This window comes from Protopterus annectens, chromosome 11.part0 (genome assembly GCF_019279795.1).
Source record: "Protopterus annectens isolate FY-2018-M chromosome 11.part0, PAN1.0, whole genome shotgun sequence".
Taxonomy (NCBI): Eukaryota; Metazoa; Chordata; order Ceratodontiformes; family Protopteridae; genus Protopterus; species Protopterus annectens.
The window spans coordinates 1,068,345,515-1,068,417,603 of NC_056745.1; positions in this window are offsets into that span (position 1 = coordinate 1,068,345,515).

Below are 72,089 nucleotides of genomic sequence, written 5' to 3' on the forward strand. Positions count from 1 at the left end.
ATGATAAGACCAGCAAACCACTCTGTTCCTTAAAAGAAGGGGAAATAGTAAGGATGCAGACAACAAAAGGTTTTGATCTCATCAGATTTAGGAAAAGCTTGTGTCAAGATCTGAGATCATACTTTGTGGGATCACAAGGAATGGAATTTAGGTAGAATTGGAAGCATTTTTTTACTGGTGCCCAAGACAGTGTTACAGCATCTTGTCTGTAATAAAGACTCAGTTCTTAGAGTGAGTTGTCCAATGCTCCTGTTCCACAGGACATTCTGTCAGCAATCCCTGTTCTTGAGAATATCACCGAGAGTCCTGAAGCAGAACCTTCTCCAGTGGCTGTCCCTCTTGCTAAATCCAGTCCTAACTATTACATTATGAGATCAGGTCGTATCTCCAGACCTAGTTACAGATATATGGCAACCTGGACATGACTGTTATTTTGTTTATTATTGTCTGTATAATTGCATGCATATTCAAATGACTTTGCCTATATGAGACAGCTTAGTAAAGAGGGAGGATGTAGATCAGAGTGTGTGATATACCTTTAAGAAGCATTCCAGTCAGTGGCACATGCATATAATTACTGAGCATCTGCAAGCAAGAGTGCCATTTTGAGTGAGCAGCCAGCCTGACACATGCACGTGAGTAGTAGTCAGTCAGTTAGTTAGATCGTTTAAGTTTAGTGTTCCTTCCATCCATCGTGATGTGTTTGTATGCAATAAACTACTTAAACGAATGCCCAAGCCTCTTCATCTTATTCAGATGTACAAGACGAATGACAATCACTACATCTGAACCCAGTACTGCAGGAGCTCTGCCAAAAGGACCAACTCCCAAGCATTTTCACTGAGAATTTTGTCTTTGCATAATAGACTGTGGTTACTACATGTGACTCCAATACTGCAGGAGCTCTACCATAAGGGCCACCTTCCAAGCACTTTCACTGAGAGTTTTGTCTTTGTATAACATAAGCAAATTTAATTTGAAGAACCTTGCTGTGTATTAACTTCATCTAGTCCAATGCCTATCTGTGCTGGAAATTGGCTTTAACATCCCCCTTCCAAAAGAGCAGTCAGTGCACTCTAAGGACCACTTACTAATATGGCCAATGTCCCTTTTCTTGTTGAGTAGTTTAAACTGTGTATCCACTTAGTCTTCCTGGCTGACAGTTTTCTGCATCCAGGAAATGAAAGAAAACCTGTTCAACTTTGTATCTCTCTACTAACTGTTTTGTATTGGCTATAACCTGATTACTCTCTGTTATAATCTGACCTGAGAATGGAAGCTTATTATGCTTTGCTTCAATCCCTTACCTTACCTCAATTTTCAAAGGAAGAAAACAATAGTGCAGCTCTGGTACTGGAAGAAAACAGTAGCTAATTACAGCAAAGCAAAACAACCAGCAAATTAGCCATCAAACTCAAAACGTGTTGAATATGTTTAATACCAATGGTAGGTTAAAAACATTCACAGTTTAGAGCTTTCATCTGTAACACTAAGACATCATTAGAACTACAGATGACACCACACTCTAACAACATGGCACACCTACAAAAAAGTACTCAGGAAGCTTTAAGAGCAACTGAAACAAGCTTTGTAACTCACAACTCATGTTCAACCCTAAAAAACAAACTACTAGTGTTTTTTTTCACAAATCCCTTTCCTGTGGTGGAAAAAAATTAAAGTACTTTCTCCTGATAATACAACCATTGAAGTCACTTCTCATAGCAAATTATTAAGGATGTTAGTGGGTGATAATGTTAAATTCAACCTGCGTATACAAAATTGCACAAGAAAAACTCATCAAAAACTAGGAATGCTTTATAGGGCCAAAAACTTTCTCACCAATGCAACTAAAGCTACACATGCAACTACTTAGCTCCTTCCCACACTTTTTTATGGTACTCCCATCCTTACTAACCTTTAGACATCACAAAAATCAAAACTTGGATAATGCTATAACAAAGGTGGTAAATTTGCAGCAAACACCCTTTTCAGAACCCACTCCTGTTATAAACCTAAAATTGATTAAAACTACCCCATCAGCTAGCATATACACAGCTTCTTACCACCCATAAAATTATCCATAATCCATCTGCTTGTCCAGCACTAAATAACATTCTACATGACTATGTTCCCAGTCATCATTACAATTCAATGACCAAAAACTCCTGTGTCCACACATTATCAAATCGGCTGGGCATTTTCGGTACTCATACCATGTTGCTAAGGCCTAGAACTCCTTACCTGTATCCATCAGGTCAATACTCTTCTTCTTTAAAAACATTTGGAAAGACTTCCTAGCCAAAAGCTGGCCCTGTTTTTGCTCAACACCAAGATAAACTATATCCCTAAATGTGAACAAACACCTATTTATACCTTACCTCTCCTTACTCACCCTTCTTTACTCTCATCCTTACTTCTATGAGTTTCTCTCCTCTGGCTTTCTCTCTAAATATACCACAAGCTTGCTTTTCTCTCACATCACACTGCAATTCCTGTTTGTATTATACCAACTTACCTTTAGTTTCAATATAAACTGGCTAAAATATATTTAACTATTAAATCATTATAATTTTAGTTGTATCCATTCTTAAGCAATATTTTCATATTGTGTCTTACTATAATTATTTAAACTGTAGTTTTTTTAAAGACTATAAAATTCTTGTTCTTAAAATGCTTTATAATACTTTGGAGATTTCTATCTGAGCCTCCACTGAAAATGGGCTCCAACCCAATCAAACTTTCCCGGTAATTAAATATCAGTAAATAAATAAGTAAATAAAATAATCCATCACAGTTGTTTGATTTCTCAAAACCATTTGGCTGGCCTGTCTAGAAACAGAGATTCACATGATTTCAAGTAGCAATGATATTATATAAAGAATCAGAATAAATCCAGTTAAACATATTCCTATATACCATGGGTTGAGGCCACATTCAGCTCTTCTGCATTCTCAGAAGACAACAGTGTTACATATAAGTCAGAAATTAACAAATTCAGCAAACATTTTTTTGCCAAAAAGAAATATAATATATGAGAAGGCATGTTTTTACAGATGCATAAAAGCAAACAGTGAGAATATGGAAGCATTTCATGGGTTCATAGGTGTATATTAGACTAACGTCGACTGCAGCCTGAATAAGCTTAGCCATGCAATCCAAATGTATCCCGCAAGTTATTGTGCCTTAGAGGTTATTTTAATTGGTTTCTGTTAGTTAGGGCATGATTTAATGGCTGTCCATCAGAGACATAGGTGTCAGACCAGGGGTGAATTTCTGATTTCACAGCCACTGTTCCAGTTTACACTTGTATAGGGTTAGGGAGGGGCAATGCCACATGTGAATGGGAAGCCTATTACAGAAAATGGAGATACTCTGAGATACATAACCATCCATTTAATGTGTTATATTAAAGTCAAAAGCAAAGTTTAAATCCTTATATCTAGTAGTTCTGATGCTGTTCATTTTTGCAGATATGCAAAAAGACTCCTTGTATGCCAGGCATAAATCCCCTCTCAGCAGTCAGTAGGAAACAGAGTATAGTGATAGGCCTTTGAGGTGATCTGCATAGGAGATTGTGCTTATGCCATGTATTCTTTTCCTGAGAAACCTCTGTAGACATTCCGCTTGTTGCATGTGACTCATCAGATACACACAGAAGGGGGCATTATACAATGATTGGTCAGATGATGGCTGAGTACAGTGGCGTGAGGTCTTCCCTCGACCAAGATGCCATGCCTTACTTATAACTTGACTAACACAGAATGATTTTCTTACAGCCACAGACACATATTGGTGAAAAGCCAGGTTTTTATCTACATGAGTCCCCAAATCCCTGACTACAGTGTCTACTTTTACAGGTGATTTATCAATGAGGTAGTTTCCCAAGAGGAACAATTACACAATTCTGGCATTGAGTTTTAAGCCATGGATATGGCACGACTCCCTGTTATTTGACCTTCCTGTAAGATGGTAGTATCATGGGGGGGGGGGTGTCCATGATTCCTCCTAGCTTGTAATAATCTACAAACTTGATAAGCCAGATGCTGGTGACAATGGCATTGACTTTCAAAAAGTAGATGCCAAAAATAAACAGACCCTGCACAGAACCATGGGGGACTCCACTGGTGATTGGCCTCTTTTTGAAAGAGGCCTCTCCAGTCCTAAATTCCTGGGTCTTATTAATCAAGTTACATAGTGGTTTATGTTTAATTCCATGAGCTTGTTTATAAGGTCCGTGTGGGGTATTGTATCAAATGCCTTAGCTAGATTAAGGTAGGCGATATGCACCTTTATGCCCGCATCCAATGCCTTAGTGACTTTCTCAAAGAAGTCAATAACGTTCAGTAGGCATGACCTGCTTTTGACGAAACCAAACTGGGTTGGGTTCAGTGTCTGAATGTTTCTTATGTCGTTGTTAATGACTTCCATGATAATTGTTTCCATGGCTTTGTATATGAGTCTAGTCAGTCTAATGAGTCTGTAATTTTTGGGATCCATTGATGGCCCACCCTTGTGCAGAAGAATGACTGTTATAATCTTCCAGTCACATGGTACAAAGCCTGTGAGAAGGCTATGCTTGAATAGTGGCACCAGTGGCCCTGATAAGTCATATTTCAGGCTATTTCAGAGGCATCCTGGGATATTATCTGGGCCCATCAAAGCTACATTCTTGGCATTAGAGAGCACATCTATGACCTGCTCCCTACTGATAGTTGGAGGGGTTATGTTAGATGGTATTTTATGAGCTGTGGCTTGGGGTGGATGAGAGGAGGGTAAAGCTGAGATGTATCTGTCAGCCAGAATATTTTCTATATGTCCCAGTTATGTGAACTTGGCTCCATTTACCAACAGTTAGGCACACTGTTGCATGCTACCTTTGAGGATTTGGACATACCTAAAGAAGGCATTATGGTTGGTCTTGGCCTGGGACAAATTCTTTACCTCAAAATTGGCTTTGTTGGACTTAGTTAGTCCTCTCTGTTGTCTATTCAGTCTGATGAGAGAGTTTTTACCTTTTTTCCTGTTACAATTCCTAATTTTTGCTATGATTATTTTTTGTTTTGTTTTATTGGACAAACTGTTTAATTTTGGATTCTTACAGGGTAATTTCTTTTTTTTAAAGGTTGATAGGTTCATAGGAGATTACTAGGCTAATGGCTCGGGAGCCTTTACAAGCCTAGCCAATATAACCATATTTTACCCAGTATATGGCCCCTAGTGGCAGGAGGAAGGCATGGGTTAGTGTCTGTGCCTTGTGTATTTTTACAGATTTTAAAGATTATCCCTATCCATAAGGGAAACAGTCACCATCCTGAGTTTGAATTTATGATTCCCCATCCATAAATCTAGACTGACCTTGAAGATGGACAGGGAAGAACTCTGCTTTACATGAATAGGAAGTCTATTCCAAAGAAGTGACAATCTCTGGGACATGTATCTGTCTCTCCAACATGTACTGTTTGACACACTCACTAAGTTCAGATTCTTGGAATGGGTGACCCTTGTGCTGTTTGCCTTGTGGATATGCAGCAGCCCCATCAGGGCTAGATTATTGAGTGCTTTGAAGGTCAGACATAGGTTACCACTTAATAGTCAATAGCAGACAGCGTAAAGTGAAAGGGCTTTCAGTCCATCTGCATGGGACATGTTGTTTACACCCTGTATTTTCTTTGTGAAGAACCTTTGAGGTCACTCCAGCTGTTGTAAGTGTCTAGTCAAGTACATTCCAAATGGCAAGTTGTACTCAATTATTGGTCTAATGAGGGTTGTGTACAGTGGGGCTACAATCTCCCTGGATCTGGATGCCACACCTTTACTTATAAGTTATGGCACACAGAATTACTTCCTTACTGCTGTGGATACAAGACAGTCAAAGTTCAGGCTACTATTTACCTGTATACCCAGAAACCTTACCTCTGAGTCTACTCTTAGGGTGTGCTGTTAATGTTGTAATTAGCAGGGGTATTTGATTTCCCAAAGGGTATGATAATGCATTTCTTCACATTGCAGGTTGTGGTTCTGAGACCAACCATTTGCCTGGTTTGGACCTTCCTGAAGGATATCTACATCATTGGGGGGGGGGTTCAATGAGGGTTCCCAGCTTGCAGTCATCTGGAAACTTTGTCATCCAGAGGCCTTTCACATTGTCCTTGGCACCTGAGAAGTAAATTCTGAACAGGAATGGTCCCAGTACTGAGCCCTGTGGAACACCATTAGCAACTAGCCACTTGCTGGAACTTGAATCATCTCCTATCTTTGAGCCGGATGGCTATCCATCTGGTGATGTAGGAATTTATGCCCAGTTCTGTGAGTTTACTTATAAGACCTGAATGGGAACTGTGTCAAATGTCTTGGCCAGGTCAGGCAGGTGGTAAGCACTGTTTTATCCTCATTCATGGCCTTAGTGACTTTCTCTAAGAAGTTCACCAGATTTAGGAGGCATAACCTGCCCTTAATGAAGCTGAACTGGGTCAGGTCCAGTGTTTGGAGGTCTCCTATGTCTTTATTTATCAAGTCCATGGTTGTTCTTTCCATAGCCTTACAAACAAGACCATTCAAGCTTATGGGTCTGTAATTTCCTGGGTCATTTGATCATCTAATCTTATGCAGGTGAATGACCATAGCTGTTTTCCACTCTGTCGGTACAAAGCCGGTTTAGAGGTTATAGTTAAATAGAAATCCTATTGGGCCTGATAGGTCCCTAATTAAATTATTTAAGAGACAAAATGGTATATTGTCAGATACCACTGAGGCCATATTTGTATCTTTGCAGAGTGCTGTGGCTACCTGTTCATTGGTGATATGTGGTAGATGAGTGGTGGATGGTGTGTCTTGGAGAGAACTTGGTTTAATGGGGGAGACAAGTCTGAGCTAAATTTATTGGCCAGCAGATTTGCTATATCTGCCGGCTGGATATAGCGGATGCTGTTAATAACTAATTCCACACATTGTTGGGTGTTGCCTTTAAGACTGCAAGACATAACTGAAAAATAACACATGGTCATCCTTAGCTTTGGAGGACATTTTTACCTCAGTCAGCTTTCAGAGACTTGGCTAGTTCCTTGATCTACTTGCATATACTAATGAGGGACTTATTGCTCTGTTGTGGACATTCCCTCTTACTTTTCAATGGGATTTTCTTTCTTTTGTTGTACAATCTATTAAGACCAGGGGTCCATCAGGGTGGCTTGTTTTAGCATTTTGGCCTGGGTTTATTTCAGTTTGGTACTGCCAGTTCTATGCAGTTGTTTATGTGGTCATACATGGTTTTAGTGCACTGCTCTGAATAGGCCATTGTGTTTTCTGGATTTGGGAGAGTTGGAATCTAGCTATGCTTTTGCTTAATAGGGGTAGTTTTTAAAGCTCATGGGGTTCAGTGGGGGTCTATTTTTAGCTTTATTTATAGGGATACCTCTTTGTGATCTGATCTTACCAGTGAAGACATCACACACGGGGGGGGGGGGGTGTTGCAGCACTCTCCCATATTTGGGAGTATCAGATCTAGGATATTTGTTCTCTGGATGGGAGTGCAGACCAGCTGCTCTTGGGTATTTGAATTTACAAAGCTGACAAATCTTTGGGCCTGTATGTTGGTGATTGTGTATGCCTTACAGTCATACCTCTCAACTGTCCCTGATTTTCAGAGACATCCCTGATTTTGACTCAAATTTTAACTCTGTCCCTCTTAATCCCTCCTAAAACTAGTGACGTTTGGAGGAAAGGTGGTGAATTACACTTACTGAATAACACATCTGGACAGAGGAAGGACGACAAGGAGACATGGTGGTGGAATGAGGAAGTACAGGAGAGTATACAGAGAAAGAGGTTGGCAAAGAAGAAGTGGGATTGTCAGAGAGATGAAGAAAGTAGACAGGAGTATAAGGAGATGAGGTGCATGGCAAAGAGAGAGGTGGCGAAGGCTAAGGATAAGGCATATGAAGAGTTGTATGAAAGGTTGGACACTAAGGAGGGAGAAAAGGACCTGTACCGATTGGCTAGACAGAGGGACCGAGCTAGGAAAGATGTGCAGCAGGTAAAGGTGATAAAGGATAATGAGGGAAACATACTCACAAGCGGGGAGAGTGTGTTGAGGAGATGGAAAGAGTACTTTGAGGGGTTGATGAATGAAGAGAATGAGAGGGAGAGAGGGTTGGATGATGTAGGGATAGTGAATCATGAAGTGCAATGGATTAGCAAGGAGGAAGTAAGGATAGCTATGAAGAGAATGAAGAATGGAAAGGCTGTTGGCCCAGATGACATACCTGTGGAAGCATGGAGGTGTTTAGGTGAAATGGCAGTGGAGTTTTTAACCAGATTGTTTAATGAAATCTTGGAAAGTGAGAGGATGCCTGAGGAATGGAGAAAAAGTGTTTTGGTACTGATTTTTAAGAATAAGGGTGATGTGCAGAGCTGTAGTAACTACAGAGGGATTAAACTGATCAGTCACAGCATGAAGTTATGGGAAAGAGTAGTGGAAGCAAGGTTAAGAAGGGACGTGATGATTAGTGATCAGCAGTATGGTTTCATGCCGGGAAAGAGCACTACAGATGCGATCTTTGCTCTGAGAGTGTTGATGGAGAAGTACAGAGAATGTCAGGAGTTGCATTGTGTGTTTGCAGACTTAGAGAAAGTGTATGACAGGGTGCCTAGAGAGGAGTTGTGGTATTGTATGAGGAAGTCAGGAGTGTCAGAAAAGTATGTAAGAGTGGTACAGGATATGTACAAGGGTAGTGTGACAGCGGTGAGGTCTGCGGTGGGAGTGATGGATGCGTTTAAGGTGGAGATGGGGTTACATCAAGGATCAACTCTGATCCCTTTCTTATTTGCAATGGTGATGGACAGGTTGACAGACGAGATCAGACAGGAGTCCCCGTGGACTATGATGTTTGCAGATGACATTGTGATCTGAAGTGAGAGTAGGGAACAGGTGGAGGAGACCCTGGAGAGATGGAGATATGCTCTAGAGAGAAGAGGAATGAAGGTCAGCAGGACTAAGACAGAATATATGTGTGTGAATGAGAGGGAGGATAGAGGAATGGTGAGGATGCAAGGAGTAGAGGTGGCGAAGGTGTATGAGTTTAAATACTTAGGGTCAGTAGTTCAGAGTAACAGTGAGTGTGGAAGAGAGGTGAAGAAGAGAGTACAGGCAGGATGGAGTGGGTGGAGAAGAGTGTCAGGAGTGATTTCTGACAGACGAGTACCTGTAAGAGTGAAAGGGAAGGTCTACAAGAGGGTAGTGAGATTAGCTATGTTATATGGGTTGGAGACAGTGGCATTAACAAAAAGGCATGAGTTTGAGCTGGATGTGGCAGAATTAAAGATGTTAAGATTTGCACTGGGTGTGACGAGGGTGGACAGGATTAGGAATAAGTATATTAGAGGGTCAGCCCAGGTTGGAAGGTTTGGAGACAAAGCCAGAGAGGCACGATTACGTTGGTTTGGACATGTGCTGAGGAGGGATGCTGAGTATATTGGGAAAAAGATACTAAGGATGAAGCTACCAGGTAACAGGAAAAGAGGAAGGCCTAAGATAAGGTTTATGGATGTGGTGAGAGAGGACATGCAGATGGTTGGTGTGACAGAGTAAGATGCAGAGGACAGGAAGAAATGGAAACAGGTGATCTGCTGTGGCAACCCCTAACGGGAACAGCCAAAAGAAGATGATGATGATGAAACTTCTTTTACTTCAGATAATGTGTATTAATTCATATGCTCTGATTCTGCCAATGTTTCAAGTTAATAGCACTAATATTTTAAAAGTGTCCCTGATTGTTCCTGATTTTTTCTTAACTTGTCCCTGATTCTGTTGAAATCTGTCCCCAATTGGTTGAGAGGTCTGCTCACAGTTAAAATTACCCATGAGAATGGTATTGGACTGGATGAGGAGTGATTCAAGTAGCTCAAGGTATGATGTTTGGGTATCCTGTTTCATGGTGGGGACCTGTAATTAGCAAGACTATGGTAATGGATTTTTCCAACAGATAGTTAGAAGTTGAGTAGTTCTAGCATGCCATATTGTTTGACCAATCCTGAGGTGAGATTATCATTTATGTAGATAGATACACCTCTCCCTTTCACTGTTTCATGTTCAGTGGGTGAAGTGAATGTATGATAGACATTACAGCCATGCATTGCTGGAGTGCTTTCTGTGGCTTTAAGCCATGTTTCTGTAACTGCCCATATGTCAGTATTCTACAGCATGAGGACAGCTTCCAGACAGTTTCCTGTTGAGAGTCCTAGCATTGAGCAGCAATACCTTTAGTTTGTCCTGAGTAGCTTTTGTTATGTTGGAAGGTTTGCCTGTTTGGCAGTGCCTAAAAAAAGGCAGCATACAGTTGGATAATGTTTTAGTTAATATTTAAAAGCTTAGAAGTGACAAGTGGAGAACATCCCTGGCAAAGCAGCATTGTCTGTCAACCAAATCCTCCCAGGCTAACAAATATTGGACCCTTCAGAATGATACCAGTAACTAAGCCAATTATTAAAGTTGATCAATTTTTGTCTGTATTGTGGTATCATCATTGGAGACAGTAGAATGCTGCTCAGTGTTAGATTTATACCTGCCTGGGACACACATTCTGAGAGTTCAAACATGTCTCTCTCCATATAGTCCAGGGAGGTACATCTCAAGTCATTCACTTCCATATGGCTGACAGAGTCATACCAGTACTTGCAGTGAGTGACCTGTGTGCTTGCATGATCTGCCAGATCCTGGCCCCTGACTGGTAACTAACTTTAACCCTCTCTTTATCTAGCCTTTTAAGGGGGACATCTGTGTGTCTCACAGTGGAGTCTCCTATGACTAGAATGTTGGATTGTGAAATGTTTCACCTTAATGAACTGGTAGTTGAGACACACTGAGATGTGGCTTTGTGCGTTCTGCTGGTATGTGTCTTGTTTATGTGAATGCAGGGTTTCTGAAGACTGCACCTGTGAGGCCTTTGAGGTTTGGATATGTTACACATGAGCACCTCCACATATGCAGGTCTATGTGTATGGTCCTTACTGGGTGTAGTGAGTGGTGTGTGAGAGTCACTAACAACTTGCTGGTTGCATTTAGTGTCTGTATGTGAGAGTCTGGCCTCCAGTGACAATGTATAAGTACATCTCTCACATACTTGTTTGTCTGTTTAAGAATTAAGTGGCTGTCAGTGTACATGAGGCAATTGTTAGATTACCTCAGGATACCCATGTCCACCAAGCTGGAAACAGAGATAGTAAGAAAGTGCCCATCCATGGTTGCTGGTCTTAATGTACTTACGAGGGATATGAGTGGTGTGTATACAAACAGAACAAGGTGGGGGGGGGGTAAGTTCAGCTGATCTAGTCTGTGATGCTGTCCAGCACCCAAACTAGCTGCTCACTATGCAGTGATAGCCCTGAGTGCTATGATTTGGTCATTCTAACTGTAATATTCCAAGCTGAATGCATAAGTGAATATTTGTGGGTACCAGGTCCAATATGTCTGTATCTCTAATAGGCATATGTACCAACTGGTCCAGGGTGTTTGTGTTTACAAAGTCTAGGAATCCCTGCTCCTGTAAATTTGGGTCGTTTAGGATTCCCAGTTTATAGAGGGATAATTAAAGTCCCTGTGCATATATTAATTGGTTGAATGCTAAGTGTCTACAATGGATCTAAGTATTAGCTATAGATTTCATTGGACATAGAAGATGATATGTAGCTTGCTAGAATATAACAAGGGACTTTGTCTATGGCAATCTGTGCATGGAGGAACTTCAGTGCATCATCCTGTTTAAGCAATCTACAGGTATGCTTGCTACTGATGTGGATTGACCCACCTCCACCTTTAATCCTTGTCTGTGTAGCTGCTGGTCTAAATGTGTGGAATGCACTGAAACCTTGCCAGGGGTACTCCTGGAGCTTTTAAACATGTCTCTGTAACTGCACAGATGGCCATATTCTCCAGGGTAAGGAAAACTTGGAGGGAGTGGAACTTCTTATTTGGACTCCTGGCATTGAGCAGTAACACCTTTAGATATCCTTGAGTAGAATTTCCTATATTGGAAGGTTTGTCATTTTAGCATTGCCTACAAAAAGTTCTGTGAGGAGGACAATGTTTTAGTCAATATTCAAAAGCCTAGAGGGGACAGACTCAGATCATCTTTGGCAAAACAACATAGTCTGTTAACCATGTCCTCCCATGTTGACAAATATTGTATCCCCTTAGAATGACACTGAAAAAAAAACAATTATTAAAGTCAGATATCTTCTGGTTGTATTGTGACATCATCCTTGGTGAAGGTAGAATGCTGCTCAGTGCCAGGCACATGCCAGCCTGTGACACCTAGTCTGAGCACTTCATAATGTATCTCTTCATATAGTCTAGGGAGGTATGTCTCAGGTCATTTACACCTACATGGACTATTACTGAATCTTACTGGTATCTGTGGTGCAATGGCTTGAATGCATGCATAACTTTATGAATTCTGGCCTCTGATAGGCAACTGACCATTATTTTCTCCTTGTTCAACCTGGTGAGTGGGGTGTCAGTATGTCGGAAAATGGACTCCCTATGACTAGAAACCTAGGTAGTGTACTGACTTGCCCTTATGGGCTTGGTAGTTTAGGCTTCACTGGGTGTGGCTGTATGTGCAGTGTTAGGTGTCACACCACTGGGTGTGGCTGTATGTGCAGTGTTAGGTGTTACATCACTGGATGTAGCTGTATGTGCAGTGTTAGGTGTTACACCACTGGGTGTGGCTATATGTGCAGTGGTAGGTGTCCACTGGGTGTGGCTGTATGTGCAGTGTTAGGTGTCAAACCACTGGGTGTGGCTGTATGTGCAGTGCTAGGTGTTACACTGCTGGGTGTGGCTGTATGTGCAGTGTTAGGTGTTACATCACTGGGAATGGCTGTATGTGCAGTGTTAGGTGTTGTTTCTGAGTGCCTTCGAGTTTGCTGAGGATAATTTTTGAATCTGGAATTTCTGGGAGATCTTTGGGGTTTGGAAAGATTGTATTTAAGAGCCTTAGCATAAACAGGTCAATATGTGGAGTGCTTTCTATGTATGGTGGCTGTAGTGTGTGTGTTTCTGATTGCTAGTATGAGTGTTTGCAGGCAAGAGTTTTGCCTACAAAGACATTGTATATATACATTGTTCTCAAACTGCATTTGTTTATTTGAGGAAATGGCTGTCCGTGAATATTAGACAATTGTTACATTGTCTCAATATACCCTTATCCACCAAATATATCTACCAATATACCCACTGTGAGACAATTACTTGTACTGCCAAAAAATGTGTTTTTAAAGGTACTAGAGATGAGCAATTAAGAGAAGTATCTCAAAAGCTGCAGCTGGAAGTCAATTTAACCTTAGAAAAAGGCAATCAAATAGCCAGATAGATGAACTTCTGAAAGACAGAATGCTAACTTGAATATAGTAAATGATGCATATGAAGTGGAACACAAAATCATGACAAGTCGATAAAATGTATAATGCTAATCATGTTTTGAAAATTTCAAGAAATGACAAAAGAGTAAGTCTAGTAAATACAAATAGTGTGACTATTACCATAACAAGGCATTACAGTGCACTGCACATGAAACATTTTCCTGCAAAACTTAGCAAATTAAATAAATTAACACTGGAAGTATTAATGAAAGTAAAATAAAATGCAAAAAGAGTGTTTAGATTTTTTGACTAAGTTACTGCTGTGGCAGATATAGCAGCTGACTGGTAAGTAAAAATACTAATTTATGGAACAGTTGTGAGTTTTAAGATAGATACAAGGCCCAATGTTACTGTGATATCATATGCTACATATTGATGTTTCCCAAAGCTTGTGAGTTTTAAAATAGACACAAGATTCAATGATACTTATAGATGTTTCTGTTTTCCAAAGCTTGTGAGTTTTAAGACAGACACAAGGTCCAATGTTATTGTGATATCACTTGCTACATAAACAAAAACAAAACCATTGCACCAGATAAAGTCCAAACCAAACTCCAAAAGCGAATAATGTAGAATCCAAGCAGGCAAAGGACACACATAGTATTGGATTATTTACTAGCTGGACCTTATTATCGTTTTGTTGTTATGGTAGCGAGTGAAGTCTAGCGTAGTGCTTTTCCTCTCGCGAGAGTTGGAAGTAGGAAAGATACACAGTGAGCGCTGTGGTAAGGATATTTTGAAACAATTTTTGGCATAGATCTGATTTTTATGAAGTTTTATAAATTTTGATTTCAGTGATATGTACTAGTATTGGAGCACCAAGTGATAAAGTAATTTCAAGATAATCAATGTTGCAGTGATGGGGGCATCATTGTTTGGCTTGTGCTCATGTATAGAGCAATGGCTTAGTCCGTTAGCTAAGATATACTTATATTTTTTGAGATTTATATTATTTTAAGCAACAAGAGGTTAATAATATTTAGCTCGTACTTAGACCAGAGGAGATGGGGTAATAAGAAGCGCTATCATTGAATATAAATATTGCACCTTAAAACTGTAGTTTTTGAATAAAATAAAGTATGCATATTTTTTTTGTATTCTGAAAAAATGTATTATGATTATAGTGCTCTATTATGTGGATTGAATGTTTTGAATTGCCATTTGAGACCTGATTGTAAATGTTGAAAAATTTTTTTTATATGTGTTAGATGCTCTGACAGATTGTATTTAAAATGGGACAGATTGCTTTAATATGCTTGGCTTTTTTAATTAGTTAATTAATGGTAATAGGCTGAGGGCAGTGATTGGTTATGTTTTACAAAAAGAAGCATTGTTCAAGAGAGTTTTATGTCTGATGAAGCATAGTAAGACTGCAAAAGTGCTCACACATTTTTACTGAATAAACGGTCTTTTATGCTGTACATGTCCTTTGCCTGCTTCAATTCTGCATTAATCACTTGTTACATGTCAATGTTTCCCAAAGCATATCCAGTTGTGTAAGGTAGAGAATGAAATTCATAGCCCCCACAAACTAAAGTGTATTAGTAAATGTCTATCCATGTTTAAGAGCAAAAAACACAATTGTGATTGTTGGGTTTATGTGCTGGATGATTTGGACATAAATAATCCGCTCTGTTTTGTGTTTCTTATTAGCTTGTTCACATTGACTAACTTTTTCCCATTGCTTCTTGGAATTTCCAATGAAAGTTGTTTTATCTCCAGCCTCTCCCTCCTCTATATCAGAACTGCAAATGTGTAGTGGCATAAAAAGAAGAGTTCTTAAAATCACTGTTTGCTTCCTTCATTGTTTCGTCTGCATAATCAGAAACCCACCTATCTTGTTCACTTGCTCTTCCCACACTTCTCAATGTCTGAAATATGTATTGTCTTCTTTTTTGTTTCTTATAGTTCATAGGTAGGTACTAGGCTATTGACCCTAGGGCATATATAAGACTAGCCAAAAAAGTACCCTGGCTTTCGCCACCCAGGAAAATTATTTTCCTGCGCCACTGTTGAGCAGAGCCACAGAAGTGATCCCCGGGGTGAATTTCCTATTTCCCATCCAGTCACAAGATTTTTCTTGAAGAGTGCTAACGAGGAGCTTTGCTTGATATAGATAGGTATTTTGTTCCAGAGTATGGGAAGTCTCTGGGACAGGAATCTATCCCTGTAGCATGTTCTGTTTATTGTGGTGACAAGGTTTAGGTCCCTAGAGCATGTAGCTTGGAGGGATTGGGATTTCTTTAAGTAGAGCATGTCCAACAGCTCTGGGTTTGACATAGCTTTGTATGTTAGGCAGAGATCGCCTCTGAGTAGGCGATATGGGACGGAGTAAAGCTGGAGATTTATGAGATGGTCTGCATAGGGCATCTGTTTGAGGCCGGTAATCTTTGTGAGGTATTTCTGCGGCCTTTCCAGTTGTTGTAGATGTCTTGTGAGGTACATACTAAAAGGGGCATTGTACTCTATAATTGATCTAATGAGTGATGAGTAGAGGGGAACAATGACCTCTTTTTTCCTGGATGAGAAACTATTTGTGATGAGGTGTGCCACATAGAAGGATTTCCCGACTACTGTGGCAATGTGATTATCAAAGGAGAGACTATTGTCCACCTGTGTCCCAAGGTCTCTTATCACACTTTCAGTGTTAAGTTTACTACCATCTATGTGGTAGTTCATGGGTACAGAGTTTTTACCAAAGGGGATAACAATGCACTTTTTGGCACTGAGCTTGAGGCCATGGCTTTGACACCAGGCATCTGTCTCAGTGATGCCCTTTTGTAGGATGTCCACATCGTTAGGACTTTCAATTATGGCTCCTAGTTTGCAGTCATCTGCGAACTTGAGGACCCAGGTGTGAACCTTGTGGTACTCCACTTGTCACTGGTCTGAAGTCGGATTTGGAGTCTGCTACTTTCACTGTGTGGGTTCTATAATTGAGCCAGTTGGCAACCCATCTTGTGACATAGGGATTTATACCTAGTTTAGTGAGTTTATCTATAATTCCAGAGTGGGGGATGGTGTTGAAAGTTTTGGGGAGATCTAGATAGGCTGTGTGAATCATCTTACCCTCATCTACGGCTTTGGTGACTGCTTCAAAGAAATCTATCAGGTTTAGGAGACATGATTTGCCTTTTACAAACCTGAACTGGGCTGGGTCTAGAGTTTGGAGATTACCAATGTCTTTGTTTATAAGTTCCATGATGATATGTTCCATGGCCTTGCAGACCAGGCTCATCAGGCTAATGTGGTGGTTGTTCCCGGGTTCCATGATGGATCCCCCTTTGTGGAGTGGGATAACCGTCACTGTGCGCCATTCAGTGGGCACAAAGCCTGAGGTGAGGCTATGATTGAACATGGTACTTAGGTGGGGTGCCAGTTCGTTCTGTAGTCCGTATAGAATGCAGCATGGAATGTTGTCAGGTCCCATGGATGCTGTGTTCTTGGCTTTGGAGAGTGTGTTTTTTACCTGTGCAGCTGTAATTACAGGAACTTTGCATTCTTCCGGTATAGAGATGGGCCCTTTAGGGGGTGTGGGGGGGGGGGGTAAAGTTAGTACTGAATCTATTTGCCAGGATGTTGGCAATATCAGTTGGTTCTGTATATTTAGTGCCATTGTGCTGTAACTCAGAGCAGATCTGGGTGTTGCCATTGAGATTCTTGACATAGCTATAGAATGCTTTGTGATTGTCTTTAGAATCAGTGGCGATTTTGTTTTTGTAACTAGCTTTGGAGGATTTTATGAGGGAGCTCAGCTTCTTACTGAGACTGACCAGGGAGTTCCTCCAATCATGGGATTTTACTCTTTTTTGCAACAGTTTCTTTCTTCTGTTGTAGAGTTTGTTTATGGCAGGCGACCACCAGATTGGATTCATTTTTTTAGAGGATAGCATCTTGGTTCTGTTAAGGATAGCATGATCTACGTACTCATGTAAGTGCTTATAAAGTGCAATTGTGTAGGATACAGCAGTAGTACCTCTATTGTCCATCTGCATGGGTGTCGTGAAGTTTGCCACTTCTGTCTTAAGAAGCGTGAAGTTGGCTTTGGAGAAATGTTTTACTTTAGTATCCCTAATGGGGGTGGGGGTGGGATGTGGATATCTAGGGTGATTAGCTTGTGGTCGGATCTGACCAATGAGGATTTGACCTTTGGTGTGGAACACCGGTCACCCATGTTGGTAATGACCAGGTCTATGATATTGCTGCCCCTGGTGGAGGTGTGGATAAGTTGATCCAAGGCGTTGGAATTTATGAATTCCAGAAAACGTTGAGCAAAAGAGTTGGTACATGAGTAGTTTTCCCAGTTAATGGTGGGGTAGTTGATCACCCATTATCAGTGTGTTGGGTTGTACCCTAATATTTTCCAGTGTATCAAGAAATGAAGAGGGGGAATCCTGGGGCATGTTGGGTGATCTGTAGCAAGCTACAATTTGGATTGCAGTCTTGCCCAGAGTTAGTTGCACTTGGATAATCTTGGATGCATTATGCTGAGCAACTAGCCTGGAAGTGTGGATATCCTTAATGAATATGGAAATGCCTCCGCCTTTAGTGTTTCAGTCCAGGTTAGGTGGCCAAAAGGTGTGGTATGAATTATAGCCTGATATTGCATGGGGGCTCTCTGAAGCCTTGAACCAGGTCTCTGACACTGCACAGATGTCGATGTTCTCCATTTTAAGGAATGCCTCGAGTGAGTGCATTTTGAGGTTTAGACTTTTAACATTAAGTAGCATTATCCTCAGATTTTGCTTACTTGTACCTGTTATGGTGGTGAATTTGTCATTTGAAAATTTCCTAAAAAAGGCACTATAGGGGTGGCAAGAGCCTTAGCCAGTATCTGGAATCCCAAGGGTGACAGGTGCAGACCATCTCTGGCAAAGCATCGTGGTCTGTTGATCACATCATCCCAGGCAGACAGATACTGGATCCCCTTAGAATGACACCAGAAACTTAGCCAATTGTTGGAGTCAATCATTTTGTCCTTGTACTGCAGTATCATTCTGGGCAATGGCAGGATGCTACTCAGGGCTAGGGTCAAACCTGTCTGGGCTACAAGATCGGAGAAACTGTTTCTTTTTAAAACTTGCTTGGTATGCTGCTATTTTCATGTACTGTTTCATTTCCTTTGGCCATTAGCTTCATAGATTCATAGATAGATTTTAGGCAACTATTCATAATGACCATATGGCAGTATAGCCAACTAGGTTAATGTGCCATATCCTTAAGTTTCATATATTTGTGCTCCCTGGCTTCTTTTTAAGGAAGGCTACACATAGGTTGTCCCTGAGGTGAATTTAACCAATCCAGATGCTGTGATTGACAAATAAAATGGCAATGTTAATATTGTTTTTGTTTGATGTACAGGTAATCTGGTTGCAAATATAGGAAATGCATTGTATTAGGAACCTGTCCTACCAGCAACTCCTGTGTACTTGATGATGGAGATTAAGGTCCTTCTTGGTGGCATTTCAGGAGCCACTTACTTTACAAACATATTGGAAGGTGAATACACCACATTCTTTCATAGCAAAAAAGGCTTAATCTGGATCACCCTATAGGAACGTGAATACAGGGAAAATGTAAATAGTCTATATGGGTAGCTGAGTGACTTAAGTCCTGTGGTTTACATAGTCAAAAATGTCTGCATTCTCTCAATCTGGGTGAAGTGCTTAGAGTAATGCATGGTGAAGAGGCATTATATTCAATTTTGGGCCTGTAAAAGGATGCATAGAGAGTGCTATATGCCTTCTGTTCTAAAGGCAATGCCCTTGAAGATTTGCTGGGCTACATTAAATGATTTGTGAATTATGGTGGAGACATGATACTCATATTATATTGTGTTGTCAATGTATGCCTTTGACAAGAGTGTTAGTTTAGAAGATGTGAATTGTTTATGTAACATCAGATGGAGATTTTCTGTTTCTCAAAGAGAAACACTGCATTTCTTAACAATCAGTCTAAGACTATGGTTGGTACACCAGGAGCTGGTATGAGTTTGCCTTAGTTGGAGTGCCTCACTGTCTTTAGCGAGCTGACAGCTGCTTCTAATTTGCAATTGTCAGCAAACTTAGTAATCAATAGGCCTTGAACCTAAAACTGCATATTGGAAAAGCAGATCTGAAAAATAAAAGATGCCAGGACTGAACATTATGGGATTTCAGCAATACCATTCTTATACTCAGATGACACATCAGTTACCTTTACTTTGTGAGCTCCTAAGGGTAGCCAGTTGTATGCTTCTATTCTCTTGTTTCAGTTAAATATATGACCGTATTTTTCTCCTCAGCAGATTTCTATTCATGCCACATGTCACAGGCATGCCTTACAATGCATGCACTAACAGATCAATTACATTACGCTGCTTAAACTCTTTAACCTTCTTTTTATCAAAGGCAACTGCAGAATTATCCAGTGGTCTTCCAGTTCATCACAAAGTAAATATTGTTGCCTTAAAAAACACAATTATAACATGAGGAGTATAACTGGAAATGAAATTAAATGTCAAACAAAGATGATTCTGAGAATGTTGTTGTGTCTTTCGGCTTTTTCCGGTTAGGGGTCGCCACAGCGGAACTCCGGTCCGCTAATGATTGGCAGAAGATTTTTATGTGCCGAGTTGCCAGCCCTGATGCACAACCTTCAACAAAGGTATGCCCATTCATGCATGTCTCCATACAGAACACGCTCTAGCTGAAAATCGAACCGGACAGCGTCTTACTGTGAGGCGACAACGCTACCGCAGCACCACCAAAGATGATTCTGAGAATACTGTACTTTAAATATAGTCTGCAAAGGCTTATGGCTTGGGTTTTACTAGCTTGTTTTTCCCCATCAATGTAGTCAGTGAACGTTTACAGTCCCATACTATGCAATTAGTTCCCTTTTCTATCCAAGTACATTTTTCTGGCATTCTTATTATCTGCAAGGCCATGGAACCTTTTAATAAAGATATAGGAAATCTCCAAACACTCGGCCTCACCCAGTTTGGCTTTGTCAAGAAGAGATCATGCCTGATAAACTTGGTGGACCTCTTCGACACAGTCACCAAAGCCCTAGAGGATGGCAAATCTGTCCATACAACCTACTTAGACTTAGCCAAGACCTTTGACACAATCCCTGACTCAGACATCATTGATAAACTCACCCAGCTGAGTATCAAGCTGTATGTTGTCAGGTGGGTTGCAAACTGGCTCAATGATAGAACTCGTGTAGTCAAAATTGGGGACTCCACTTCTTCCAGCAGACCAGTAACTAGTGGTGTTCTACAGGGATTGGTTCTGGGACCCCTACTTTGGAATCTATTTCTCTGAAGTACAGGCTAAAACTAAAGAACTGTGGCTGGCAAAGTTTGTTGATGAATGCAAACTGGGAGTGATCATTGAAACATCTAGCAATGTCAACTTCCTGCAAGAAGGTCTTACGCAGACTAACGAAAGGTGCCAAAGTCATGGTCTTAAACTTAATGCCAAAAATGCATTATCATTTCCTTCGGCAAGGGTGATGTTCCTGCAAACTACCACATCAACAGCAATACCCTAAGCATACAGTCAGTGGTGAGAGATCTGGGCATACAGCTTGACAGCAATCTTAACTTCAATCACCATGTCTCCACAGTGGTAAGAAGGGCATTTTATATTACTCATCTCATAAGTAAGGGCATTGCCTCCAGAAAAAAAGAGGTTATAACCCCTATGTACTTTTTTCTCATTGGGCCAATAACAGAGTACAATTCTCCCTTTGGTATGTACCTTTCCAAACACCTGCAGCAATTGGAGAAACCACAAAGGTTCCTTACAATGAAAATTCAGGGTATTCATGATCTGTCTTATGTGGACAGACTGAAATCATTGTTAGTTTACTCTGTGTCATACAAACTGCTCAGCGGTAACCTGTGCCTTGCATATAGATCAATCTCTGATCCAGCTTTAATGGAAATGGTGCACATTCATAAGTCAAATGGCATGTGGGTCACTCACTCACTCAAAGGACCTTAACCTGGTATGTGACAATAACAGAACTTGCTGGGGAGACAGATTTGTCTCACAAAGGTTGCCCCACCTTTGTAACAAGCTTCCTATTCTTCTTAAGCAAACCACCTCACTGGCCCTATTTAAGCATAATTTGGATGACTGGATGGGTAACCGGAAATTCACCACAGGAGGTCCACCTGTTTCCCAGTTGGACATGGCAATAGGTGCTGATTTTAGTGTCTGCTTAAACCAGACACCCTTGGGAACAGGGGTTGAACATGGCTAGTCTTGTAAGGGCCTTGTGGCCTTTAGCCTAGTAAACTCCTATGATCCTATGATAAGTAATTGTCTAATTTATTTGCCGTATAGCTGTGCTATTGCCATTTTAACTATCTACTTTCTATGTGAATGACTTATACATGGCAAAATACTTCTGTATGGATACCTCTGTCACATCCCATTGTCAATACTAAAGGAGTACTCTGACCAAAGGCGTGTATTTTATTTTTACATACAGATAATATTTCTGCATTACTGTGAATGGTTGATATTATATTATAATATGCTATGTGTTGTTCTTCCAAAAAATGGCCTAATAGGGATTATCATTCTGACATGAATTTTTATTAAAACATTCTCCTCCTTAACAAGCATTCCCTGGTCAGCCAATATAATTTATTTTATTTTGCTGTTTCAATTAGGCTGTTCTGTATACTCACTTACAACGAAAGCTCTCTGAATGTTTTCTTGTTTTTATTTTTTTGTTTTTTTGTTTTTTGAGAATATCACCTTTAATGTCTCAATTTAATTCATATTCTCTGACTTTTATGTGGCATTTTTTTTATTTTGGTACAATAGGCAAGTAATTAATTTGTTTTGAAAGAGAAGACTTTCTCAGACTAGAACTTCATAGCTATAGGAAATCATCCCCACTGCTGCCTAACTGCTCCCTAACCTTAAAACTCTCTTCATGATCCCTAATACTAAAGTCCCCCTCCCACTCCTGAACTCTAAAATATCTTCATTCCACTCCTAACCCTAATATCCCCTCCCCACTCTCTCCCTCCCTCCCTACAACTGTCGCTCTTATCTCTCTCAAACTTGAATAACGTGTTTGGGTAAGGTGTGGCAACTGCTTGCCTGAATTGCTGTATGAGTTTGAATGTGTGGCAACCTGTATACCCTAGCAGATGCTCAAATCTGGGTCTTTATGATAGTACTGTTCATGTGCCTGGGACTTGAGCACTTGTAGCATATTTCTGAGTTATTAGCTATTGCCTCCATTATTCACTTAATTAAGAAAAACAAGGTGACTGATTCCTGAGAAACTTTAAAGACATTTAAGTAGATAAGAAAATATCTGGACTAGTAGCTTTCATTGTTACAAAACTGCAGAAAAAGCATTAAAAAAGCTTTACCCGCAAGCATCTGCTGTGAAAAACCTAGCAAAGATCCCATCTAACTAGAACTAGAAATCACTCTGTAAAGTACATAATAAACAGCACGGTAGTTCCCAGTAATGACTTAATGGAATGGATGTGTGCAATCATTGCCTGAAAAATAAATTAGAGTAAAAAAGTAATGTTTGGATCAACCTTACTTTGCACTGTTGTTTTATATTATTTCCTTTGTAGAATATGTACCTGAGTAGTGAATTTACTGCTGTGCAAACTACAATTTTATATACAATTTGTTGCAAGAATAGAATTAAAAATATAAATCAAATTAATGTTTTCTCTGAAGAAGCTCCTAGCTGGGATTAACAGCATCAGCACATAGCTCAATTCTTAGGAACCTTGAAAGGCTTTTCCTGAGAACTGGTACTTTCAGCTTACTTAAGCACCACAGTGGGAGATTCACAAAGAAAAGCTTTCACATTGTAAATGGACTGTGCCATAGATTTAAAGGCAACATAGTTTTAAATTCATACATTTAGAACACTCGGGATAAAATAAACAGCGTACTTCACAGCCAATTAAAACATTCTAGTATCAACATAGCATGTCCATTTACCAGGTCTCATATTTCCTCTCATCACAAAGATATCTCTGGCTTTTTAAGGCTGCTATGGATTATTTCTTCTCTATGAATTCAGGCAGGTCATTGCCTAAACTGTGCATTCTCTCACTCATTTGTATTTGCAGCCCGTAATTCTTCAAAGGGATCCAATATGAAATGTCAGTGTATAGCTCACTGACAGCAACTTTGACAAGCCAGTCTTATAGAACAACATACTAAGTGAAACTGCAGGTGACACTCTAAAAACAAAACAAAACTTTTTTTTTTTTTCTAATGCCAAGCCCCACTGCAACATCTATGTGGGGGATTTTTGCCCTCCACATATATATCTACATACTTAATTCCATAACTCCAGAGAAAATAGAAATGCTTTGGAAAAGTGGAAACAATGGTTCATACAACTGTGACTCCACAGTGAAGCCAATTAATGTGAAACCAATCCAGGGCCAGATAAACATATTTGGAATGAGGGACTCAGGAAAAGAACATCATAAGATTTGAGTCATGTAAAGTTAGGCTTCTAAAGTCTATAGCCTACGTATCATTTGACTTCCCAAGGTACAATTTGAAAAAAAAAATGATATAGATGAGTCAAATAAATGTAACATGAGACCATGTTCCTGTTATTAAGTACCCAGAGGTTTGGTGCCCTTTGAGATAATTGTAATTGAGACAAGGGGGCAGAGAGCCCCCTCCTTTATAGATTTATGTATAGCAGCAGAGGCCCACATAGAAAAAATGCAAAACTCTTTGAACTTCCACTGGGATGCTAAGCCCAGTTCAATATTCTTTTCATGAACTAGTCTTTAAAAGACTCCACCATTTTTCCTAGTGGTCATCATCTTAGTTCCATGAACCCCAATCATTTCTTCAGGTCCCAGTAAATGAAATAAATGTTCATCTTCAAATGCTGCATGTACTGTAGTTAAAGTAACCCTGATAGTTCATATACTCATACTTTCCATTGTTAGTCTGGTTTGGCATGGGTACTCGTCACCTGTTCTACTCATCTCTGTGGCCATCTTAACCTTTATTTGTGTTCTGTTTTTGTGAGGTCTCTACAGTGCGAAACCATATAACAGTTTGCTTCTAACTAGGAAGCTAAACAGTGGTCAATATACTTCTTGTATTCCTGACTTGACACGCTTCACACATTCTCTTATTGTTAATGGTTGCTATGTGGATCTTACTGATGCATAATAAGGTTCTCCATCCAGTGCTATTTATAGGTTTGTATACTCCTTGTTTGCCATGGTTTTCATTGTTCACATTTTGTATTTAGATTTCTGATGATTTTATTTATTTATTCACGTCCCTCATATTCCTATGCTCATTTTAAATGATGTTTTATGTCAAATCATAAATAGTTGCTTTATTTTTGTTAGAGAACCTTAATATTCTCTTACAGAACGTCTGTGATGTTGAATTTAACATAATCCAAGTACCTGACAAATACTTTAACCACATCTGCAGTATATAAATTGAAAACATGTTTTAACACAATTCTCTGTGTTATTTATAGGCCCATTCTGCACAGCTACATTTTCCTTGTTTTATTCTTCATTGTGAATTGTTTTACCAATAACTTTATCCATGTGACTTATTTTAGTGAAAGGTTTATTTCCCATGTATTTTCTTTAGATATTAAGGATGTACTTCTGAAATCTATCTGCCTGAGGATTTTTCTCATATATCTAATACAATTATCCATGAATGGTAGGCATGCATTTTGGTAAGACTGTTATTGTAACCAGATCACATAGTATGGGGTTTACAAGAGTATGTTGTGCATCTCTTTCTCTCAGCTTATCTGTGCTTGATAATGGACATATAGATCTATAATCCTCTGTGTCATATCTTACCCTTGCACCATGGGATTACCAGTTTTCAGTCGACTGAAATTATTGTAATCTGTCTCAGCTTGTGAGGAAAAAAATGTACATTAGTGGAAAAACTACTCCGTCCTTCAAACCCTTCTGATTTATTTCACTGCTCTTGTCTGTTCCTCAAATTGTATTTGTATTTGTCCTGGTCATCTAATAAGTCTTCTCAACCCATCCATAAAATATTTCTTTGGTGTGTTAGTGCACTCATCACATCTTGCAGTACTTCCCCTATTTATTTATTTATTTTTTTTGGTTTATTATTTTATTTTATTTATTTGTACATTTAGTAACCAGGGAAGTGAACTGGAATGAGGACCTTTGTTAGTTATGATGGCCCTTTGCTTCATATATGCTCTGCATTGTTAACTATATAATGCCTACAGCATTTACATGCATCATGTGGACATTCTGCTAAATGCAACTACACATTTATTTGCACTGCATTATCTGTTTCTCCTTGATTTCTCAGTAATCCCACCTTTGCCACTAGCTCTATAAGATATTTTCCTTCAGCATGTTTAACGAAGCTTTCAAAGACCTTCTTGTAGTTGTATTCATCTCATGCTCTTTACCTTTTGGCCTACATTTGCTGCACTTGCTCTATACTTCATGAGGGCATTATGTGCTTTATTTTTGTTTGGCATTTTCTCTTCCCTTATTTTTGTACTTCTCAGAAGTATGCTGTGCACTGTCTTATCTTTGATATTCTGTACATTGCTTCAGTCCCTAATATATAATGTTCTTCTCATCTGCCATTTTTTCACAAAGCCCTCTCTACTATGCGCTTTTGTTTGTAGTCTCAATGTCTCAAACTGTTCAACTGTTAATCTTAGTCTTGTTAATGTCCCAGTCCTCCTATTTCTTATCTTTCTGCAAGTTCATTTACTCTGAGTATTAATGTTTCTTGCCATTGAATGTATTTGACTTATTGTTTCCTTTATTGTCACATGGTCAGAATTTGGAAAAGGCGTTAATCTAGGATTTGTTCAGCCATTAAAATTTTGTGCTTGCACAAAAGAAAATCTAAAATGACACTGCCTCTGGTTGACAAATTTATGATCTGCTTCAACCCAGCTGTCATTTATAATTATAATAATAAAATAAAACATGACTGCCACTTCTTCTGTTACTGCAACCCATATTTTTATTCCATGCTGTGGTCAACATGTTTAGGTCTGCCATAGTAACTTACTGTTTTTATATTTGTTAATGCAAACAATTCACCATAATTTCAGTTAGTATGTTATTGGGTTTAGCAGTCTGTGAATATGTAATATTATTATATCATTTGTAACTTATTACTAATGGTAGGTAATACACTACTGCCAATTCCTTTCCAATGAATTATAGAGATCATTGAGTTTCTACAGATATAGCAAAAACTTTTCCTGTTCCCTACCTCTCTGCAGTCACCTTCCATGGGCCAAGTTTTCCAGCAAATAACAGCATCCCCTCCACAGTGGAATGTTTTCTGGATCACAGAAAAGGCAAATGTTAAGAACACATAGCCATACTGCATCACAGGTATGTCTTGTCAGCTGGAAACATTAGCATAATGTAGGGCCATTGTTTTTACTGGAAACCACAGTAGTAACCGTGATGATTAAGGAATCATCCTACAGCACAGAATGCAGCATAGTCTAGGAGTCATACAATGGCATCGGGTGTGCATATCCTTCATGATGTGATGCACAGTAAAGTTTGGCTGCACAAACAAGGAAGTAACACAAGATCACTGTAGAGAGTGCAGATAAGAACAGTCCCAGAAAAAGAGCTAAGCATACTAAATAGGCATGTAGTAAAGAAGAACGACATAAAAATACAATCACACTTGATATGCCAAAAGGTATCCTACTGAAGTAGAAATGTAAAGTAGAAACAGATGAAAAGCCACACAACATGAGTCAGTATAACATAAGTGAAAAACAAACAGCAGCAAAAGTTGATTTCATAGGTAATTACCAGGTATACAGTCCAAGCGACCATTGAAGAGCTTAGCTCAGTTTCCACAGCCCAGTCAATGCTTAAGTGACTTGACTGGAGAAAAAGGATAGGGGAGACAAAGAAGAAATTCAGACAATAAATTCCCTCATAATTTATCACATTATTTCATTCTTTATTACCAGCGAATTTTAATTTAATAAACATTTATTCAACTTAAAATGTCTGGAAAATTATTATGGACATATGGAAACAAATTAGTGAATTACTGTCAGGTCTTGGTGCTTTTTACATTTGCAGTCTATTGATTCTAATGAGATATGCCTGTTTAACATAAAAAATGGTAATACAGTTGGCATTGCTGTCTTATATGGATTTGGCTGTAGTACTGTATTCAGGGTGCTTTAATCCAGCTATTATTTTTATTTGCAAATACTCTTTCAGTTATATTAAGGAAATCAGTTAAAGACAGGAAACAATATGTGTTACTTGACATCTCTTTTCTTAAATATTAAGGTTTGTACTAATACTGACCAGCACCCGCAGTCAGGTGTGCCAGCCTCCTATTCTGCATGTTGGGATTATATTCATATTCAGGTTCATAGGTTCATAGGTTCATACTAGGCTATCTGCCCTAGGGCATTTATAAGCCTAGCCAGAATGTGTTTGGCTTTCGCCACCCATTTTAAATTTATTTTGCTATGCCCTTTTTCGAGGTTAGTATACTTAGCCTCTGTCTAACAGTGACACAGAAGTGATACCCGGGGTAAACCTATGATCTCCCATCCACTCATCAAGATTCCTCTTGAAGAGAGTCAATGAGGGACTCTGCCTAACCTGGACTGGGATTTTATTCCAGAGTGAAGGGAGCCTCTGGGTTATGAATCTGTCCCTCCAGCATGTCCTATTTATTTCAGTGCTGAGGTTCAAGTCTCTCGAGCGCGTAGCTCAATGGGATTTGGATTTTCTGAGGTGCAGCATGTCCATTAATTCCGGTTGGACATGGCTTTATACGTCAGGCACAGATCGTCTCTGAACAGGCGGTATGCCACTGAGTAGAGCTGGAGTTTCTTTAACCGGCAGCATATGGCATCTGTTTGAGCCCTTTGACCCTCTTGGTGAGGTACTTTTGGGGTCTTTCCAGTTGCTGCAGGTGTCTGGTAAGGTACATCCCAAAAGGGGCATTGTACTCAATTATGGGCCTGATGAGGGATGAGTAAAGAGGCACGATGACGTCCCCTGATCTAGATGTGAATCCCTTCATGATTAGGTGGGCTATATAAAATGTTTTTCTAACCACTTTGGCCACGTGGTTGTCAAATGAGAGATTGCTATCAACTTGGGTCCCCAGGTCCCTAATTACTTCTTCTGTACTTAATGGATTACCACCTATGTGGTAATTTGTGGGCACTTTGTTTTTGCCAAAGGGGATGACTATACACTTTTTGGCATTTAGCTTGAGGCCATGGCTCTGGTACCAGTTGTCTGTTTCTATGAGGTCTTTTTGGAGGATGCTTGTGTCGACTGGAGAGTCGATTATGGAGCCCAGTTTGCAGTCATCTGCGAACTTGGTCAGCCACAGTCCTTCCGTGTTGGCCTGTACCTCCGAGAAATATATACCGAACAAGAGAGGTCCCAGGACTGAGCCTTGTGGGACACCACTTGTAACTGGTTTGGAGTCTGACATGGCTCCAGCAATTCTAACCATGTGGGTTCTGTCCTTGAGCCAGTTTGCAATCCATCTAGTGACATAGGGGTTTATATTTAAGCTGGTGAGCTTATCTATAATGCCCGAGTGGGGTATTGTATCAAAGGCTTTTGCGAGGTCCAGATAGACTGTGTGGACCACCTTCCCCTCGTCAATGGCCTTGGTGACTGTTTCAAAGAAATCAACCAGGTTTAAGAGGCAGGATCTGCCCTTAACAAAGCCGAACTGGGTAGGATCCAGTGTTTGTAGGTCCCCAATATCTTTATTTATGAGGTCCATGATGATCCTTTCCATAGCTTTGCAGACCGAGCTAGTCAGGCTTATGGGGCGATAGTTTCCAGGATCCGTTGAGGCACCACCTTTATGGAGAGGGACCACTGTTGCTGTACGCCACTCTTTGGGCACATATCCTGTAGTAAGGCTGAGATTGAACAGTAGTTTTATGTTTGGGTTTAGCTCTTCTTGGACTTCATGTAGGACGCAGCCCAGGACACCATCTGGTCCCATTGATGCTGTGTTTTTTGCTTTGGAGAGGGTGGCTCTTACCTGAGCATCTGAGATTTCAGGGGGGCAGCACTCTGCTGGGATAGATATTTGCCCTTTTGGTGGAGAGGGGGGGGAGAAGTTTGCGCTGAACCTGTCAGCTAGGATGTTGGCAATGTCAGTGGGTTCGGTGTATTTTTTGTCATTTTGGACTAATTCTGAGCATATCTGGGAATTACCACCCAGGTTCCTAACATAACTAAAGAAAGCCTTGTGATTATCCTTAGTGTCCTGTGCAATTTTTCTCTCGAAGCTGGCCTTAGACAATTTTATGTGTGCCCGTAGTTTTTTGCTAATACTGATCAGTGATGCCTTCCCTTTTTGGGATTTTGCTCTATCATTTAGTAGCTTCCTCCTTCTATTGTATAGTTTGTTTATGGCTGGGGTCCACCAGACAGGACGTCTGCCTTTGGAGGATTGGGTCTTGGTTTTATTTGGGATCGCATGATCCATGCATTCCTGAAGGTGTTCATAGAATGCGTTTATAAAGGATTCTGCAGTCTGGGACGTATTTTCTACAGGCCCGGGGGCTTTGAAGGATTCCACCTCAGTTTTGAGTAGTGTGAAATTTGCTTTAGAGAAGTTTTTCACTGTGGTTTTCTGGGCAGGGGGTGGGGTCGGGATGTGAATATCCAGTGAGATTAGTTTATGGTCTGATCTTACCAGTGAGGGATACACTTCTGGTCTGGAGTATAGAGTCCCCATGTTGGTGATGATCAGGTCCAGTATGTTTTCCCCTCTTGTGGGAGTGGTAACAAGTTGTTCCATAGCATTTGAGTTTATAAATTCTAGGAACCTTTGGGCTAGGGTGTTGGAGCTAGAGTAATGCTCCCAGTCTATGTTTGGGTAGTTGAAGTCACCCAATATAATGGTGTTTGGAGAGACCTTCATATTTTCCAGTGTTCTCAGGAAGGCCGAGTGGGGTTCCTGGGTTTGGGAGGGTGGTCTGTAGCAGGCTATAAACTGGAAGGCAGTTTTACCTACTGTTAGTTGCACATGGATAGTCTGTGATGCTTCGTGCTTTGCCACCAACCTGGAGGTGTGGGTATCTTTGATGAATATCGATACTCCCCCTCCTTTTGTGGTTCGGTCCAAGTTTTGGGGCCGAAAAGCATGGTATGAGGTATAACCTGGTAGTGCTGGGGTGCTCTCGGGAGCCCTGAACCAGGTTTCTGTTACTGCACAGATATCGATGTTCTCCATGCTAAGGAGAGTTTCGAGTGCATGCATCTTGAGGTTTAGACTTCTGGCATTGAGTAGCATTACTCTTAGTTTCTTATCCCTTGTGATACCTATGGAGGTGGGTTTGCTTTTGAGCCTTGCCTAAAAAAGGCACTATGGGGGTAGCAAGAGCCTTTGCCAATATCCAAAAGCCCAGACGTGACAGGTGCAAGCCGTCCCTAGCGAAGCATCGTGGCTTGTCGAGCATATCATCCCAAGCTGACAGGCATTGGATCCCCTTTGAATGACACCAGTACTTAAGCCAATTGTTGAAATTGATCATCTTGTCTTCATATTGTGGCATCATTCTTGGTGAGGGTAAGATGCTACTCAAGGTCAGGGTCATACCGGCCTGGGCTACATGCTCAGAGAGCTCCTTTATGTCTCTTTTCATGTAGTCCAGGGAGGTACGTCTCAGGTCATTCACACCAGCACGGACAATGACTGAGTCATATTTGTACTTGCCTTGGAGTGACCTGAGTGCTTGTGTTATGTGGCGGATCCTAGCGCCCGACAGGCTGCTCACCGTGACCCTCTCCTTGTTCAGCCTGGTGAGCGGGATGTCAGTGTGCCTGATGATAGAGTCACCTATTACAAGTGTATCAGGTGTGTTGTTTAGTCTTAAGGGCTGTGACTGTTTGGCACACTGGCTTTGTGAGATATGTGTTGCACGTGTTTTGTTTTGGGGTAGCGGCTGCTTGGGTGTCTGCTTTGGAGGTCTCTGCTGCTTCGGCAGATCTTTATTTAGAGCCTCCGAGTATGTTTTTGTGTGATTATGTGTTTGGTTTGTTGTCGTGGTAGGTCTATGTGAGACTGGAATTGTAGTGAGTGTGATTTCCTTCTCCTCCTGACTGGTTATGCCAGTACTGAGTTGAGAGAGCTTAGCCTCCAGTTTGGCTATATGGTTGCATCTCTCACATGTGTTGGAATTTGTTGGGAGGAGGAGAGGGTTGTCTGTGTACATGAGGCAGTTGTAACATTGCCTCAAGATTCCCAGATTCACCAGCTGGACCGGAGAGGAGATTGACAACTGACCTTTGGACATGCTAGAATAATATTGGGAATTCCTTAATAATTGAAAACCAGGGCCAGTGGGGAGTGAGGGTGTAGTGCTTTTAATTTTTAGTGCTGACTTATATAATTGCTTTAGTGCCAGGTAACTTAAGTGCAATGTGTTACAGGTAACTTAAATGCAAAAATGACAAACAGTAACTTTCTTTCAAGTGAAACAAGGAAATAAGTACAGTAAGCAATGCAGATATCACTAGTGATCCACAGAAGCTGAGAAGCCGTATTAGGTGGAATTAGCGTTCCAGGGAAATAACAAGCAAACAAACAACAAGCATATAAACAAAGCTAGATTCAGCAGGCCTGGATCTAGTCTATGCTACAGCAAACAAGGTGTACCAATTTCAGTAAGATACAGTTCAAATATTCAGGCACTATAAACCTTTAACCAGAAATTCCCAGCTCAGAAGGGCAGAGTCCAGCCTCTTCTCCCACAAGAGTGCAGACCACAAACCTTCTTAATGTAAAATAACTGGCCTGAAGCCCAAGTGCTTAAACCAGAACTAATACACTTTAAGAATAACAGACACTGGGCTCTCAATCAGCAGTTCCCAACTTAGAAGGATGAAAGCTACTTGTCCTGCCACCACAGTGCATGCCACAAACCTTCCTAATGTAAAACAACTGGTCTGAAGCCCAAGTGCTTAATCCAAAAGACTTAGGATATATATAGTATATAGAGAACACATAACAGCATGGTTATTTACCTGTCTCTGACTGTTTTCATTGCTATTTCTGACATGACTACTAGTACATCTCTGCAAGGCATTGCAGTTACAGTTGCACTTGCTTAGTTTATGTGCTTATTTCTTTAAATATTTATTTATGTGTGAAATATAAAGCAGATAATGTCATAGTGTGCTAATGTTTCCATTAATGCAATTAAAACGAGTAGGAATGCATATTATTTCAGTTTTTTTTATATGTGCACAGCTTGTCTATTTGGGGGAGAGATGTTGTACGTTGTACTCTGAAGTATTATGGTTTGTATATTTAAGCTACAGATTTAAGTAATATACTGTAAGCTTCCATCAGGCAAAGGCAGAAGCTATACATACATAAAAATGTAACTATTGAAAGGAAGTTTTAACTTACTTCCACATCAACCATCATTACACAAAACATATTTACTGTTACAGATGGTTGTGGTGCATATACTTAATTAAAATAATGAGTAATTTGATAATTTTATGTTTAATAAGTGCAAGTATGTATGTATGTGGAATGTGTAGAAATGTATACACAAGTAATACAACTGGTCATCTCTCACTAAGCTATGTGCTGGTCATTCACATGAGATTTTAACCTCCACCCCCTCCCCAACCTACATTCTGCCTAGGGTGTAGTGCCTGACTGAGTACAGCCATCTTGTATGTGCAGTTAATATTGTTGAAGACATGACTGTCTTATACAATTATCATACTAATAAATATTTTCTGGCTTACACAAACAAAGTTCATTCTTTACAAACGTTGTCTGCATGTAGTTCAAGTACTAACTAAGGTAATTTCTACTGTACAAGAAATTATGTGGCAATGCAAGTTTTTGTGTATAAATACATACATTTATATACATGAAAAAATGTAACTACTCAAGCAGATGCACAGCTGCATATTCTGCAATCATATATATGCAATAAATATACATTTGTATTTTTAAACAAAATTATGTCATATAAACATTCCATATTTGTATACAGATTCTTTCTTATGCATTATGATTACATATGGATACACATTTGCAGTTACACATATTTATTATAGCAAATACCTTTATTTATGTAACATTTTTATAGCTTATTTTAAAACCTCTGCTTGATATGACCAAAATAATAAAATAAAAATAAAAAATAAAGAAACACTATAGAACTCTAACCTTCTCTCCATCACCTGATCTACCTACTCAGTCAGCTGGTCAGGCCTACACTTGTGAAGGTCATTGTACCTGGGTCAGCACTGGGAGGCCAGAACAGGTGATCCCTGTCAGGTTGGCAGATGCTTACCCAAGTACTGTCAAATTTAAATGTTCTTCCAATCAGAGCCACAAACACAGGACTTGATCATATCCAGGTATGAATGAGAAGGTAGAACATAATCTTGGTCTTCTTGTCAGACCAGATTGGAGTACAGCCTCATGTCTTCATAGATGCTGCCATCATTATAATAGCAGTACTAGAATGATGAAAGTCTGAACATAACTGTGGTTCAAAGGTTTAGAGCCACTCCCTCTAGATTGTCACATCACCCAGACCAAATCCAGTAATCAACTGCAGGAGTATTGCCCATGGCACTGTTAGTACTGGCAAGTTTGGTTTTTACCAAAATGCTTTGCCACCTACATGTTTTTTTTTTAAAGTAATACATTCACATTTCAATTATCTGGTAGATAAAAGTCATTGATGAATTTAGCAATTATTATCTTACAATTGTCACTTTTTGTGTGCCTTGCTGTTGCATCCTTCTTGAAGTACTATACCTAAATATAGGAAGGAATAACTTCTTTTTGCATTCCTTCAGCAGTACAGCAATATTAAAGTGTTTTGTATTATCGCTTTTATTTATTCATTTGTACAGAAATAAATCTTCCTGTGTGTGTTAGTATCAACTTTTATTAAATGTTCAATAATCGAAAGTGATAAAGTGTGCCAGATGATGTTAAACGAGTAAGGATTATGCTTTATGATTGTGTAAACTGACATGGACGTGACTATGTTTTCCTTTTTTTAAACACTGTCACCTTAGAGAACAATTGAGAATATCTACACACTCCTGTGTGCATCTGGGGATATCTGGGAACAGCTACAGACTCTGCCACTGTTCCCAGAATGTTCAGGAGTAACCATAGTCATAGTCATGACTAATCGAGACCTGGTTATGTGGATAAGTTGCCTTAGATGGTCACATATTACTGTGACTCATACAGATAAGCATAAAGGGTCTAATTTGCATATACATTGTGTAAATGACTCTGCACTTAAGTGAATAAGTTTAATACAGCCTTACTGACTTGTGAATGTGATTACTCAAGTTAGGTAGCAAATAGCTTAGGAAACTGTGGATTTTTAATGTAAGCAATAAATAATTGCAACATTGGAAATAGTTATCAAACCGTTTAAAATGATGTTAGACAACTGGGTTTACTTGAAGAATGTTTGCTTTAGTGATATTGCTAGATTTGGATAAACTATTAGAATGCTGGAAAATACATCATTTTCAAATGGAAATTCATTATAGCAGCACTGGAAATGCATAGTGATCTCTGACAAAGATATGTTTATTTTACTGTAGCTTAGCAATTGTGAGCACATGGTAGAAATGCAATGATTTAATTTTAAATTACTGAACTGTCAAGGGTGTTTTCAATTTTTATCACAGCATACATGTGTCTTTACTGTGAGATTTTTGAATGTCACTGCTGAATGAAAAATGGCAGTATGAACACAATAAAGTGGTAGGGAGAGACTGCATGACATACTATTGTCAGTGTATTCATAATGATGCAAATAATACTTGGCTGCACTGAGGGTCTAGACATTTTTATAATAATGGGTTTTGTGTCACCTAACATCTGGTTATTTTTCTTTTTTTTTTGGGGGGGGGTGATGATAGCAAGCATTGTTTCATTATTGTGTTATTTGCCTGATGACTGCATCAAAAGTTTTTTGTGCATGACTCTGGCATATCATTTTAGATGCAGTAATCATACAAACCCAGGATCAAGTATGCAGTAATGATTATAGCCGTGAGGAGAAGAATCACATCCTCACTGCTGCCCTTCTGGCATATGGGAAACTTGTTTTTAGAAAAGGGAGCCCAAATAAGTTAAGCTGACAAAGGTTTGGAGTCAAGTGGTTATGGACATTAATGCTGTTGGTAGAAGGAACTGCACAAAAACAAGGCAAATGAAATTTTAGGAAGTGCAGAGCCAAGGTAAGGCAGAGTGCAATTGTCTGTGGCAGTACTACTGCGGACCTCCTACACTTATCAGTTTATCACTAGATGAGTAATACCTCCTCTCCATTTAAGGGGATGAATCCGGAACTGAACAAACCAGAGGCATTGTGGACATTGTCTATTACCAATGTCTGCAGTAGGAGCATCTGTTCAGAAAGATTGATTTAAAGACAGTAACGTACATTTATGCAAGCAACAATGCCCAACACAGTGTGTGTTGTTACTGTGTAAATAATGCCCAAAAAATGGTGTTATGAGGCTCAGCGCTGCAGGCAAATGGCCTTTACACCCCTGGAATGGTGTTATTTATACACTAACGCACACTGAGTTGGGTCTGTTGGGCATTATTGCTTACATAAATGTGTGTTATTGTTTTTAAACCATTCTTCCTGAACAGACACCCAGGAGGACATTATTGCACTTAGAAAATGGGCTGTCTGTAAAATTGTTGTGTTTTATTTACTTATTTTTTATTTTTATTTTATTTTTGTTTTATTTTTATTACTATATTATTTCATTATATATTTTTGACATAAAATAGCTCTTCCTCCTAATGTTTCAAAGTTGCTGTAGTATACACAAATGGTGTTGAAGGAAGCATTTTACATTCAAGCTATACATTTTTTTAAAAAATACCTACATATTTTTGGTCCCTTACTCCTAAAATTTGTTGACAGTCATTGGGGACTAAATTTACTAAATAATGAAATACATTTGACTTTCAGACTTTATTTACTTCAGAAAATTCATGTCAACACAAATCCTGTTACTTAAACTACTTTGCAATTTTATATGAACAATATTTAAAATCTTCTCCTATTCTTGAGCCTTTGTTCCCCCATTACTACAGGCTTTATCCAGATTTCTTGAGCTAAGAGGTTGAGAGGTATGCAAACCTCTTACTGTTGCTGCCACTGGTGAATCAGTCTCACTCTGTCTCTCTCATACATATAAACACTTGCACTTCAGAAAATGCATGCTAAGACAAATCCTATTATTCAAACAACATGGTAAAATTTATAACAGCAATATTTAAAATATATCCTTATTTTTAGGCTTTACCCAGATATCTTCAGCTAAGAGGTCGAGAGATACGCAATCCTCTTAATAACTGCTGCTGCCACTGGTCGATCACTTTACTCTTCACTCTGTCTCTCTCTCCCTCTCTCTCTCTCTCTTGCTCTCTCTCACCCAAACACCTTTCTTTCATGCATACAAGCACACATATGCTCACACACAGATAGAAACATAAACACACACACACACACACACACACACACACACACACACACACACACACACACACACACACACAAACATAAACACAGAGACAATTTTTTTTCTGTTTCATTTAGTTTTTACACTCGATAAACAGCAAAATTGCTGCTTAGCGGGCATAAAGTCCAAGGCCCATGGCAGCTTAGTATGCTTCCGTGAAGTGGCAGACTTGTTTTTCAGCAGCATTACCTGTAGATTAACGTTCTGCAATCAGGGTGCCGATTTACAGGTAACCAAGTCTCTAAATAGAGAATTAAATGCTGACATGGAAAGATTACATGTGACACATGAGAATTACTATTAACGTTTAAATCCTTCACTTCTGCACTAATGAAAATGAAAGCAGTGTCAAAGGTAAGTGTCCTGCACACCTCATTACTCAGCAGAGAGTACTGTACACCAGGTCTTATTATGTCCTGCACACCTCATTACTCAGCAGAGAGTACTGTACACCAGGTCTTATTATGCAAGCAATTCTTTACAAGGGTAAGCAGCAGAAGTACACAGTTCACTATACCAATATATTTGGAGGATATCAGCAGAGGAATGGCTGTTGATGATGACAACATAGTTATATGTATGGGACAGCCTGAGGAAAGGGGCACACAGTCCCTGAGTTTAATGGCAGCATCTCACATCCTACATGTAAGTATCTCTGCAGGAAGTTAAATGCTTCCCAAAGCCAAGCACATGCTGTCACTATGCTCCCACGTGTGCAAGGAGGAATCTTATGCACCTCTACACCAGCATCTCCAAACCCAGGTGAATACTTTCAGGATGGTGGCAGAAATTTAGAGGTAACTGTTTCCAAACTGACACCTTTACAAAGGGGTGCCAGGCACAGGAATTTATTACAGCTACCTCAAGAAACATGTAAACCATTGGCTGCCCACTGGCAAATGAGCTGTGACATTGTTGGGATTCAGAATATCCACAAACACAGATCAAATACAGGGTAAGGTATCACCTCAAAGGCAAGAGATAATCCAAAATAAAACTTTTTTAATAGATAGATCGTTTGTGCATTAAATTAGATAGTAAGTTTTTTTTTTTTTTTATGTGTGTTTTATGTGTGGTTTCATATGTATTTTTAGTAGTATTTTATATTTATATACAATTTTTTAATACATACAAAATAGTTTTATCAGTGGTTTATAATTTATGTGTATATTTAATGTGAGTCTGCATATACTTATATATATATATATATATATATATATATATATATATATATATATATATATATATATAAATTCCTTTCTCTATACCTTTAAAAGTGAATGATGTGATCTGATGTGGAACACATGTGACATTGATGAGGTGTGCTATTGGTGCTTTCTGAATATTTAAATGCAATGAGTTTCTTGTATTATGTTAAAGTCTGATGAAGCGTTCTTTGTAACGTGAAAGCGCTTACTTTGTATGGAATAAAAGGTTATTTTTCTACTCTTATCTACTTGGTTTGCTTCGATAGTTGTGGCGTATCTACCTCTTTTATTTTGGGATTCAGAATATGGCCAAACAGAGTCAGTTAGAAATGGTGAGAGTCCTCCAGGGTGTACTTGAGGATTTCCAGCACTACATGGAAATAGCAGAGAGTAGGGATAGTGCCATGATTGCACTGATGCATAGAATGGTGGCACACCAAGCATCCTTAGCCATCCCCAGTCATACATTGGTTACGACTTACCAGACTCAAGTAGGAGTCAGTCTTGGAAGAGGATGAGGACAGGATACTGTCCAGACATGTGAGGACAGATCACATGAGACTACAAGTGCTTCTTAAGAAAGTATTGTAATCAGTGTGGGAACCAAACATAACAGATTTCATGCAGATGACATCATCATTCATCTGCACCTAGCAGAACCTCTCATTTGGAGTCCCAGTCCTAAAGCACTGCCAGATCAGTGTCTGCAGAATAAGCTTCATCAAGTAAGTCACAACATCAGACCAACTAGCAATCCAGGTCTCATGAGAGCCTCTGTTCAAAATCACTTGCATCATCAACTACTCTATCTTTATGAGATGTTGGGTATGGCACATTTGACCTTGACCTGCTGTGATTCAAGTGTGACATTTCTGATCCAATTTGACTTTCACAGGGAAGCCATGGTGGTTCAGCAGTTAGTGTTGCTGCCTCACAGCAAGTGGTTCTCCAATTTGATTCTTGGCTCAGGTACCTTGTGTGTGGAGTCTGCATGTCCTCTGTGTGGTTGCTTGGTTTCCTCTAGGCACTCCACTTTCCTCCCACATCCCAAAGACATACTGTGGGTGGATTGGATACTCTAAATAGACCCTAAATGTGAGTGCTTGCATGTATGTTCCTTCTATGGAAGGTTGGGTGCTGGGGTAACAACTTGGCAACATAAAACTCCACTGCCAATTGTTCTGTGGACTGTTGTTCTGCTGTGGCAACCCCCAACAGGAAAAGGTGAAAGAAGAAGAAGACAATTTGACTTTCACACAGAGATGTCAATGTTTAACTCAAAGGGAAATATGTTAATTCATTAATTTATTGACATTTGATTGCTGGAGAAGTCCGACTGGGTAGAAGCCCATTTTCAGTGGAGGCCCAGGGAGAAAAGCTCCAAATTATTACAAAACATTTTAAGAACAGTAATTTTACAATCTTCAAAAATAACAAAAAACATCTGCAGTTTAAATAATTATTACAAATTAGACATAATATAAAAATATTGGTTAAGAAGCTATACAAGGTCTATAACAATTATTTGATATTTAGAGAAATTTTAGACAGTTTGTCAAGATATTCAAGGTAAGTTGGTCTAATAGAAATGGGAATTGCAATATGAAGTAGGGGAAAAACAGGCTTATTGTATATTTAGAGAGAAAGTCAGGGAAGACAATTTGATTTCAGTAAGGAAGTGAAGACAGGAGAGTACAGAGGTATAAGGAATGAAAAGGTTCATATTTAGGAATATAGTTTATCCTGGTTTTCAGCAAGAGCAAAGCTAAATTTTACCTAGGAAGTATATCAGAGTGGTTTTGAAAGATGGGAGGAAGAGTATAGACCTGATGGATAGAAGAATAAATAAAATTAAAAAAATTGAGAGTACACTTAGGACATGTTTGTATTCCTATAATGGTATTGCTTAAAACTTCTTGGATATGTACAAAGAAATTATACTTCATAACATAAATTTGCAGTGACTGCAACCATTGATGCTGTATGCATTACCATTTCTATACCTGGCAAAATGATTAATCTGATGTGCAATACCTTAACAGAGACTATTACAGCATTTAAAATATGTAATAGTTAAAAGTGAGGAAACATTACATAATATAAAAAAAAATGTGATAAATTTATATTCAATTGCAAGGTATGAACCCATGTGAAATACTGAAATAACACTTTTTATTAAATGTACTAGTTCAGGACATTCAGTACATACATACTTAGGTAATCCACATCAGGCGAATGTATTGTGCAATACAGTAAGACATGTTCCTTATATGATGTCTTATGGCATCACTGAACAAAAGTCAGTGAGCACTCAGGCATGACTTTTATAAACATTAATATGTTTAATACCCATTTAATACCCATTGTGAAGTAAAAAAAAAAAGAGAATGTCTGTTGAGCAGTGACAACAGACCATCCACCATGCAGAACAGCACACACATACCACTGACTGCATCAGTCATACTCACGTGTTTTCTACAAGAAAGGAAACACTAATTTGAATGTGATGGTCAAAAGTTCTGGACTAGATGCTGCCTCTGTACCTGCGTAACACATAACCAATAAAGCACTGTGGAGAGGACAAACCGCACCGGACAGCCGAGATATTTTAAACAAGTTTATTCCAAAGTAGTAAAACGTTAGACAGATCACCACGTATTGTAAAGGGCCAAATGGTTAGGATTTCTAGGATGACATCGAATGACCAAGATTTTATCACAGAATTAGAATTTCTAGTAGATATGTTTTTGGATAGGGGTTATCCACTTGACTTCTGCAATCAAATTAAAGAGGACATTATTCAAGGGAGGAAAAATAGGTTTGCACCTATATTAAATTACAGCCTCCCCATTAATAGTGACCTTGGTTCATTAGAACCCAAAGACTCAAACAAGGAAAAGACATATAGTCAGGCATTTATAACTGACTTTAGTGGAGATGCAGGTATTATATATCAAGTGATTCACAGAGAATGGAAAAAATTCCTTAACATCACAGATCTTAATTTAAACAAATCAAAAGATTTTTTTTAACATTATTTTTAGGAGTGGACGTAACATTAAAGATTGGTTGACAGTTCAACACGAAGTGAAGAAGAAAAGTAGTAAAATAGGGGGCACTTATTCATGTGGTATGTGTATGCAATGCGCACACATGATCAATTCACACAGTATTTTTATTGAAAGAAGAGAAAGAGAGATTGTTGGTAAAGTATACAGTAACTGTAATTCTTTTGGAGTAGTATATATCGCTATATGTGAGATATGTTTGGCCTTTTACATAGGGAAGACGGAGAGGAAGATAAGAAGGAGAATTTACGAACATTTGAACGACATTAGAAACAAGACAGAATGCAATGCTTTGTATAAACACACGAATACCTGCCCCCTAGCTAAGTATAAATTCTTCATCTTAGAAGAAATTCAGAAGGATGAGAGAGGTGGTTTGTGGGAGACCCACATCGAATACCGGGAATTATATTGGCAAATTGTTTTGGAGGCTAATAAATTCCTGGGTCTAAATGACTATATCTCACTCGCCCCAGTTTTGAAATTAAGGGCAGCAAAACTGTAATTACATCATATTAGATGTCATATGTACATATATTTATATTTTTATATTTGATAAAAGGCATATATAAATTTTAACATACATATATACATTTTTTATCAACAATTTATCATTATTTATTAACAAATTCTATCATCCATTGTTTGGAGACATAATATTTCATTATTTAAGTGGCGTTTTGTTATGTTATACGTTTATGATTTATTACTATTATTATTACATACATTTATTTATATATTTATAAAGTTTAGGTCTATATTCAATAAATACATATATTTTTTATAGAGGCATTTAGGTGCCATTTATATTCACATGTTCATCTATCTATCCATTTATATTCACATGTTCATCTATCTATCCATTTTATTCTATATATAGGATTTTATATATATATATATATATATATATATATATATATATATATATATATATATATATATATATATACCTACATTTTTACATATTTCTATTCATCTTCAGTTTCTCTTCGATTTCGTTATGAAAGACGAAATACAAATATACACACTAGGTTAACCACTAGATGGGAGTATTGTCCCACTGATAAGGCACTCGTATTTCTTGGCTGAATGTTATTTTAACATTTATAAATATATCAAATATATTACGTACAAGCAAACAAAAGGTTCTTAATGCATTACATACTAACATACATAATAATAGCGATGTATTCAAAGCATTTAAATCGTTGAATGAGTTTGTGAAATTGTTTGTTTTTTATTTACATGTATATCCATGAGGATATTTTTAACAGTTTTATTGGTTAATTCAAAATTTGTCAGCATATATATATATATATATATATATATATATATATATATATGTGGTAATTAGATCACGTTTTTGTCTGATGAAGTCTCACAGATATTTTGACGAAAAACGTGGTGATCTGTCTAACGTTTTACTACTTTGGAATAAACTTGTTTAAAATATCTAGGCTGTCCGGTGCGGTTTGTCCTCTACACAGTGCTTTATTGGTTATCGGTTACGTTCGCACTGTGCCTTGTTTTTTAAGTGTATGCAGTGCATAAGCCAACCGCATGAACATGGAACTGGGACCCGGGGTGACAGTATGGGTTATTTCACCACATACTGGTGCATGATCATGCTATACAGAATGCAACATGCAATAAACATCTTGCATACAGTAGCTAGGTCATACTGGCACATAAATTGACTCTTCAACAGACAAAAGACCCTCTTGATGATAATATGGATGTGTGACAGGGCTGTGTTATAACTCTCTTCAGTAGCTCCACTTGGATTTCTCACTTGTGCCATGAGCAATGTCTCCAGTGGATAACCAGCAACACTTAAAATAAATAAAAAAAAAGAAGAACGAAAGGGGGGGGTGGACAAAAAAAAAGAAAACATGGTTCAGCATTTAGCAATACATTTTACCATGAATAACTACTTAAATAAAATAAAAAATAAACTAAATTATTTTTCCACCTACCAACAAGATGACAACCGTACATCCTACCATGCAGAAAGAGGCTATAGAGGGAGTAGTGTGCCACATATGGGAATTATGAGACTGGCAAGGTGCTGGGCAGACATGTTGGAATGTACCTATACATCATACGCTACCTGTCAACTGATGGAATGGTAGCCCATCCTGTTTAGGTTACACTCACCACGTGGACCAGATTGGGCCCCCTGTTGCAACATGGGTGCAGTCTATCACACTGAGTACCTCAGGGAAACATGTTACCTCATAAAAGTCATGCAGAGTTCTGGCTCAGTTCTGTGGTGACCCTGGGAAAAAGATGCACTGAACTACACATGCCAAGAGTACATCTAGGAACTGCAGAAGTGTCCTTTAGGCAGAAGCCTGTGAGATACTCAATGTGTCCCCAGTCTGTCTGTGGAATGCCCCTGTGCCAAGTATAGTTAGGGCTATACAATCCTTTGCATCTGCAAGGATAGGCAGGCCACCCTTACCATATCCCTGCCCATTCTAAATCTATCAAGGATTTCCTAATTCTCAAAATAGTAATAAGTAATTCTCTGTTTATATCTCCACCTTCTTGGCTAGCAAGTGCTTCTGACTGTTGGTGGTTTTGGCTTGGCCAAGACAAGCAGCTCACACCAGAAAATAGCAAGGCTAGAATAGATTGTATAGTAGATAGAAAAGCTACTCTTTATAGCAAATCTGCAAACAGAGCAGAAAGGCATGCAATTCTGAGTATGAATCTCAAATAGGTAGAAAAAGGCTTTATTAGCATATACTGTTTTATATCCTTTCTCATTTACATCTCATTATAACATCATTTGCTTAAGATTATTCAGTGCCATCATGGGTTTGTGTAAATGGCCTCTAAGAATGATGGCTTTACTGTGGAAACATGTGGATAATGCTGATAGCCTTTAAGCATTTGCAGAATGACTATGTATACCGCCTTTATGGTGTTGAGTGAATAAGGTGAATCTAGAATGGATACAGAGGTATAAAACTTACCATATATATATATATATATATATATATATATATATATATATCACTAAGGGTGTTGCAGAAGGTGAGGCATAGGAAAGTATGTGAAAGGAACCACATGCAGCTGCATAAATGCTTTAGCGAAGTTACACAAATAAGTAAAAACTAAATGCGTGTCCACAAACCTAGGTGACTTGAACAACACCATAACTGCATTTTAGCTACTAAAGGTTCAGAGCAGTACAACCAGGCAATCCATTAACTTGTAGCTTGGCACTTACCATTTTGATAACATGAGCCACACTTCACTGTGATACCCCTGGTCTACCAACTCATCTATCCTGAATAGTTAGGCAGAGGTGACATACTGATGTAGCAGTGAGACAGGTGCTCATAACTCTCAACCGCTCAGTGCAAGAAATCGGGACAAAGACTGACAAAATGAATGGACAAAGGCCCAAAAATAGGGACATAGTTTAATTTTTACTCTTATAAGCTTAGAAAGTTGATAGAGTAACAGGATTTGTTTTAACATGTATTTTCTGAAGGATTTGAAGTCTGAAACTCAAATGTATGTCATTATTTAGTGACTTCAATCCTCAGATCATCCCAGTAATTTGCCAGAAAAACACAGATTTTATGAGGAACAGACAAAAAATATGAGCCAAAAAGCTGGACATTCTGTGAAAATCTGTACAGTTGAGAGGTCTGCAGGTGCTGTAGTAATAAGCAAAATCCAAGTCATCAAGATTCATTAAGAACAATAGGTGCATAACAGACAAGATGGTGTGACATAGATTTGTATTAGGCTGCAAATTATTTCATAGCATCCTTGGAGATAACTGTCACTCACATAACTATTTCCAACATGTGAAGTATACTTTATGCCAAAATATTAGAACAATTTAATGTCAAATAAGGGTTAGGATCTCAGGGTAATCACCCAAACAGACATTGTGACATGTTACAAATTAAACTTTAGTATCACACTAACCAGACAAGGCAAAGTATGTCTTTAATACTGAGAAAAATTAAACAATGTAAAACATGAACTTATAGCCCTTCTTTTCAGTAACTACCAAACAACATTACATAGATACAGCACTTACGTTTATTTATAAAACGCTACATCAGACATCAGATACAGTGCATGCATTAGACATATATAGTATCATCCTACATACAGCTTATATATAACAAAGTATGTAATGATTAAGTGTATGACTCATGCTCAGACATACTGCCTTGTCTTTGAAATGTCACAGAATGTTATTCTGCTCACATTCATTTAGCCCGTTGGGACATCAGTCTGTGAGAGTGGACATAACTTCAAAAGGCATCACAGACATAAGTCATAATACTGCAAATACAATGAACACTAAAACTGGCATTATTAGAAACTACCTGTGTCATTAAATAAACAAGGTACTCTTGGAAATGTCTAGTGGGCTTTAGAATGTCAATACTTCGATATTAATTAAACTTTTTCTGATAGAGTTAATAAAGTGCTAATTTGCCAGTGTTACAGAATGTAGATTCGCATACTTAAGACATCCTGTTTGCACTTATTAGAAAACTTTGTTAAAGAAAAACTAGATGAAACAGACATTCACACCATATGAAATCATTTAAGAATTTTTTGTTTACCTGAAGATATGAAGCATGGAAATATGACTTTCTGGTTAATTGGCTTAAGTCTCATTTTGGTGTAGATTTTGATATATCTGGTAAATTTCAAAGGATTCATAGATCCCGGATGGCCAAGATAGTGCAGACTAGCACCAGACCAACAAGTGTAATAGTTAAATTTAACAATTTCCTCGGTAGACAGGAAGTTAGTAGAAGAAGATGGATGAAGGTATGTGCTGAATTTAAAGGGTCAGTGGTTCCTTGTGATCAGAGTGACTGGAGTTTTCAGTTTCTCTGTTGTAGTCTGAGAGTCTTAAATGGAGCCCTGGAATTATGAAAAGTCATATTGAATACTGCTGTTCTCTTTTTAAAGTCTTAAAGTCTTTTTTTTCCCAGCGGTCAAGCCACCCACACCCCATGTGTATATATATATATATATATATATATATATATATATATATATATATATATATATATATATATATATATACATACACCAACTCCAAGATTGCTGTACGTTAGAGAAAAGTGAATGTTCTAAACAATGGCAATCCCAGACTTTGTGTATGTAAGATGGCATTTTTGTTCCTTCAGCCCCACTATTCTGGAACACATACCAGAGAGTCACTGAATATCAAACAGTTACTGGACTGCCATTGTATGTTTGAGGACCATAATTGCCATCGCTGTTAGTGTATATATACACTAACTCCAAAACTGCTGTATCTGAGCATCTGAACTCACAAGCAGTGAAGGCATAGTGAGTGTGTGAAGGGGGGCTTGCCTCTGCAATAAACACTTTGAACATGTAACAGTGACGGTCAAAGCAAGCTACTACCTGTGCCAAATCCCGCTTAAAGGTTCATTATGGCATGACTTGCTTTTTTGAGTCCCGAACTTCAGCTTGGAATCCCAATTACTGTGTTAGTACAACCCAATAAAAGAAGGAGTTCTTGCTAATGAACAGTGAACCTTGCTTAAGACTATCGAGAAAACAAAATTTATTCATGTGCTACACCTTTTTATTCTGATTGATAATTATCAGCATATTATCAGATCCAAACCAGACTTCTTATATAACATCTTCCTGGGTGCCAGACATTATCCATGACTTTAATTCTTAGATATAATAGTGCTGCCATTTAGGAGAACTAGGGATGATGAGTATGCATGGAGAATTGAGCCCATCTTCAGTGATTTTTTTATGCATATAATCTGTTCATTAATTAAATATATCAGATCAGAGTCCACAGTGGTGCAGCGGTTAGCATGGTCACCTCACAGCAAGAGGTTCTTTGGTTCAATTCTCAGCTGAGTACCTTCTGTGTGGAGTCTGCATGTCCTCCCTGGAGTCGTGGGTTTCCTCTGGGTGCTCTGGTTTCCTCCCAAAGACATACAGTAGGCAGATTGGACACTCTAAATTGGCCATAGGTGAGTGTGTGTGTGTGCAAGTGACTGGTACAAATGAATGACCATGGCAGGGCTAGCCACCCAGTGGTGTAAACCTTGGCTTGACTTAATTGTCACTTTTGAAGTGACACACAACCCCATGTGCAAAAGTGGGGAAAAGGGGTTGAGGATGGATTGATGGATCAGAGTCCCATTTTGGTCTCTTCTTAACTGTAGGTTTTCTACTGGTATCTTCACAGCTAGTTTGAAACTGCATTGCCATAATTTTCATTTTTAACTGTGTTGTCTGTTTATTTATTTATCCATCAAGAGGATCACTAGCAGAGTCCCCCAGGGCTCAATGCTGGGCCTACTCCTTTTTGGCATCTATTTCTCTGACGTGAAAGCAAACACTGAAAGTTTATGGCTGACTAAATATGCAGATGATTGCATGTTGGAGGTTATCATCAACTCCCCTGCAGACATTAGAATTCTTCAAGTAGTCCTATCTCTGACTAAGAAATGTTGATAAAATTATGGGTAAACTCAGTGCTAAGAAATGCATAACTGTATACTTTGGGAAGTTAACCATCCCAGCTAATTAACATGTTAATAATACACTGCTAAGAATCGACCCAGTGATCAGGGTTCTGGGTAGTCATGTTGACAGTAGCCTTACCTTTGATCACCACATGGCCACAGTGGTGAGGAAAACCTCTTATCCTCTACAACTTATAAGTAAGGGCATGGCATCTAGGTCCAGAGAAGTTAATGTCCCACTGTATTCTGCCCTTACCAGACCAATCATAGAGTACAATGTTCCCTTCCATATGCACCTGAATAGACATATGTAGCAGCTAGAGTGTCATCTGAGGTTCCTTACAAAAAGAATACAAGGCATAACAAACCTGTCTTACACAGAGTGCCTAAAAGCCCTTGCCCTCTACTCGGTCTCCTATAGACTGCTGAGAGGTGATCTATGCCTGACTTACAAGGCATCCATAAACCACACACTTATGAATCCCGTCCATATTTATAAGTCAAGCAATACCAGAAATACAAGGTCTAAGGACCTGAATTTTGTCTGTGACTTAAAAAGAATATGTTGGAGAGACAGAGTTGTGTTCCAGAGACTGCTGTTCCTATGGAATAGCTTTCCCATCCATATGAAGCTGAGTTTGTCTTTTACCCAATTTAAGTGCAACCTAAACCAGTGGATGGGAAATAGGAGATTTGCACAGGGCCTGGCACCTATGTCCCTTATGGACAGTGGCAGCAAATTCCTAACCCGCAATGTCTTATTTGGATACAGGATGTCCTTATTCTTTTGAGAAAACTTGGCTAGGCTTAAAAAGGCTACCCAGGTCATTAGCCTAGTAACAATCTATGGATCTGAGAATCTGTTTATTTATTTTATTCATTCATTCATTCATTCATGCTTTAGATTAATCCACATTTGATTTCCCAGTTTTGCAGTTGATATAATATTTACTTGTGTCATTACAGCTGGCTTAGCTTGATAACTACTGATTTACTTCCACAAGTTACAGCTGCTATTCTATGAGTTAGCATTTATTCATTTGAACAGGACTATGTTGTCTTCATGGGGATATTGTTCAATTTTATATTATTTTTCATAAGTTTTGTTTTCCTGTTTAAGTCATAGGCACTCATTATCAACTCTTTTTGTTGTGTCGATAATACATAGTGAAATGTTTCACTATTTGATTTCTAGGACCTTGATAACATCCCTATGATATAATTGTATTTATTTCTTACTCAGATTTCTAACATTTCTAGCATGAAATTTTCTTTACATTAACATATCATAACAAGCTGCTTTACTGATGATTTCCACTTTTTTACACCTAAATGCACACTTGTTCAAATGTATTTGTATTTTCATAATTTTCCTTTAAAGTTAATAAATTAAGTTCTTATGAATAGCATTTAATAATTATATTTCAAAATGAAGTGGGTTTGACCAAGATCTCTTCCTGTCTGCAGTTTCTCTTTCCTATTCTTAATGTTCCTTATAATCAAGACTGAATGGATTGAATGGCAATTGGCCTTTTGGCCATATGAAGTCACCTTTATGTAAATATTTTATATTGATTTTGTTTTCATATTAGTACTGATGTTGCTGTATTTATTGTAATTCAATTTCAGGACAATGTTTGCTGATGTTTGCAGTCTGCCTGTTTAAAAAAAGCTATATCATTTATGTATAGTGTGTATCCCCATAATTTTGTAGTTATTCAAATTCCGTCAGTTGCTATTTTTCTGAACACTGTAACTAAATTAACTTATGTGTCTTTTTCTCTCTCTCTCTCACACACTCTCTCAGACTTTAATGTTTTATTAAGTCCCATGCTTTTTGTGAACTGTTCATTGAAACAGGAATTATCTATATTTCTTTAGTGGATTCTAACTGTACCTTTTTAAGTGGTACCCTTAGTCTTTATCTTGCCATTTGGAATTATAAATTGATCTTTCTCTCACCCCCAATCTCTCTGTTTCAAATGATAATGCTACTATTAAGTCTCATACATTTTGTGAGCTGCTCTCTAAAACAGTAATGGTTTATATTCTTCAGACGATATTGTAAATTAAATATGGACTTGTACTGGACTAGCTCTACTAGTCTAGATTCTAATAGCACCTTTATAAATAGTACCCTTAATCTTTATCTTGACAAACTTGAAGCAGGTTATTACCTAACCTCATAGCCGATGGTGACATCCACCCTAACCCAGGCCCAAACTCACCTGATACCACTAACTCCACCAACAGCTCTCTCACTAACCTGCGGGGCTCATATAATGCCCCTAACTCATTACTAGTCTGCTGTCACCTAAACATCAGAAGTATAAATAAGAAAGTTCATTATCTGCATGCCCTCCTGGACATGCACTCCCCTGACCTACTATGCCTTACGGAAACCTGGCTCAAACCCATTATCCCTGATAATGAGATTATACCCCCCCAACTACAATGTAATAAGAATTGACCGCATCTCTAGGAAAGGTGGTGGAGTAGCCATCATGTATAAATCCACTTAAAAGGCATCCACAATTAGTACCCCACAAGACCTTATAACTAGCAACTCCAAAACATCCATCACAAAAGTCCAGCTTAACAAACACAAATCTATAAACATAGCATGTACCTATATTCCCCCAGGTGACAACACAGACACCTTAGAAAGTACCCTCCAATGGTTATCCACTAACCACCCCCAAGAAACTATTATTCTCGGGGACTTCAATATCGACTGGAAAACCTGTTCATCAAACTACCCCACCACCCATATTAACTTACATGGCTTCTTCCAGATTATAACTTCCCCTACCAGAATCAATAAGCCCAACAATAAGGAAAGTATCCTAGATTGGATATTAATAAACAATGAACCCCAGTTATATAAATCAGGCACCCTACCTGAGGACATGAGTGACCACTTCCTAACCTATATAATCAGAAAAAGGAATGACATGCCTCATCAAACCACCTTTAAAACCATTAGGTATACAAAAAAACTTTAATCTGACTAATTTCCAGGCCGAACTTAACTCATGCAAATGGTCCAATCTCAAACTACTTCCCCTTGACGAAGCAGTCTCAGACTTCAATGCTAAATTCCTAGCCATCTTAGACAGGCATGCTCTCAAATGAACAGTCAGAACCAAAAACAAAATAGCTCCATGGATAACCAATGGTACTAGACAAAAACTTATTGCTAGAAATACAGCATGGACCTCCTGGAGATCCACCAAATCCCCACAAAACCACATCAGATACAAACAATTGAGAAACGAGGCAAAAGAAAGCCATTATGCTAGACAAATAAAACTATATTTCAATTTACAGCAAAAGCACCAAAATCAACCACAAAGATTCTGGTCAGGCCTTAATAAACTGCTCCACCCAGGTAAATCCTCAACCCCCACCACCTCAACTACCTTACATCTACCCCTAAATGTGTTGCAAAGACCTTTAATACTTTCTTTACAGAAACAGTGCAGTCCCTAGCTAATAATCTATCTCCCAACACCTCTAATACTACCACACCTACTCAGGAAAATATACTTCCCTTCAAATTTGATCCTATCCCCACAGACTTTATTAAGTCCCTAATTAAGAAACTAAAACCCACCACCCTGGCAGCAGACCTACTTCCTGCAGAATTTCTACAAAAGGCCACTAATGAAATAGCATACCCTATCTCTATCTTAATCAATCTTACTATCCACGAATCCTACATCCCCTCCATCTGGAAAATCTCCCACATTATTCCACTTCACAAAGGGGGAAACTCCACTGAACTCTCAAACTACAGACCGATAGCCATCCTGTCTCCCTTGGCCAAAATAATGGAAAAATGTATACATAAGCAAATTTTAACTCACCCTATTCAGAATACTCTCCTAGCCTAATCCCAGCACAGATTTAGACCTGCCCATAGTACAACTACATCCCTTCTCTCCTTTTCTCACGCAATAAATCAAAACCGTAATCACAACAAGCTTTTTTCGGCCTTCTTTCTCGACCTATCCAAAGCATTCGATATAGTGAATCACCACCTACTCCTAGACACACTAAAATCACTTTGCCTAGTCAACCTAGTAATCAGCTGGTTCCACTCTTACCTGCATGGCAGACAACAAGCTGTACTATGGAAAGACAATCTATCCCCCCTTCTACCAGTCACCCTTAGTGTCCTCCAAGGATCTATATTAGGCCTCCACCTTTTCTCCATATTCATTAACAACCTACCCAAAGTTATCCCATATGCAATATGCATTCAGTATGCAGATGACTCTACCCTTATCTGCTCTGCCACCACCCCCACAGAACTACAATCCCTATCCCAAATCATCTTCAACAAAGTAGAGGACTGGCTCAATAGTCGCCGTCTCCTATTGAACCTATATAAAACCAAACTACTACTTTTCTCCCCTACCCTTAACTTCACATCTCCACTTATTACAATCTCATCTAACAATGGTACCATAATTTCTCCAGAACCTTGCATGAAACTACTTGGTGTAATCATCAATAATAATCTGAAGTATGATGATCATATTGACAAAACCATCAAAACAGTTAACAAAAAGCTAGGCTTCTTGTATAGGATTAAACAATTCCTAACCCCATCTGCCAGAAATGCTATAGCTCAAACACATCTCCTATCGATCCTTCTCTACACCTCAGCCATCTTCGTAAACCTAAGCAAGTCAAACCTTAACAAATTTACTAGCTGCTATAACAATATAGCTAGATTTACCAAAGGCTCAGCATACAGAACCCATCACTGTCAAAATCTTCAAACACTAAACTGGCTAGAACTACCCAATCAACCCCAGTATAACCAACTCATAGTTATTCATAAAATCCTCTACCAACCTAACAGTACACCCATTCTGACAAATATTATCACCCCCTACAGTAACTTAGCATCCATCCGCTCATCCAACAGAATGTTAGTACAATCTGCCAAATCCAACAACTCAGCCGGAGAATCATTATTTTCCAACTCTGCTGGTAAAAAATGGAACTCCCTGCAGATCTAACCACTACATCCTCCTTACCCCAATTCAAAATATCCTTAAAGAAACACCTAAACATGCATTGGCTATGTCCATGTCTAAACCCAAACTAACCCAATAAAAGCACAACTCACATAGGAGAAATGCCCAATAATAATAACTTCCTGAACCTATAAGTATAATCTTTCTAAACCTTTCTCTACCCAGAATACTTACACTTCCCAACAACCATTAAGACATCATTATAAGGATGAGGTCTTGTTATCCTAGCCATTCTAAGACTATGTTTTAACCCTTTTACATGTAATTTCTAACAACTTCCCTTCTTAACTAACCACCTTTTCTCATGTTTGTCATCCTTAAAATTGATCTGTGTAAACATTTAATTCTATACACTTCAATGCTGTTAAATGATTTGTGTACATATTTCATTTTATAAACTTACAATGCTGCTAAATTTCATTGTAATCATGACTATATATTGTCGCCTATTTTTAAATTTTTAAACTTCAATGTAACCATGACTATATATTGTCAATTAATTTTTAGCACATGTGGAGCTTTTCTCCCCGGGCCTCCACTGAAAATGGACATGTATCCAGTTGGGCTCTCCCGGTTAAAAAATGTAAAATAAAATAAATAAGTAAAATAAATAAATAATTGGGATATAAAATGGATCTCTCTCTCTCTCTCTCTCTCTCTTTTTCTCTCACACATACACATATGTGTACAGACACCCACCACCAAAAAAAAAAAAAAAAAACTTAGTATATTCAAAATAGTTCAACTCCCAAAACTATTTTATCATTTAGCACAACCTAAACTTTCCCTTAAAGATACAGCTGTAGCAGAAAAAAATTGTGATGCGCTTTAAAATCTAGACAGTTAACATTTTCTTTTAAATGTAGTATGTTGGAGGTGCAGTTTTTTTCATATTAAGCTATATAAGTTTTCCATTTATTTGATTTTTTTTCTGGCTAATAAAGGATTATGGACTTGATATTGTAAGTAGAATTATTTAAAAATCTGGTATTATGGTGGATTCATAGGGTCATAGAGGATTATTAGGCTAACTTCCCTTTTCAAATTCAAATAAATTGTTCCCTTTTGAATAAATATTTATGTCCCAACAGATTACTATTAAGTCCATTAAGTATTACATACATATCAAAGATTTTTTTCTAGCAATTAGTAATCATGTTGAACAGTTTCCTGGTCAGAAAATGAAGTTTAATATATATTTAGAAAACGTAAAGCTTCTAGTGATGATGCTTTTTAGGATACTGCAAATAATCTGTAATTCTGAATGGTCCCTCAGATAGTGATATAGAGTAAATTTAATTTATATACTGATGATTCTCAAGTAATGTTTAAAATCATTTTGGTATTTGCAAATTTACGGGGTATTTTTCTTTCTTTTCTTTCTTTTATTTTTATTTTTGATCTGGAGTTCATTTTATTGAGATTTGTTGTTTTACTTATCAATCCATTTTTATGGTTCTATATAAAAAAACGAGCTGTGTTACTATTGGCATTTGTCACTTATGTCTGGAAGTAAATAAAGATTCACATAACGTAAGTACTTGTGTTTTATTAAGGGTGTTGTCTATGTCGCACAGTGCCAACAAAGCCCTAGCTTTATATCAGGAAAACAATTCAACCTTTAAAATATTATTAGATTCATTGTCACCTTTATGATATTAATTAAATGGATGACCATAATGCTTTATACAGGCACTTAAAGTATAATATGTGTCATAGATTTAACTTTTATGTCATTGATCAGGTTGAGATTGGTCCCTGGTAGATGGGGGTCCTGAGAATGGCATCCTTGAGCTTATGAAGCTCAAATGGCAGTTAAGGAGAAATTCTACAGTCAATCCAAGACTAAATGAAATAATTTCTATTTCTAGTGTACTGATAATCAAATCAGCTTTTTTCGTGTGAGGTGGGCAGTTGCTTTGTTTAGTTTGTTTGTAATATTTGGTATATACTGAATGCAACCCAGTTGTGATATTTTTCACATTTGTATATATTAAGAATACAAATGCATGTTCTTTTAAACCTTATTGTTCATTCTATTTACATATTTTGGAGTTGAAATTTTATCTGAAATATTCATTATTCAACACAACTATCTACTCATATTTTCTCTTATTTATGTAGATTTTTAAATGAAACCATTTGATGTAGTCTGGCTAGTTTGTGTTCACATGGGGAAATTAAAAGTGCTTGATTGGGGAGCAATTTTGTCATGTGACATAATTTAAATGTATAAGAAGTGTGTTAATTATTTTATCAGTTCTGATGAGTCCTTTCTACCTGGATGAAAGTGCTCAACTTTCTTAATGAAGAGTATTCCCAACTTGACGGTCTTGCATTCATTGACTCGACTTTTAGTTGTTTCTAAGTTTTGGTCTTGGAGTTTTTAATAGTTAATGATTCAATTAAGAACAGTGGCAGTACATTTAACTGAAGCAATATTATGCCAAAAGCAGTTTATATATGACCGGACTACACTAATTCTTCTGTCTCTATCTTTCTCTCTCTTTCTTAGAAGCATATTATCAAAGCAAGATATCTACATGAACTAAATGTGTGTTGTTTGGTAAGTTGGAGAAAGTTCTGGGATCATTATTATTATTTGCTGTTATGTTACTCAGGTCATGGTTGGTATTGGTAGTACCAACACACAAATCCTCCAGCTCTGTGGATGGGATTGCTTTTCACTAATGCAGAATCTGATAAAGTAAGATAGGATGAGCTACATGTAGTGCTGGTGAGGTAAAATTCCATTGAGTGGTCTGTGATGCCGTACATTTTAGTTTCATTGAGATAATCCAAGTAAATGTCACATGGGGAAAGGAATTCTACTGGCTAAGCAGTTTAGACTTATTAAGAAAAGTAGAGTTGCAAGAAAACACTTCTTTCTTTTCTGGGACAAAATATTTTGGTCAGTATAGAAGGAAAATATAGATGGGGATAATAATTTAATAGCATGGACATGTACTGGAAGGAAATAAAAATGTTTAGAAAGTGAACACAGACTTTGGTTACAAAAGCAGAAGCCTGATGAAAACAGGACATTTATTTTTACACTTGAAAGTAATTCTATATGAATGAAAACAGGATTGTCCCCACGGGGATGGGAGAGTTGGTATCCTAATATAAGCATGGGTGCAATGGGCAAACAGGTGTGAACTGTGTTATGGCAATAGTATTAATTCATAAGGCCATACATTCATTTTCCATTAGTGAATATAGCAAACAGACTTTACACATGGCACACCATGATTATCAGGTATGCAACACCATTTTTACTCACACCTTTAAACACATCAGCAGCACAGAAAAAGACTTCTGCTATCATGTGTGAGAAAAGTCCAATATGACTGCTTGCAAATGTTTTAATTTAATTAACTTTTGCAAGTGGTTTTCTTTCGAATTCTACCAGTTCTCAGATAAGGTATGACTTTGGCAACTTTTGGAAGTTTCTTACCCTGAGCAGAAATTGATTTATAATCCATCTGACATCTATTGCAAAAGTTCAGTGGCTTTTTTAGTGTGTTACGTGTCAGCACTGGCAGTCACTTTTTTGTTTGTTTGTTTAGTATATCTCAAAGTCAAAGTTAACTTTATTGTCATTCAGACCATACAGCAACAGCTGAATGAAATTATGTTTCTCTAAGCTCATGTGCAAAACATAAAAACAGAAACAAATACACATAAACAGCAACAACAGAGTCCAAGCCATCCAACATCACCAAAGCTGCAGTAATCATGCCCAAGCCATCACAATGGCGAATACAGTGACTGCAGCAATCCTCACTATCCACACCATCCATAACATTGCTAGCTCTGTCCCCAGCACCAGCAATATCCCAAGTCTCAGACCAGTCCCCTCTGACTCAATCTGGAGGGTCCCAGTAAAGTGCTGAATCTCTTCAGGTTAACTATGGATACAGCTCAAGGCTTGTTTTGTTTGCCTCAGGACAAACTGAAGAAGTTGAAGATAAAATTCAGCAAATTAAGGCTAAATAAAAGATCAGTGCTAAGGAGGTTATGGAGTTGCATGGCTTTTTGAATTTTATTTGTAGTGAGATTGGGTTGGGTATAACGTTTTGAGGGTTAGTGGCCAATTTGTTGAGTGGGCAGAAAAGCAAGCACCATTTTTTGAGAGTCAGCAAACTGGTAGAGAAGATTTGAATACATGGTCTGGTTTTCCAGCAAGCTTTAATGGTGTAACTTCTTAGCAAAGAGAGTGGGTGATGTATGCTGGGTTATGTTTGTTTACATATGCCACTGGGACTCACAGTATAGGAGCTTATTTCTATGGTCAGTGGTTTGTGCAGGATGGTTGAAGTATTGCCCTGATGTATGGAAAAGGGATTTTGCATTCCTGGAACTTATGTCAATTTGGGAGGCTTCAGTGGTATGGAGTGACAGGTAAAAAAATAGGATGGTGATGTTTTTCTCTGACAACAAGGTAGTAGTGCCAGTTTTTGCTAGAAGGACAGCTGAGTCCCCTTAAGTTGTGTTGGTTATGACGAACTTGGCCTTAGAGCTTGCAGACTAGTTTCACTTTTCAGCCAGGCAAGTGCCAGGTCGGATCAATTACATAGCTGATAGCCTCTGCCAATTTCAGAATTGCAGGTTCTGGGTTTTAGCTTGCAAAGTAAAAGTGGAACACATAACACTGACAGAAGATATGTGGCGCACTAGAGATCTGTTGCCAGTTGGTTGATCCAGCAAGCATGGGCAGGATCTATGTGGAAAGCATATAATTCAACTCTAGCCTCATTTTCACTGTTTGTTGGGCAATGGCTTTGTGATGAGAAAGGATGGTCAGTGGTTTTGATGATACATTATATAGTGCATAGGTGGAGTCAAGGTGTGGCAGATAGGCAGACTATGGTCCGTTTGGCTGCAATTAGTGTGGTACTGCATTTAGACAGTTTGGAAGATGTGATGGAAGTTTAGGTAGTGAGTCAGATGTTGAAAGGATGGGGGAGGATTATTGTTTGGTGAGAGGATTGTCATTTTCCTTTGACAAGGCTGATTCTTAGAATGTTCTTGCATTGTTAATATACATTGTCAGGCAACTTGTTGCACTACATGTTTGGGCAGCATTAGCGGTGTTTATGTACATGGGAGCGTTTAGAGTAAGAGAGTTGTTAGGATCTCTATTATGGAAGAAGGTATGTATTATGGATTCAGTGGTAGTAATTTGGCTATGGCATTCAAAGAAAGATCAGGTAATAAAAGGCTGACAGGTAATACTGCTGAAAATTAAAGAAGTGTTGTTGTGTCCAATAGATTGAGGAAAACAGTTGCAGTAGTTTGGGGACAAGTGAAAAATTATTTTTTTTTGTTTCAGTTAGCTAATGGTAAGGTGATTTTGGCCAGGCAGTTTATTAAAATAATGAAAAGTGCTCTGAAATATCAAGGTATTATGGGGGACAGGTTTTCTGCACATTTATTTTGGGTAGTCTGGTACTGGAAGCGGGAAGATCAGTGAAAATCATCAAGAGAACACAGTGTTGGACATCTAGAACATTTTATATTATATGAGATGATGTTAAACAGTTAATAGATTAATTATGTTTTGGTTTCACTTGTGGAAACATTACTACTTTGGGACATTCATTTCTGTTTGCACTAATAAGGTCTGGACGAAGTATGATAGGTCTATCAGAAGCCAGGTGGAACGTGTCATGGCGTGGATTAATTACGGAGTTGGCAAAGCACTGAGTGGCTTGGGTCTGTTTGTGATTTGGCATAGGGGGTTTGATGACTGGAATTTGGTGTGGTACTGGTAAAGATGGGGTTCAGTTGAGTGAGATAGGTTCAGGTTTATTTAATGAGCATATTGCTTTGATTTTGCAGGATTTAATGAGGAAGTTGAAGAAGGGGGAGAACAGCCTGTGATACCAGGCTGGTGGGCAGAGTAAGAGGGGTTCAGATTGAGCTCCTTTTCTGTTCCTCCCTTTTTGTTACTTACTAAGGCAAAGTTGGTTTCATCAGTTATAACGTGAGCAGTGGTATGCTGCCTTGAAAATTAAAGATGGTCAAATGACTGTAGGTATATAATGGTGCTTGTATGCAAGGACAGATGACGGTGAGCAGTTTTAATGCTGCAGAATTAATGTTAATTGTTACATTGTGACTCATATATTTCATGACATTTGCTTTATTTTTCTAAGTTGCACAGTAAGTGCAATCTTCATGCAAATAAAATGGAAACAATGTCATTTTGATGTGCTTTATATTTTGAGGTATTTTGGACAATAATAGCATTCAGTCAGTTTCTGTGTATATGTCTGACAAATCCTAACCCTACCACTTATTCACATGTACAGACTGTGTCTACCTCCCTGCTATTACACTAATAATCTTACTGGATCTCTCATTCTATTGGCTTATCTATTAATCTAATTTATATTTATTTGTTTGTTAACAACATTGAGGAGTGATGCAAGACCCTTTTCAGGTATTATCTGAGCCAAAAGGCAAAAATGGCAAAGAGTAAAGACAGGAAAATTCATACGTAGTAGTCACAGACAAATGCAATAAACAATAAAGTATAGGAATTATCAAAGTAGGCAAGTATATGTGGGTCTACCTCTAATAGTGGAAAGACCACTTACCCGAAGATGACTTTATCAAGATGACAACATCAAACTGTTAATTTACTGAACAATCGAGCTACCAAATTTGTTAACACGGTAAGCATGCACTTCACCAAAACTGAGTGAAGAAAAACACCGCCGTATGTCAAACTCATCCAGGTCGGGGACTACATCTGACACACTCACCAATGTGGGGGGCTGAAGAGATAGCTCAGAATAGTGAGGTGAATCAGTAAACACTGGGTCACCTCAGAGAGGCACTGCATAGGTATGGATCAGGCGAATCCAAGCAAGGTCATACTATCTCTGTTTTGTAGTTACTCCTACAAATATTTCAGGGCATCAGTTCATATTAGCTTGAATAGGCATACCTAAGCCTTATATCAAGTAAAAATGCCTGTCCCAATAGCTCTTGATCATTGTATAAGATAATAAATAAAGCAGCTTAGGTGTGTGTATTTGTGTGTGTGTGTGTGTGTGTGTGTGTGTGTGTGTGTGTGTGTGTGTGTGTGTGTGTGTGTGTGTAAATTCACAGCAACAGCAATCAGCTTATATTACAAGATAGCATGTAAAATTTATTTACTGCAATATTAAATAATGTTAAACTAGATGTACTTACATGGAATTGTTATATCCAGTATTCCATAGACAATTAACATTTTCCATTTTATTTATAATATCGCTGAGACTGATGTATTTTATGTCACATTAATGTCTTCCCATTATATTTTGATGTGTCAGAGGTTAACCTAGTTATATTATATTTGCTTATATAGTCACAGGTTCACAAGATGATGCTAGTCTATTGGCCTGGAGGCCCTTAAAAGCCTAGCCAAGAATTTTGCCCATGTTTCCAAAAAGTAAGCACCTGTTTCCCCAGTCCAGCAGGAACACAGGTGAGATCCCAGGGGTGTATTTTCTGTTTCCCATCAAGTCATCCAGGTTCCTTTTAAAGAGGCCTAGAGAGGTACTCTGCTTGACATGGAGAAGTAGTCTATGCCCCAGATGGGGAAGTCTTTAGAACACAAATCTATCCTGCCAACAATTCCTATTAATGTCACAGAACAGGTTGAGGCCTTGTGTGTGGGTTGCACGACTGGAGTTTGACTTACAGATATGCAGCAACTTCATCAAGTCTGGGTCTGAGATGGCCTTGTATGCCAGACACAGGTCACCTCAGAGCAGTCCGCATGAGACTGAGTAGAGGAATAGAGCTTTAGCCTATCTCTATAGGATAGGTGTTTGACACCCTGAATTGTCCTGGTCAGGAACCTCTCTGGTCTCTCCAGCTGCTGCATGTGCTTGGCAAGGTACATGCTGAAGGGGGCATTGTACTTGTTAATGGGTTTGATAAGGGACGAGTACAGGGATGTTGTGACCTCCTTGTTCCTGGATGAAATACCCTTATTTATGAGGTGGGCCATGTAGAAAGCCTTCTGTACAATGGAGGCAACTTGGTGGCCAAATGCAAAGTTGCTGTCAACCTGGGTGCCCAAGCCCCTCACTACTGACTGCGTGCTTAGTACATTGTTATTAATATGATAATTAGTGGAGATGCCATTTTCCACAATAGGGATAATGATGCATTTCTTGGCATTTGGTTTGAGGCGAAGCTTCTGGCACCAGTCATTAGTTTGGGTAAGGCCCTCTTGGGGGATGTTCATGTCACTAAGGAAATTTAAGACAGTACCCAGCTTGCAGTCATCTGCAAACTTTGTCAGACACAGACCACTGGTTTTGGCTTGCACCTCAGAAAAGTATATCCCAAACAGTAGATGCCCCAAGACTGATCCTTGGGGTACACTGCTTTTTACAGGTCTACTACTAGAGGTGGCTTCCCCTAATTTGACTAACTGGGTTCTATCAGTGAGCCAGTTAGCTACCCATCTTGTAACATACAGGTTGATGCCTAGCTGGGAGAATTTATCTATTATGCCTGAGTGAGAAACAGTGTCAAAGGCTTTGGCTAGGTCAAGGTAGAGGGTGTGCACATTCTTCCCCTCATCCATGGACTGGTAACTGTTTTGAAGAAGTCAGCCAAGTTTAACAGGCATGATCGCCATTTGACAAAACCAACCTGTGTGGGGTCAAGCTTTTGGAGATTGCCAATGTTCTTGTTTATAAGGTCCATGATAATGCATTCCATGGCTTTGCAGATCAGGCTACTTAGGCTGATGGGCCTATAATTGCCTGGGTCAGTGGAGGATCCACCTTTGTGTTGAGGGATGACAGTGGCCATCCTCCTTTGGGTGGGACAAAGCTGGTGCTCTGGCTTTGGTTGAATAGGGTGCCTAATGGAGCTGAGAGCTCATGCCTGAGTTCATGTAGGATACAGCCAGGGATGTTATCGGGTCCCATGGAGACTGTATTTTTTGTCTTTGAGATGGCATCAAAGACCTGCTCCCTGGTGATGAGGGGAGGGGGGCAGGTACTAGGGATGTCCTTGTTTACTGATGGGGGACAGGGGGTGAAGTTTTCACTGAACCTGTCTGCCAGCAGTTTGGCTATATCTATGGTGTTTGTGTATGTGGTGTTATCGACCACCAGTTCAGAGCAGATTTAGGTGTTGCCTTTGAGATCACAGACATATGTGAAGAAGGCCTTGCGATTGTCCTTAGTGGATGTGGCCAATCTGGACTTGAAGTTAGCCTTAGAGGATTTCACCAGTGACCTTATTTGCTTGTTTAGACAAAGGAGAGATTGCTTCCAACTTGGCACCTGCTCCTTCTTGGTCCTGGACAGCAATTCTTTCCTTTTATTATATAGTTTGTTTATTGCTGCTGTCCACCAGACAGGTTTACTCTTCCTTGAGGAAGATGATTTGGTCCTGTCAGGTATTGCTTAGTCCATACAGCTATGTAGATGCTCATATAGTTTTTTGGTGTAGGGTTGGACATTAATGCTAGTTCCAACTGAAGGGACAGTGGCTGAGAAGCTGCTTATACCTGTTCTGAGGAGATTGTAGTCAGCTTTGGAAATGTTTTTTTTTGTTTGACCCTGATGGGGCAGGAGGGGTAAGGAGAGATGGTGACTACAAAAGTGATCACTTTATAGTCGGATATTACCAAGGAGGATGACACTGTAGGGGTGCTACAGTGGCTACTCGTGTTGGTTAGGACCAGGTCCAGGATATTTTCACCTCTCATAGGGGTGTACACCAGCTGATCCAATGCATTGCCACTGATGAAGTCGAGGAATTTCTGGATGTTCATGTTTGGGCTAGAATAGGTCTTTCACTCTATGGTTGGGTAGTTAAAGTCACCCAGGATCAGCGTATAGGGTTCAATCTTGATGGATTCAAGTAAGTCCAGATAGGTGGAGTGGATGCCCTGAGTCATGGTTCGGGGTCTGTAGCTAGCTATGATTTGAATAGGTGTTTTGTCAACAGTTAACTGCACTTGGAGTGTCTCCTGTGTGCCGTTTGACTAGCCTGGAGGTGTGTATGTCTGATAAATATTGAAACTCGACCTCCTTTGGCTTTGTAGGCCTCCATTTGTGGTCTGAAATTGTGGTAGGATGAGTAACCTGATAAGGCTGTGGTGCTCTCCACAGCTTTGAACTAGGTTTCAGTGACTGAACAAATGTCAGCATCCTCCAGGGCAAGGAATGCTTGCAGTGAGTGCAGTTTCTTGCCAAGACTCCCAGCGTTTAGCAACATGATCTTTAAATTTTGTTTAGAAGAACTTTTTCATGTCGGTAATTTTGTGCTCATGACTTTGCTTAAAAAAGGGACTATGTGGGAAGCAAAGCATTGTGGTCTCTCAATCATGTCCTCCCAGGCTGTCAGGTGCTTGATTCCCTTGGAATGACACCAGAAACAAAGCCAATTGTTAAAGTCAAGCATTTTCTGTTTGTATTGAGGGATTATTCTGGGTGATGGTAACATGCTGCTTAAGGCTAGGGACATACCTGCCTGGGACACATATTCACCAAGCTCAATCATGTCTCTCTTCATATAGTCCAGAGAGGTACGTCTCAAGTCATTCACACCAGCATGGACTATGACAGAGTCATAACAGCAACTCTTGTTAAGAGACTTGAGTGAGTGCTTGATATAGCAGATTCTAGCATCTGGCAAGCAACTTACTATTACTTTCTCCTTGTCTAGTCTGGTGAGGTCCACATCTGTGTATCTCATGGTAGAGTCTTTTATGACTAATAGTTGGGTTTGTGGCTGAGCCTTAGAGGCAGTGAAACACAGACGTGTGTACTATGTGTGATGCTTGCTTCTGTGGGTTATGACATACGTGTGTGTGTTTTTGCTTCAGAGGTCTCTTTTGTTTAGATGTGTTTTTGTTGAGAACATTTGCAAATGTAGGAGCGTGTTGTGCAGGTCTGGGTGGTGTTAGAGTTGTGGTGTTCATAGTGTTTGTGCAGAGAGCCTTCTCAGTGCCAGATGTACTGGCTTATGACTGAGGCAGCAAAGATTCTAGGTTCTTAATGTAATTGCATCTCTCACATATTGTGTTCCTAGGTGGTAGTAGTAGAGGGTTGTCCGTGTACACAAGGCAGTTGCTACACTGCCTCAGGATGCCCATATTAACCAGACTAGCAGGAGAAACCATAGGAAATTGTCCATTTATGTTTGTCAAAATCTGTGGAAGGGATGTCAAGGATAGTAGAATGGGTACTATCTGAGGAGAGTACCTGTAGGTGTGATTAGGGCTGGATAAACTCAATACAGTACATGTAAGCGAGGGCCTCACTTACATGGGAGTACTGGTAAGGGAAAAATGCAACTGAGATACCTCGCAAAGGGTTAAAACAGCACAGTGGTGGTACACAATGGGCAAACAAGCATGAACCCATGCAAATACCAAAAAAGCTAAAGTAAAATAGAAACACTAGAATTGACCAATCAACCCTTGCCCTGGGCTCTTAGCTCAACACCCTATGTCAGACCAGTTCCAACCAGTTCACTTACTCCCACTAAGTGCAGGCAGGACCAGGCCAACACAAGATGGCTTGGCAGGAAACACAGGAAATTCCTCCAATTGCTTTTGTTTCTAGGAAACACATGAATCACACAAACAGATTTGGATACAGAAAAACCTGTAATGAGACTACGCTAAAGACATTTAAACTCTGTTTAGGTTGATTTAACACAGGAAAACAGATACACACTTAAATATTACACTAGCAAGCAAGAGCAAACTGATTTAAATAAATTAAACAACCAATAAAAAAGCTCAAAACTGAGCCCTGTTCCAGCAACCATCAATCAGACAAGTTCTAACTGCACACTCCTGCTACTAGTGTGCAGGGCAATCCTCTCCAATGGCCTGGATTAGTGCTCAAGTTATACAAACAGAGCTAGACTGAGCAGTTCTGTATCTAGTCTATGCTACAGGAAACAAGGCACACCAATTTCAGAAATCAACAGTTCAAATAAGCAGACACAAGAAGCCTTCAACCAACAATTCCCAGCTCAGAAGGGCAGAATCTATCCTCTCCTACCACTAGAGTGTAGACCACAAACCTTCTTAATGTAAAATAATTGGACTGAAGCCTAAGTGCTTAAACCAGACCTAAGACACTTTTAGAATAACAAACACTTCACCTTCAACCTGCAATTTCCAACTTAGAAGGATGTAAGCTACCTCTCCTGCCACAAGAGTGTAGACCACAAACCTTCTTAATGTAAAACAACTGGCCTAAAGCCCAAGTACTTAAAACAAAAGGATTGAAATAACAGTTACAATTTAATCAGGGTGCTAGCAAGCAGTAATAAATGCAGCAGAATAAATGCAACTGAATACTTTTAAAAACAAGCAGCAAAAGCAAAATAAAGTAATAATGTAGGAGGAAACACAAATACAGAAAAAGCAGATGAATAAAGTGCCATTTATTTATTTATTTTTTATTTTTGTATATATTTCTTTTTTAAGTTAAGTTGGAAGGGATGAAACAAGTTCATTCAAGGTTGAGAAACTAAGGGGGTGTGCCTTCCCAAATGATCTATCCATACTCAGTAGAATGAGCTGATGAGATGTGACTGGGAAGAGTGTCCAAAATGAGATTTATAATAGGGGTGGACAACTCAAAAGCCACCAAATTTAAGAGCACAATGAGGACTGGGTGGGTAGGTGAAAAATGTAGCCAGAAATGAGCGATATTCACAGCAATCCAGACCACACAAACACTTCAGCTAAACACAGATATTTCTATACAAAAAAGCAATGCTGTTTCTCAGCTCCCCCACACTAATTAGCTGATGCTATTCACAGTTTGCAAAGGAATTTTTTGATAACTTTTTTTTAATTGACCCAGGCCAAGAACTCTTAAAACTCCAACAGAACACGTGAAACAAAACAAATGTAATACTAGAATAAGATACAAAATAGAAGGGATCAAACCTTAAATGAAAAGCTTCAAATCAAAATTAAATGTAGCCAGAGATGAGTGGTATTTAGAGCAATGCAGACCAAATGCTTGAAATATTACTGTGATATGTCATTAATGTTGTCTGTTTTCTCTCCCCAACCCTATATCTCTCTTTATTGTTTTATTTTTATTCTGTGTGGAAAAGTTGTTACTGCAACACATATGACCATCAGCACAGGGAGCTAGAATGACCACTGTGGTCTGACCAGCCAAACCTCCGCATGTGGTTGCCGCAGTGACACCATCACAGGCAGCACAAACACCCAGCACATCTAGGTCCCAACCTGTCAGTGTTGCCTCCATAACTCTCAAAATACCTGTTCCAATTGCATCAGATAGCTCTGTCCCAGCTGCTGATGCAGTGGTACCTGTCAGGAGTAGTACTGGAGGTATCAGTTTTGTTATCCATCAGGAGTTGACAAGGCTGGTGGAGGACATCATGGAGAAGAACCTCAGTGACCAGATCATTTAAGTAGAAAAGGTCTTTCTTCAAATTGCAAAGTTGATGCCACATCCAGCACTTACCCAGGGATCTGCAACAGAAGACAGTGATGACATTTCTGACTGTGGTGACTTGATTCTCACTGTGCTCAAGTTAGGTACAGATACACCTCCAATGTCTCCTACCTATCTTCACTCATGGTGTTTCCCAACTTTTAGCTTCCATCACCATCCATGACTGTCTTGTATGTCTGTGGTTGCTACCTAACCTACCCTACCTATTTGACCCACTTATTCCTAAATAATTAACAACACTCCTCTCCAAAAAAAGGGCACCTACTCCCCCCAAAATTAAATCCCATATATAGCTCTCTGATTTACCAATGTGTCTGCTTACACACTTCATTTGGTAAAATTGGCCATACTTTATTCTGTTGATGTCAACCATCCCTGATGTGGTGACTATCCAAATTCATCAAATTCTTGTTACAAATATACATTTATCTTCTGAAGATGTGGGTAGCTATAGTATTCTCATACCACCATTGTAAACATTCCCTTAGTTTCCCCCCTGTGTTCAACTATCTGCTTGTCACCCCCCACACACACACACACAATTTTCACCACTGTCCTGTCAACCCTTTTTTCTCATTTTTAATCTGGTTAAAAAAATAAAACCACACACCACAAAAAAAGCCTTAAAGTTTTGTCCTCAGCATTTGCATGATGCTTGGCATCCTGCACCAATGGTGAGTGAGATAAATGCCATTTCATGTCCTATGGCAAAACATGGTGATTTTTTTTCATTGACTGCACAGCTATGGTTAGCCCTGCCTAAATCTTTTTATCCCTGCTGTGCTATAGAAATACAGATTGATAGCACTATTGTGATATAGTTACTGAACTATACAAAGTATGAGTACTTATGTGTTGTGTTGAGATAATGTTCAGGTCTGTAGACTTATTTTTATATAGTGTGATGTTTTGAATCCAGAAAAATGTCAAACTATAATTTATTTTTTTTATTATTACTATTGTGAGTGAAACTGTTGGCCACATATGTTATTAACCTACGATTATCCTGCTTATGTCTTAATATTTTTTTTTACTTTCCTACCCATGCTTGCTCCATGTTGGAAACACTTTGTTGCACACATCAGGACAGATTAATTATTATGACAAATCTATGACTTACACACCATAAAGATGGCCACAAGTGGGTCAAAAATATTTTCTATGTCTGTATACCTTTCTCCTAGTCTTTCTGTCTCTCTCTGTTTTCTAACCCTTATATTCCATCAGCCATTTTTCCTGAGCATTAGTACAATGCCTGGCACTGGGCAGGAACAGTAACTGGCAGTAAATGGCATCTTGCATCTTATGGCAAAAACATATGAGTTTTTGTCTTTGGCTGCATTAGTTTGCTACCACTCAGGATACGAACTTTGTTTAGCCTCATTGTACTATGGAAACACAGGCTGATATCTCTATGAAAAGACAATTATTAGCATATCTTGAAAAGCTACAGAGTCAAATGTACACCACATGTGATGTTGCAGTTGTAACTACTGTTATGAAGTATGCTACCCACAGACTTCCTTGCTTCATACTGTTTCCGTAGTCTGAGATAACAACAGCATTAACATGCATGGTCCCTTATATGTTTCATACGCAGGCACAAAATGCTCATATCTTCCCAGACACTTGGAAAAACAAGACTTTGTGTTAACAAGTATAGTATATGAGGGATCTCTTGAAAATATTGCTGATATACAGCACATAAGGTGACAGGATGAATTAAGTTGCATTTCCATGCATTTTCTGAAGTCTTTTAATTATGACTCCAACATGTGTGTTATCAAGTAGTAACAGTATTAATCAGTGATCTCAGACAAATGCATACAACTGCATATGAAGCAGTACAACATGCCTCAAGTACATGGGCAGTCACCAGACATGAGGGCTGTCTAAGCATGCACCTGCACTATCCATATAATTATTAATTTACTGTAATTATCATTACAAATGCACAAATCGTGATACACTAAACACTAACATCACACACATTCATTCTGGAATGGATCAGAGTCAGCACTATTTCTATGTCTACATCATCATTTGTATGAAGGTTGGCATGGAGTACCATTGAGTACTGTTAATTCACTTTCTAAGTTCAAAACCTCAAAGTATAATTACACATGCACTAATACTTTGCCATCAGTTGTGCAAATGAGCTTGGCAGTGATGCAATTCAGGATGCGATTTTGGCAAGAGGAAAGTAATGTCAGTGGCTTGTATTACTTGTGCATGCTGTAACGGAGTGTTGTACTCAATAGGTATGATGAGTTCACTGTGAATCTGTGTGAACACTGCATAATGTAAAGTTGCATCTGCACTTCAACACATTTAGATTTGAAAATGATGTATAAAAGTGTGGGACCTTTGCACACAAACTTCGTGAGTGGTATTAAGTAGTGTACTTTCATATTTTTGACCTGTTTGTATTTACACTGCATATTGCCCAATCATGAGGAAATCTTGAAAATGACAGAACAAATTATTATTATTTGCATACAGTCATCCCGAGATGAACAGTCAGGAATGATTGCTTGCCAGTCTGCTGTGTTATATACTATGGAACAGATGAAACAGCTGCATGTCACTCACGCTACCATGATGTACATGAATGATAGGCTAGATAAGTTACTTGAGTAGTATATAATTACCTGTGATCAATGCATCTGTGTTACTTCTGTTTGTCAAGACACATTCCTTTTCACCCAAAATTGGGATGCACAGTAGCTTGTCTGCAACACACTGATGTTATAATCCTTATAAATGTGCACTATCCAACATTTAAAATTAAACTTCTGTGGTGCTTAAGCTGATAGAATATCATCTAGATTGTGTAATTAGATAACTAGGTTTCAAATACAGCAGTGACCGATTAGCATGAGTGTGTGTGTGTGTGTGTGTGTGTGTGTGTGTCTGTGTGTGTGTGCGTGTCTGTGTGTGTGTGTGCGTGTGTCTGTGTGTGCGCATCTGTAGTGATAGGTAGAACTGGCTTCACCCATGCATCTGATATGTACACTTCCACCAAGGAGAAACATTTAAACTAGGAAAGGGCTCCCCATCAATTTCTTCCACTTTTATCATACACACATCTTCTCTGCAACACACTGATTAGGTAATCCTTCCAAAAGTACACTATCTCTCAGCTGTACTCAGACTTCTCCTGTGATGCTTGCAGTTGCTACTGTGTATTCTAGATTGTATAACTAGACAGTTAGGTGGTTGAATCCAACAGCATTGAATTAGTGTGAATGTGTATGTGTCTGCAGTGTCAGGTGCATACAGCTTTAACCCTATATCTGATGTGTACACTTTCACTCACAAAAAAAATTACACATGAAAAATGCTCCCATATCAATTTCTTACAGTTTTAATACTAACATTTGTTGTGCTATACACTGATGAGATCATAGCTTTAAATGTGCTCTGTGTCACTATTAAATGGCTACTCCTGTGGTGCTTGTGGCTGATGCTGTGTACTTTAAATTGTATAAATAGGTGGGTGGTTCAAATCCAGCGTAGCTGAAATACTGTGAGTGTGTGTGGGTATGTCTGTAGTGTATGGTAGAATTAGCTTCATAAAAATATCCATTGCGTACATTTCCACTTATGAGGCACATTCACACTGAAAGAGGGATTTCCATCAATGTCTTTCATTTTAATCCCAAACAGCTTCTTTGAAGCACACAGATGAGGTAATACTTTTAAAAGTACACTATCTCACTGGCATAATCAGATTTCTGTGGCACTACATTATGTAATTGCATAGGTAAGTGGTTCAAATCCAACACTGGGGAAATGGAATGAGTGCGCATGTGTGATGTGCTATGTAGGACAGGCTTCACCCAAACATCAGATGTTCACAAATCATCAAACCAGTTTAGGGATTTCCCATCAGTTTGTTGCATTTTTAGCCAAAACACATTCCCTGCGACACTGATGAGGTCATCCATTTAAATGTGCACTAGCTCACTGCTGTAAGCAGATGTCTCCTATGGCACTTGCACTTCATTCCCTGGTCTCTAGATTGTATAACTGGACAGGTTGGTGGTTCAAATCCAACACTATAGAAAGGGCATGAGGGTGTGTGTGTGTTGTGGTGATTAAATAGGGTTTCAACAATAGATTGCATGCCTACACCTCTACTAAGGCAACACATTTGCAGTGAAAGAGGGCTCAGGCATAAATATATTCTCCTTTAAACACAAGCAGTTGTGTATCACACTGATTATGTCATTCTTTCAAATGTGCTCACTCTTTCATTAAGACTTCTCCTATGGCACTTACTATTGATACTGTGTTCTTTAGATAGTATAACTAGATAGGTAAGTAGTTTGAATCCAGTAGTCACTTACTTTTGTGACTTTGTGTGTTTCTGTCATGCTAGGAAGAAATGACTTCACCCATAGATATTAGCATTGCAGTGGTAGCAGGCTCTCCCACTCCTTTCAGTTGTTTTTAGCACACACCACCCTATCAAACCAATGGTGGTGCCCTCCTTTTAAATGTGTGCTCTCACACTTGTAAAAAAAAGCCTTGTGTGCAATTCATGCAATATTCTCTAGCTTGTGATCTTAGTCAGGTGGTTGATTTGAACCCAGACATTACTCCATAGACTTAGTTGAATTAGTGAGTGTGTGTATGTATGTGTAGGTAAGAATGGTAACTCACCCACATATCTGATGTGTGCATGAACAGCCGGAGATGTCTTTTTCACTACATTTTTTCCATTTTAGCACAACTTCATTACTAAACCCTGTTGTTTGTACACTAATCTGCTGATATCTAACTACTGTTTCTTGTTAAGTTTCTCCTGTCTCTTAATTATGTAATTTAAGTTGCCATTGCCTTATATTGTGCTGTCTGCATATGCTTGCTTACTGAGGTTACATATTGCCTTATATTGTGCTGTCTGCATATGCTTGCTTACTGAGGTTACATATATACATATCTGTATCTAATCTATATATATATATATATATATATATATATATATATATATATATATATATATATATATATATACACACACACACACACACACACACACATGTATATATATATATATATATATATATATATATATATATATAGATATATAGATACAACACACACACACACACACACACACACACACACAAAGTGTTATTTGCATGCTCAAGCCTGTATGTACCTGTTTGTGGCTAGAAACAGATACTGCTAAAGATGCAGGCTTGCTTATTGGCTTATATATTCAATGAGCATCACTACTCATCACACTAACATGAATGCAACGTGTGCTTAGCTCAACGTGTTCTCACATGTTAATGAATCTCTAAGAATGTCTTCATATTTGATGAAAAGATTTATTTACAATACATAGGTATAGCTATGAGTATGGCTTCTGCCACTACTTATACTAATTTAGTTTTGCTTTTCTGGGAATAACAATATTTATTTGATTATGATGAGTTTATGTCCTAATATTATTTATAATAAATTGTTTGTTGATGATGTTTTTTTTATTATGGCATGGCAGTATAGACTAGTTGTTTAAGTTTAAATGCTATATAGGAACTACAACTACTTTTTTGAAATTTGATACTTTTATATCACATTGACAGAAATCATGGAAAACAACCATCATGGCTGAAGGCTCAATATAAAAGAAAAAAAATTCCTTTATTGACAAATGGTACAGGCACTCCTTCAGACCATACCATCACAATAAAGAAAGCAACACATTTTTGCTCTGAAAGCAAATTAAGATCCTAATTAATCAAT